At 42.6% G+C, this 72089-nt stretch overlaps 1 protein-coding gene across 1 annotated transcript; it reads right to left on the minus strand.

The window, feature by feature from the left end:
• Positions 1-14288: 14288 nt before the first annotated feature.
• On the minus strand, positions 14289-46176 carry LOC147464488 (uncharacterized). Its single transcript, XM_086509353.1, has 2 exons — positions 46101-46176; positions 14289-16952 (listed from the first exon to the last, which is right to left on the minus strand). Exon 2 carries the CDS (start codon positions 16895-16897, stop codon positions 14621-14623), a length of 2277 nt encoding a protein of 758 aa, XP_086365479.1. The 5' UTR covers positions 16898-16952; positions 46101-46176; the 3' UTR covers positions 14289-14620.
• Positions 46177-72089: the final 25913 nt, after the last annotated feature.

Below are 72089 nucleotides of genomic sequence, written 5' to 3' on the forward strand. Positions count from 1 at the left end.
ACCAATTTTTTAGGGATATATAGAATTGTATATTGGTGTTTTATTCCGCGCCTCACAATACCAATTATTTAAAATATACCCCCACTGCCCCAGAGTCGGAGCGGAGGCTTCCCACACTATAACCAAATACATTTTCATCCTTAAGGAAAAAAATATTGAATCACATAAACATTATGTATCTTGCCTTAAGTAAATACACTCATGCATACCTAGAGTAATCATCAATAAAATTGGCCTACAATCATCAATAAAATTACAAAGTACAAATGATTCCCAAAAGATGTAATATGCATTAGACTACAAATGTCACTATGGAGAAGCTACAATTTGTGAGTAGCATGCATAGAATCACCCTTTGGAAACTTAGAACACTATATTTTGCCCAAAATATAGCCTTCATGTACATGTTTTAATGGTGCCTCAAGAGGGGGCAACAAACCAACCATATGAGATTTTTGCAAATGTAGGAAAGTGGCAAAATTTGGACGACCAAAACATGCATGTAAATTTTTTTTATATAAAACTCTCGTCGAATTGAAACCTAAGTATGTGAAATCTTACACAAATTTCTTGTAATCATTGACTTTATATATCCCACAAATTCAAGTGCTAGATGCCACAGTAGTATCGCCAAAACTAAGATCACATATATATCATATATGTCATCCACAAATTCAACTACAAGACCAAGTTTTGCAAGTGCACATATAATCAAAAGGTTCTTCTTGATCCATGTACATACAAAGCATTCAAAATTTTTGACAATATAGACAAAAATTTCTTCTTGATTCCAAGTACATACAAAGCATCTAAAACTGTAAAAGAGCTACTTGCACCACTAAGCATAATATTTTCAACCTTTTGAACTAGATAAGAGGAATTTTTGGCACACATGAAAGTATTGTTATTAAAGACAGATTCAAGAGAATCAAATAACTATAGTGAGATATAATTTTCTTACTTGCACCATTGGAAAAGTACCCCACATGGTTCACAGATTTTGCAATACATGCATCATGGAACTATTGATACATAGACACTACACACTAAAAACCATTCTACATCATGCACAACATTTTCCAAATTTTCATTGGAAGAAGCATCTCCAATGGCTCCATTTGTCTCTTTTTTTCGAGCCACGTTAGCCTTAAGTTTAGGAGATTGTTTGATAAGAGAATCATTTTCCCTACAGTAATACAATCTATTGCTATTTGAAGAAGAACCATCTACAGAGGTAGGCCTACTTGCATCAAAAGTGGCAAGAGCGGCTTCTTCTTTTGTTGTGGATTCACAAATGGACGTTCAATATCATCATCAAATGTACTATCCATCACAAGCCTAGAGGTGGAGGCAAAAGCTCGATAAGAATTTGGCATATCATCAAGAAATTTCTACACGAGTACTGTTAGGAATAAAACCGCCAATGGTAGTAAACTACCCATTGACATTATTAATCCCCATAGGAAGTACATCCATAGCATCCTCCTTGTGCATAACCTTGGACTCTAGCTCTTTATGCAAGTAAGAAGATTGTGCCAATTTGAACCTACTTTTAAGTATGGAGCGTGATTTACCCCTTGTAATTTTTTATATTAAAACACACGTTTGTAAGGCCCCCATTATGAGGAGAAGCCATTGTGTGTGAAGAAAAACCACTCGCCGGAAAACAAAATCATTCGTTGGAAACCAAAATTTTCATAGCCAGTCTTGAGCATGCTTGAATATTCCTTTTTGACGGAATATTATGGTCGGACGGCGGTCAGAAAGTGGTCGGAAAACTATCGATCGGTTGGCCGGTGGGGCCGATGGTCGGAAGTCAATGGTCAATGGCCGGTGGACGAATTCAATGGCCGATGGCCGAATTCAAAAGCGGATTTGTCTTCTCAAGGGCGGCCACACATGGGTGGATTGGAAGGTACGATTTGGACTTGTCTATACAAGGGCAGCTACAACAGCTACCTCTCATGAGAGAGGGCAGCCCTTTTGGCCTATAAAAGGAGGCCATTTCTACACACATTTCAGAGTGTGAAGTTGATGCAACAAGGTGGATGTGAGGTGATGAGAGTGAAGCAAGGCGGGAGCTCTATTAAGGGTATAATCCCTTTGTAACCTACTTCTTGTTTGAAGTACTAAAGCCATTAAGTGGCTGCTTTCCCATGGATGTAGCCCGCATTGGGTGAACCACGTATATCGTGCTCTCTCTCTCTCTCTCTCTCTCTCTCTCTCTCTCTCTCTCTCTCTCTCTGTATTCTATAATCTCTCGTATGTGAAAATTTTCCTCACTCCATTAAGTAAGCTACTCAAATATCTATTTAGCTACGTCATATTTCCTAACAACTAGTATTAGAGCAAGGTTTTCTTGTGGCTAAATTATCTCCAGGAAAGGGTTCCTTGAATTAAGTGGGAGTAATTGCAGAGGAAGGGGAAGCTCAAGATCGAGAAGTTCAATGGTAAAAACTACCAAAATTGGAAGATGCAGATTGAAAACTATGTCTACCAGAAGGACCTTTATTTGCCACTAAGGAGTCTTACAAAGAAGCCCACAACGATGGCAGATGAAACATGGATTGTCCTTGACCAAAAGGCACTAGGAACAATCCGGTTAAGCTTGGTGTCAATGCTGGACTTCAATGTTTTGGAGATGAAGACCGCGGAGGACTTGATGAAGTCACTTGACAACTTCTACGAGAAACCATCGGCATTGGATAAGGTATTTCTCATGAAGCGCTTGTTCAATCTGAAGATGGTAGAGCTCTCCTTATACTATCGTCTCTACCGGATAGTTGGGAGAGCCTTGTGATGGCTGTAAGTAATTCTATCTCTGGCACAAATACTCTTAAGTTTGATGATGTTGTGGGTGTTCTCCTAAGCGAGGAAATACGAAGGAGAAGCACAAGAGAATCATCAAGTGTTGCACTGCCATTGGAAAAAAGAGGAAGGCCTAAGGAGAGGTTCAAAAACCAAAAGGGTCGTGATCGCTTAAGGCGGGGCAAGTCACGCACGAAGTCAGTTCTTGAATGTTGGAACTACGGCAAGAAGGGCCACGTCAAGAAGGATTGTTGGTCCAAGAAGAAGAAGGAATCGAAGTCTCATGATAACAACCCAACATCAAAGGCCAATGTGGCAGGTGAAGTTGAGCAAGATGCTCTAATTCTCTCATTTAGACAATGTGTCTAATTCCTAGATAGTAGATTCTGGGGCTTCATTCCATGCGACACCACACAAGCAACATTTCCAAGATTACACCAAAGGTAATTTTGGGTATGTATACTTGGGAGATAATGAAGCTTGTGAAATTGTCCACAAAGGTACAATTTGTGTCAAATCTGCTAACGGAAATGAATGGAAGCTTAAAGATGTTAGGCATGTTCCTTCTCTTCGCAAAAAATTGATCTCTACAGGACAATTGGATGATGAAGGTCACAACATTACATTCGGAAACAAACATTGGAAGATCTCAAAGGGATCTTTGGTGGTTGCCAAAGGAGAAAAGGTTGGTACACTTTACTTGTGTACTGTCAGCTCGTAATCATCAGCTTGTGTAATAACTACAGAAGTCGACAGTGTGGTGTGGCACTACCGGCTTGGGCATATGAGTGCCAAAGGAATGCAAATCCTTCAAGCAAAGAAGCTTCTACCAGGTTTGAAAGAAGTGGACTTAGAGTTTTGTGAAGATTGTGTTTATGGTAAACAAAAGAGGGTAAAATTCCAAAAATCAAAAAATAAAAGAGAAAATAAAAAACTTTAGTTGGTTCATTCTGATGTTTGGGGTCCTGCAAGTACACCATCACTTGGTGGCTCATTGTATTATGTAACATTCATAGATGATGCGACTAGAAAAACATGGGTTTATGTCATGAAGAATAAATCCAATGTGTTTTCCATATTTCAAAGGTGAAAAGCCTTTGTGGAGAATGAAGTAGCTACCAAGGTTAAATGCTTCAGATTCGACAATGGAGGTGAATATTGCAGCCAAGATTTTGAAATCTTTTGTGCTAGCAATGGCATTCGGAGGCAAAAGACAACCCCAAGGATATGGTAAACAAAAGAGGGTAAAATTCCAAAAATCAAAAAATAAAAGAGAAAATAAAAAACTTTAGTTGGTTCATTATGATGTTTGGGGTCCTGCAAGTGCACCATCACTTGGTGGCTCATTGTATTATGTAACATTCATAGATGATGCGACTAGAAAAACATGGGTTTATGTCATGAAGAATAAATCCAATGTGTTTTCCATATTTCAAAGGTGAAAAGCCTTTGTGGAGAATGAAGTAGCTACCAAGGTTAAATGCTTCAGATTCGACAATGGAGGTGAATATTGCAGCCAAGATTTTGAAATCTTTTGTGCTAACAATGGCATTCGGAGGCAAAAGACAACCCCAAGGACACCTCAACAAAATGGGATCTCAGAAAAGGATGAATAGGACAATCATGGAGCGAGCACGAAGCTTGCGGCTACATGCAGGCCTACTACTTGAGCTTTGGGTGGAAGTTGTAAGTATGTTTGTGTACTTAATCAACCGGTCACCCTCAACGGCATTGGATGGGGGAGTTCTAGAAGAGGCATGGGTAGGTAAACCGGTGAATTATGTATTTCTCAAAGTGTTTGGGTGTGAGGCTTTCATGCACATAGATGGAAGCCTAAGATCAAATCTAGATGCAAAGTCCAAAAAGTGTTTCTTCATTGGCTATGGAGAAGGTGACTTTGGGTATCGCCTATGGAATCTTGAAGATGGTGAAATCTTTAGGAATAGGGATGTAATTTTTAACGAACAAAATATGTACAAAGACTAAAACAAACAAAAGAAATAGATGATGAGTACATGGAGCTTGAGGACGGTGAAGACTCAAGGACTGCAAATAGTGACAATGTGCAACAACGTCAACCAAATGAGGAGCCTCAACCTATTCCCCGAAGATCTACAAGAGCAAGTATACCTTTAGAAAGGTTCGTTCCTTCCTCAACAATCTCTTGATCTTAGATTCTGGAGAGCAGGAATCATACGAGGAAGTTGTGCATCACGAATCCAAAGAAGAATGGATGAGGAGCATGCAAGTGGAGATGCACTTATTACATCGCAACCAAACATGGGAGTTGGTTGAGTTGCCTAAAGGTAAGCAGGCACTACAGAACAAATGGGTGTATAAGCTGAAGAAAGAAGAAGGTGGGAAGAAAAGGTACAAGTCTAGGCTTGTGGTAAAAGGGTTTTCTCAAAAGAAAGGTATTGATTTCAATGAAATATTTTCTCTTGTTGTAAAAATGAACTCAATTAGGTTTGTCTTAAGCCTTGTGGCTGCTCATGATTTGAATCTTGAGCAAATGGATGTAAATACGGCATTCTCTCACGGTGACTTAGAGGAGGAAATTTACATGCTTCAACCAAAGGGGTATGAAGTAAAAGGTAAGGAGAAAATGGTTTGCAAATTAAAGAAGAGCTTGTATGGTTTAAAGCAAGCATAAAGACAATGGTACTTGAAGTTCGATCGATGGATGTTGAATCATGGATTCAGAAGGTGCAACTTAGATCATTGCGTCTACAAGAAGAATTTGGGAGATGGAAGTTCATCATCCTAATGTTGTATGTTGATGGCATGCTGATTGCAAGTGCTAACATGCAGGACATCAAAGACCTAAAAGAAGAGCTATCTAAATATTTTTCAATGAAAGATTTAGGTGCTGCAAAGAGGATACTTGGTATGAAGATATCAAGGGAAAGGACAAAGAAGACAATAAAGCTATCTCAAGAGGATTACATCAAGAAGGTACTAGAAAGGTTTGCAATGCAAAATGCAAAAACGATTTCTACACCTTTGGCTGGTCATTTTAAACTAACCAAGGATATGTGTCCAAAGGCACAAGAGGAGATAGCCTATATGTCTAAAGTTCCATATGTTGCAGTGGTAGGTTCTCTTATGTATGCTATGGTCTGGACAAGGCCAAACATTGCACATGCAGTGGGAGTTGTAATTAGGTTCATGGATAACCCAGGTAAAGAGCATTGGCAAGCTGTGAAGTGGATACTAAGGTATCTGAAAGGGACAACAAAAAATGATTTGTATTTTGGAGGAACTGATATTTTTCTTCAAGGGTATGCTGATGCAGATATGGCAGGTGACAAAAATACTCGAAGGAGTACTACTGGCTATTAAGTCTTCATGGTTGGAGGCACAACAATAAGCTGGGCTTCAAAGCTGCAGAAAGTGGTATCACTTTCTACCACAGAAGCATAGTATGTAGCAATGATGGAGACAAGCAAAAAAATTATGTGGCTTCACAGATTCTTAGAAGAGCTTGGATTTAAACAAGACAATTGTGTCTTGTACAGTGATAGCCAAAGCGTTATCCATCTTGCAAAGAACTCAGCCTTTCATTTAAGGACAAAGCACATTGAGGTGAGATATCACTTCATACGCACTCTTTTGGAAGAGGGACAACTAAAGCTAGGAAAGGTGCATATAAGTGAAAATCCTGCAGACATGTTTACAAAGGTGGTCAACAAGGAGAAGTTGAGCTTTTGCTCATCTTCAATCGGCGTTCAAGGATAAGAAGCCAGGATGGAAAGCAGTCCACAGGTTTGGTTTGGAGATCAGTCTCCAAGTGGGAGATTGTTAAGTATGGAGCCTAATTTACCCCTTGTAATTTTCTATATTAAAACGCACATTTGTAAGGCCCCCATTATAAGGAGAAGCCATCATGCGTGAAGAAAAATCACTCGCCAAAAACCAAAATCATTTGTCGGAAATCAAAATTTTCATGACCAGTCTCGAGCTTTGCTCGAGACGAGCACGCCGAAATATTATGCTTGAATGGCGATCGAAAAGTGGTCGAAAAACAACCGATCGGTTGGGTCTCTCTCTCTCTCTACTCTATAATCTCTCTTGTGAAAATCTCTCTCTCTCCATTAAGTAAGCTACTCAAATATCTATTTAGTTGCGTCATATTTCCTAACACCTACGTACGTAGAAACTATTATATTCTATGCATGTTTTGTTGCTCATGTTGAATGAATGTGTGGAATATCCCAATGTGCTTGTGTAGCAGTAAGCACTCCAGTAGCACAACTTCTAGAATGTGCACCATCATCCACAAAACCTAGTATTGCATCAAAACCCTCACAATGTTCCCAACACTCTTGTCACAATGCATCAGTAAACACTCTAGTAGCACAAGTTCTAGAATGTGCACCATCATCCACAAAACCTAGTCTTGCATCAAAACCCTCACAATGTTTCCAACACTCTTATCACAATGTAATGTTGCATCATATATGCCCAAAGTGGATAGTTGTCCCCATCCAATTTCTCCTTAGCAGTGAATGTAGAGCTGATGCAAAAGTTGTCATGTACATGAAAAATTGCACAAAACTAATGTATCCTGTATAGCAAGGAAATGTTGCATCATTTATGCCCAAAGTGGTTAGTTGTCCCCTTCCAATTTTTCCTCAATAGAAAACATGAAGAAAACATCATTGTTGTTAGCCATGGTCGGTGATCACGACTAATGGAAGAGCTACCTATATAGAGGAAAAACTACACAAAACTAATGTGTGTTATATCACACAAGCCACTATAGACTAGAAAGTGTGTGTTTTGCAAAAAAAAGTCATTGTCATGAAACCTGCACAAAAGGACAAAGTTGACTATGTAATACTGGTAGTAGCAAAAAACGAAGGTCGAAATGAGTTTGAATCAAAATTTTGACAGCCCATGATTGAAGACCTTATGCAACGGTTATTTCAGCCTACAAATGCTCATCACCAAAAAATCACTGCAATTGAAGAACATGAGCAAAAAGGGTGATGATGATGCTGCCTTAGATGCCAAATCCCAATTTGATACCATTTGTTTAAAGTATGGTTACACAAATGCACGCCAAGATTGAGAAGATGAAGGAGAGTCTCAAGAGCACAAAACATAGGAAGAAGTATTACTGAGTGTGCCAATACAATGATAAGGCTTTCCCTAGATATAATATGAACCATCATCCACAAAACCATATCCACCAAATATGGTCTTACATCATAACCACACATAAAGTTTTCAACACTAACAAGGACATGTTTCATCATGTATGCTAGTTGTCCACGCCCAGTTTTTCCTCAACAAATAGCATGCAAAAAACACCATTGTTAGCCCCATGACCATTGATGACTACACCTAATGCAAAGTTCACATGTATAGAAGCAAAACTGCATGAAATCAACAGGTTTTAAATAGGACAACCCGTAGTAGACTTGAAAGTGAATGTTTTGCAAATACATACACTATTGGAAACCCTGCACAATGTTGAAGTATTTATGTATGAGTGAATGAGAGGTGGATGGATAATATCCCACATGTAAGGGTGTGAGGGTGCTTGGACTATATAAAGGCCCTCATTTCTATGAATGAAATTAGCCAAGTTTATTCCTTGAGTACATTGCTCTATCTATGAACTTGTGATCGCCTTGTGCATACTCAAGATCGTGTATATGAGCCCAAGCTTCCATCTTGGCACCTAATTTTCTTGAGTAACATTGTTTATGCACAAGCATTCGCACACGCATCATGTTAGGCATTAGATTGCACCCTAGCTTTAGAAGATTTGTGTGTTTTAGCATGGTATTGAAGCCATGGTGTGTTAGCTAGGGTTCGTTCTTGGCATTCATTAGATTAGGATTAGGGTTTGTCAATTAATTTTTAGTCACTCTAGGGCTGGATAAAATCTTCATGAGCCACTTTCCACACTATGGTGATTAGAGGCTAATTGATATGTGATTAGAACTGTTTAACTTGTGCAATCTCTCGTACCATGCACTGGAAAGATAGCTTGCGGATGAGAAACTCTCAATCTCCAGCTTCTATGCTTACGGCCTCCTACATCAACAGTTAAACGACCTGCATGCGTGCTCGCCATAGCCTCATCTGCTACATAATTGGCTCGCCATACCTACTGCACACCATTGTCACCATTCTCTGGGCTCTATGCTTACGAACGGGTGCACTAACACGTCTGTATGTGTACGCAAGCCTGAGGGGAAGCACGAGGTTGAAGAGAAAGCAACCAAGTGATCCCCCTTCCGCTCTCAGCTTGCAACCGTCTACAAAACATGACATTTTTTTTTTAAAAAGCGTGTTCCACCCTTGGAGCATGATTGAGGTCATAGCAAACGAGCTGAGGTTCAATGCCATCGAGCAGGATTATGGCCCTGTAGCAACATCCATAGTATCTCTACCGTAACCTCCTTCATCGCTAGAGTAAAAGAACACTCCAGATGGACGTGAGGCTTCCCGGTGCTTCATCTTCCTGCCTTGTAGGTTTTGCAGAGCTGAAAACTCAAAACATTATCTATTAATTCATTTTTTAACCTCAAAAATGGTGTGAGTCATTTAAGTGGGCCTTGAGAATTAAGTGACGAGTCTCACACAATGGATGCTAGACACATGCTCACCAATGTTTTTACCGATTTTCTTACACTAAAAATACTCCAAATCTAGACAGTGTCCATCAAGATGCCCGTGAATTTTCAAATTCTTGTCCTTTAAATATGCACTAAAGGTTGGTTTTCTTTGAACACTAACGCTCACTGTAGAGGTTAGACACTTCTTGTACGAGTCACTAAGTAAGACCACCTCATGGAGCAGAAAATCACCATCATCACCACGTTTAATGGGGATAACTTTTTCACCGCACCATCATCACCACCTTTAATGGGGATAACTTTTTCACATGGTAGAGCAAGACTATATACTTACTGATGCACAAGGACCTATGGCATGTAAAAGAGCCTAATGATGAATCATTGAGCTCAACAACAATTGCGTTTTATTGCCCAATCATTAGGGGATGATGTCATCTCACATATTTCTTGGATCATACATGCAAAGAGGCGTGGGATGCTCTCAATCGAGAATTTGGCACCGCATCAAAGACCAATTTATTAATGTAGTTCTACAAATTGAAGAAGAAGGATGATGAGTCGCTTGTGGCTTACCTTAACAAGTTTAAAGCATTGAAGCAATAGCTGCTAGGAGCACAAAAGCAGCTCCCTAATGATGAAGCCATTGTAGTTCTACTCAATAGTGTTGACAAGGCACCATTTGACATGCTTGTGTCTACTTTGAAAAATATGGAAAAGAAGGTTGATGAAGTAATTGTTGCACCTATGGAATTTGATTCAAAGCACAAGACTGGGCCAGAAGGTGCAACTCTAATGGAAGTACCAAGAGATTGAGTATTCTTCAACCAAGGAGGATTCAGAGGAGGAAGAGCAACCATGACAACAGGAAGAGGACGATGCTCTATTTATGAACTTGTGATCACCTTATGCATACTCAAGATCATGTATATGACCCCAAGCTTCCATCTTGGAACCTAATTTTCTTGAGTAACATTGTTTATGATGGGCACTCACACACGCATCATGATAGGCATTAGATTGCACCCACCCTAGCTCTAGAAAATTTGTGTGTTTCAATGCACGAAAGAACAACATTGCCTGTGTAGTGTTGCGAGAAGTGGAAATGAAGGTTGAAATGATCCCAAATCAAAATAAGCCCAAAGGTTATGCCACCCTAAAAATGCTCACCAAAAAACACCTCAATGGGAGAATGTGAGTCGAAAGGGTGTTGTCAATGCTACCCAAATTTCAAAGCCTACTTTAATAACAATAGTTGGAATTATGACTACAAGATTGTGCGTAAAGATGGAGAAGATGAAGGAGAAACGCAAGAACACTCACCGTTGGAAGTAGTATTAACGAGTGTGCTAATACAAAGATAAGATTTTCCATAGAATGATGGACATATATACAAGCCACAGGAAAAAAACCTCCTAATGAGGGGGAAAATCCCCCAACGGTCCTAAGTATGTTCACTCACATCACTATCATAATATGGTAATAGGTTTTACTTTATGTTGATGCAACGAAGAGCTTCTCTCCATCACTACTCTCTTGTGACCTCTTTCTTTCTCGCATCACAATTCTTCTTGTGAGATCTCTCCAATGCATGTATGTGTGCTCTCTTGAGTGTATGCATGTACATTGTCCTACATTCCAAATCCTCTTCAACTGGTATTTAGTTTGGAAGCAATTATTCTCATAACAAAAGTTTGTGGCTTACTATTTTAAAAGATTATTTCCAAAATAACCTTCAATACATCCTATGGATGTGTTAACACCTCTCTATGAAGAGATCGTATATGAAGTGTTTATATTACTCAATTCAAAAATGGCATTACATTCAAACGAAGAAAAATATAAATGTTATCCCTTGTGTATTATTTCATTAAGCATTACACTAATCACTATGAATGCTACACTAGTTGGACCACCATAGATAAATAGTTTGCTCCTTTCTCCACACTATCTATTGTTGTGTTTTGGAGTCTTTAAATGAACTCCTCTGTGAATTCCTTCGCTCGGATTTTGCTCCCTGCACCTGCCATCGCTTGACAAATAGCATCAAGTGATCCATATTAGCTTGACTTTTAAATAAAATTCATGACTTGGATTTTACTACTTTTACTCTAAAAAATGGTAGTACTCCAACATTTGGTTTTCTTTTGCAACTTGATGCTTGTCAGTAATCCTAGAAATATTGTGCAACCGCTTTGAATGTAGAGAGATGAACAAATCCCTCAGGACTCTTTCCTCTTTGTACTGTATATGTTGGGTCTTTGGAGCTCTTACGGTCTCAAGAGCTATGCATTTTGTGGATTGTTAGTCGTGCATACATTTTGAATGTGTTGACGTCTGCGTGGAAGGATAGTGTATTCTTTTCTTTATTTACGGGCAATGATGGATGCTACAAGTTCATTTTGAATGTGTCAAGGTGTGCGTGCAAGGATAGTGTATTCTTTTCTTGATTGCCATGCAATGATGGATGCTACAAGTTCATTTTAAGACAAAAATCGCAACAACTACCAGTGGCTGTTTGGCAATGATGGATGCTATAAGTTCATTGGGTTCACAATGGCTCTATGTCAAAGGTTGTCTTTCAACCTCCGTAGATGAAGGTGAATTCTCAACAAACCCCTTCAACATGGGAAACCACACCCCTGATTTAAAGTAGGAAAGGAGAATAGTGACGAGAAAAGATAGTGATATGAAAGCTACCAATCCCCACCATGCCTAGGCATAAGTACGATGCAAGAAAATCTTTCAAGATCATGCGCTAAAAAATAAAAGCAAAACAAGTATCAACAATGCCACGACCTCCCAGTTGTGTCAGTATCATGGGAGTCATCCAAACTACGCCACAATTTTGTGCCAACTGTAACAAAAATCAATGTGACTAATGGCACGACTTTAACAGAGTTTTTACTCAAATGGTGGCATTAACTTCTTCATCATGTAAGGTTTCTTATGAGCAAAACTTTGGATTTTAGCAAAGGAAGTGCAATTAAAGACCATTCTTCATAGGAGTTGGTTATAGAGCACAAGGAAGAGCTTGCTCTTAATATGGGGCTCTAAGACTGCAAGGTGGAGTACAAAGTGATAAGAGAGACCATGCTCACTAATGTGTTAATGCAACCTTGAGGAGGAGAGAGCATGAGGTATGTATGCTAGCCAATCCTTAGAGTTCAAATCTTTTTACATATTATGATCTTTCAATTATGGCGTAAGGTATTCCTAATGGCTTCAAAAAAAATATCCATTACCTACATAGTGCAAGGACACTCTAAAGAGAAGAAAACGCTGAAGAAACAAGGTGAAAATTCACTATGGCTTACATAAGGCTATTGACAAGAAATTCCTAATAAAAAGCTTCTTTGATAAAAAATAGAAAGTGACACTATTATTTTTAAACATGTATCACAATACAATATTATGTTTATTTCAAAAAATGTGTAACAATAAATTATTTACATTACAATATATTTCAAAGGCATAAAAAATAATGTTTAATTCAAAACTCAATGCCCCTCTTTAAAGACGGAGCTACACAAATGTCAACACCCTATATAATCGACAAGATTTTTCCAATGGTCCAGATTTGCACCAAAAAATCCACCCTTCACTAAGGACTCCTTATGTAGTCCAAAAATAAAGGAGAAGAGAAACACAAATGTACCAATATGTTGAAGAGAAAATAAAGGAGAAGAGAAACACAAATGGTCTCTTCATATGGACTCAAAAATTATTTTGACTTTCGACCTTCATGTATCTTTTCATTTCCCAAACTAGCCCTTCACTTATGCATTTAAGATGTTTTGAAAGTATTTTTATGTTTTCAAGATTCTTTTGACTTTCCACCTTCATGTGTCTTTTCATTTCCCTAACTCACCCTTCACTTATGCATTTAAGATGTTTTGAAAGGATTTTTTTTTTTTCGAGATTGGGGGGCCCTAATGATGTCTTAATGCTAATTTGATTTTTAAATTTGAATAGTGCAGTGTTTAACCCATTTGAGCACGTATATAAAACTTTTGAATCTTTATGAAATTATAGACTTAAAATTTCGATAATGTTTGCAAGCATGCAGATACAACTTTCTAGTGCCACTCATAAAATATGTGTGCAAGAAGTAAATTTTTTGGATAAAAAAGGACTCTTGGTGTCCTTTGATTTTCTTGACATAAAACGAATGGAAAGCATTTGACATACATAATTGTATCTTTAAAAATCGAAATATTTCTTTGATTGCTTTTAAGTTTCAATAGGGAAGGTGTAATAGTTATCCATGGTCTTTTAATTGATCCGCAGTCATCATCATTGAAAGCTCTAAATAGGTTAATGTGTATGTGTGTACTACCTTTGAATCAATTTTGACTGGGCAATTTTATTGAAGATATGCTACTTAGCTATCGTTGCTCATCCTTGTGTTCTTGATCTCTTACATTGAATGCATTGCATGTTTGTAATAAATTTTTCTCTGATAGCACACTCAACGTCTGACATTGATTTGAAGGAACTAATTTCCTTTCAAATTCTATAAGTCCTAATTATAACTTTTGAACTTGAATTCAACTTTTTGCTCTCCAACTTTAGCATTTTCCTTCTCCAAGTCAGGTCCTCAGCTTTATCTACCACAAGGTCATCTGAATGGGATCAATGGTCCCTTTGCAAAAGTGGCCTTGTCACTTATTGGGGTTTGTTCATCTTGATAACTAATCTCGAGATAAAAACTGATTTTGGGATCCCGAGATTAGTATCTTAAGATTTCATAGCCATGTGGGTAAGATTGTGAATTTGATGTGATGGAGCAACATCAGGTCATGTGCACAAAGATAATCCATGTTGCCAATGTATAATCATTGAGAGAGGGGGGAAGACCAAAATTCATTGAAACTAATGGATCTTTAAAGCCGCATGATGGACAAGCGCAGAAATCTAGATGACTTTGTTGTCTCAAAATGAAGGCATTGCATTCGCATAAGTGGTTACAGTTTGCAATCTTTCTAGAAATGTATTTGGATTTCTGTTGTTTTCCTACATGTATTTGTAGTTGTCTGTAGTAGGTATCTATAGGACTCTGTGATGGAAGCAAAGAATCCAGATATAAAACACAGCTGTTTAATGTATTTTTATCTTCAACCGGTATTTTTATGTATGTGTGCATGTGTGAGATAAGAGAGGAAGACTAGAGATGTAGGATGGGTCACACGCCAGTATCTAATTGTGCTTAATCAACTCTTTTAAGGCAGATAGCCTCTTGCAAAGGACCTGCCCTCCCTGGTTTTGGAATTTGAGCCGAAGTCGGATTGGAACCACAAAATCCCAACCATAGTGGACCCAAAAATGAAGGCCATTGCCACCAATAGCCAAATCTTTCTTGTTGCAAATCGCGACTTCCACAGATGAGATTGAGGAGAGCATGATGATGGCAGGTTCTGATTTTCCTTCACCCTATGCATCTTGCGATTTCTCCGCTTTCGGCGCCTGGCTTTGCTAACATCATCTCGAAGATCATCATCCCCATCATTGTCACTAGAGGCAATGGGTTGACTACAGCTCCCCACATAAGATGAGCAATTGTAATCCAGAATATGTGAATCTATCAGTGTCTCACAAGCAGTGGCCTGGTTTGTTGTCTGCAAACCTCCTGACGAATTGGTACACACATGAGCCTGCAGCTGTTGGGTCCGCAAACGGTACTCGGCATCAGAATCACCATCATCATGTAAAATCAAAGCCTGCGGAGAAGCCACGTTCTTGTCCGAATCTCTGCCAGTTTTACATACTTGGATTTCAGTGGGCACATGCTCTTCAGATTCTGAGGGTCCCCTTGCCCCTCGTCCTTGTGTACCACTGTCTTTTGTAAGTTCTCCAGCCTGTTGTCCTTGCATATGTCTATTTTCTACATGCTGTTCAAAATACTCAGCAGTGGATTGGCCTCCACCCTCGTTTGCACACAAATGCTCTTGTATTATATGCTCTTGCCCTTGCATATGGCTTTCTTCTATGTGCTGCTCAATATACTCCAGAGCAGATTTGCCTCCACCCTCATTCGCACCTGCAGTTTGGCAACAAGCTGGATCAGTTCTAGCAGACCCAGTGAAGGCACGCTTGTCCCCTTGGTTCGTATCTTCACTCTGGGAATGTTGTTTTCGCTCACTCCCCTGTTCGCCTAAATCCCCATCATTGGAATCTGCATTGTAGCCACATGAACCACTATCATTAACTTCAACAACTCCTGGTCTATGCCCTCCTAGGTTGCCTTTTGCAACAGAGTCTGTGCTTGTCGAAGCACCCCTCTTCATACGCTCCTCATCAAGTTCTTCATCGCTCTCATGATGTACAAGATCAAGAGGCCCTGCCATCACCTTAAGAAGCCGGCGCTTATCCTCATCCTGAATACAACAAAGAATATTTTCTAAGCACACAGGGTCTTTCTTTCCCAGAACCGCAAGCAACCAGTTCCACTGGATCTGGACCATTTGCTCTTGTATGCATTTGTTCATCTTTTCTCTTCCTCCATGTGTTCCAATCAGATCGAAGGAAGTCGTTGACAATTCATCTTCAAGATAAGTCTCTGTGCATGAATCGCCTGCCTGTGATGTATGCCTCAATAGCTCTACTATGTCAAGCACTGCCCTCTGCATACAGAAAACTCTCTCCTTTGCCCCCTCCTTCCTTTCATCCAGCCTACTAAAGTCAATAGCATCCTTGGAGGGGACCCTAAGAGCAAGAACATTTTGCAGAAGTACTACAAGTTCACCAAGCACCTTGTGTTTCAGAATACGCAAATAATCGCCTGAAACCACGGTACCACAACTTCCTGATAACAATGGCACCTTCTTGTCATCGGATAGCTGCATGTCCACTAAGATGTTCATAATGTTGACAAGCACACGTTCTTCCACATCATCGGTCTGGTTAACCTTGAGCTGTGGGTGGTTTTGCAAAATTTTCATAGTGTCTACAACTAGTAACTTGATTTCATGTTCAACCTGCTGCTCATGAAATGGCAAGATTGACGAGGACATCAAAAGCTGACGACGTTGCTGGTAGATAATGAATGCCTCGACAAATTGAGCACCAATCAGAAGGACATAGGTCACTGTCACAGCATTTGGATGTTGGTCCTTGGACCTGCGGTCGACTTCAAGCAAAGCGCTCACATCATGCCAAACAATGTGCAGCCACAACGACTTCCGGTGGCATGTTGGCCAAGCAGCCCCAACTTCTACAATGCCCTTATTTTGATCAATCAAACTTTTTGCATAGTCTTCATCCTTTGAGGGCTGTTCCGGCGGTAGTATGCCAGCACACAAGCACATCTCACTTGCCTGTATTCTAGAGTTCGCAGTGTTTTTCTCCACACATTCATTTGGAACATCTTCCTTCACATGTTGCACTGCCACCTTTATTGTGCTGCTCCAGCTAAGTTTAGGCTGCAAAAGCGGTGAATGTCTGCAAATGACGACTACAGGCACTTCAAAGAGGCCATTTTTGACACTTCTCATATCCATTACGCAAGACGCAAAAGTTAAGAGGAAAGACCAGTCTTCAAATCCATTGTCCAACCTGCACAATTGAAAAGGGAAAATCATTGACCTCTTTTTTTTGTTCGTAATGTGTAATCGTATTGATTTACCTAAAAGAAATGTACAACGTTAAACGACCCTTCCAACAATCAAATACAAAGGCTAGAATATTGGACATGAACACGAAAGCCCATGACCAAGATGGCAAAGCAGTCATGCTTGACGATCAAGCAATGAATGCCACCGTCAAGATGCCATCCTTCCAGATCTGTGCATTTGCCACAGGAATGACCCCAGCAGTTGAGAGCGAAGAAACATTCCAAAGCAAATTACCTCTCAACCTGAATACATGCTGTTGAACACCATGTGCACCATCCAAAATAAAGGCATCCCGCATGCTCCAATGATACCAAAAACCCCAGTAACGAAGCATATCAAAAAGCAACTAAGAATGCTGAGGATGGCATGCATGAGAGCGCTTTTCCAAAACCCAGTCATGAGGAGAAAAAGATTCACCAAAAACATGAAACTAGAGGAGTGAAACAAAGGCCCATAGTTTCTTGGCAAGAGGGCAAGTAATGAAGCGATGTCTATTGTCTTCTCTGAAAGTGGTGCAAAAGAAACACATGCCATTGGAAAGACAACAGTGCAAACTCACTCCCAATGCAAGCTCTTCCACCATAGCCCGCCAAAGAAACACCTTTCCCTTTTAGGGAAGTTGAGTATGCCAGCCTCAAAACAATACATCTCTCCACCAAGCAGCCAATTTCTTGACCCGCCAAGACTTGTTGGCATTGTCAACCAACCAATGCTGTCGTCCAATAAGAGAGTGATAGACATAATTTTGCAAAATTGGCAATAATGGGCTTTTTGCCTTGGACTTTCCAATCTTGCCAAGGCTTGTCAACAATTAAGGCACGGAGCACATGAAAAGAAGAATACCAACCACAAAGTCACTCCCAAATAGCTCGATATCCACGAGGGATACGACATCGATGCCACACCCTATGAAAAGAGAGAAGCTGGCTGCGTTGTGGCAACACAGTATCAAAGAGGTAAACAATATCAAGTCTTGCAATACAGTTCAATTGTCGGCGAAGGTGCTCTTTGCCAGGCCAAGTAATAATTCTAGAGGTGGCAAGCACAGATTGTAGAGAATGTCTAAGGTGCAACGAAAAAGAGTGAATCCGGTGATGATCTCGTCTGCAATTGCAAGCAAACCTAGTAAACAAAGAGACTTGATTTCATTAATTTGAATGGATCTCAGATCTATCATGACAAATCTCCTCGGAAACGACCTCCTATCATGTACCGCCCCCATGTACGAGCACGGGTAGCCGACTTGCAAGTGAAACCTGCAAACAAGGGTGTCAACACGGATGGGAAGGGAAGCACTAGAGAGAGAAGGGGATCGTTGGCTAAGCGAGAGAGAGAGAGAGAGAGAGAGAGAGAGAGAACGTTGGTGAGAAAAACGCTAGAGAGAGGAGGTCCAACACACAAGAACGCTAGTGAGAGAGAGAGAGTGTGACACGAAATGCTAGCAAGCTCTATCACGGGAACAAGCACCACGTGCCAACGAAAAAGAACAGATTGAGCAACTTTAAGCACTTCAAATAACAATTGAACTAAAAGAGATAGAGAGTGCACAACACACGAGACGGGGAGTGGCGGAGTTCCACCCCAAGAGAGCACTGACCCAAACCTTGGCGCCCCTTTCAATATTTCTTTATATTGCTTGAACTCGGTACAACGCCGGTACTCCAGACTCTGCACCTTCTCCAAGAAGCATGCCAAAGAATGGGCCCTTGGCTCATATTAAAAAGGCCCTTGGCCTACGAAAAGCAGTTACATGAAAAGCTACAAACTCAAAAGCATCACGTTCAAAAGCGTTGAGCCCAAAAAGCTGCCAACGTGAATTACGGAAATCCGTACACTTGCCACGTCAACACTTGCCAGTGCAAAACGCGGAAATCCGTACTGCTGCCACGTCATCATGTCACCGTAAATTCTGAGTTGTCCATACAATTGCCACATCATCAGTTTTTAACTCTTTTGTGCGTGGGTTGTCTTTGTGGTACTTGGGCCCCATCGGACGGGGTCCCATAAGTTGATGGTAACTTCTTCTGCTTCTTCTACTGCTTCTAGGGGTTAGGCTTCTCGGTCGGGACCTACAGGTTGGCTCTGTTTTTTAGTGGTTTGACACGTCAGTAGTTTGTGACATCCCTCCTTCTTGAAAGAAAGTAAGCGTCCGCCACGATTACGACATATCTGCAAAACAACTCAAGTTAGCTCAAAAATTTCCGAGGGACAATCAATTTTCTCATTCCAAATCGGAGCTCGAAGAATCTCATCCAATAACAAGTCTCATTCCATTTTGGAACTCTTGATATCTTGGGTTGTTGGTTTTCCAAAAAAATCTCATCCAATAAGGAGTATTTAATGGTTGGCACATCACGATGCAACACAAATGCTCACATATGCATGTTACAAGACAGAAACATAAAGCCATCGATGAACACTCCCCATGCAAATAACCATCTTGGTCCGGACCATGAGCTGTTCAACGACTCCCTCATCACTCCTACTGCAAATAACCTAAATAGGTCCGGGCCATGAGATATAGAGGCCATCTACAACCAAACGCCCCCAGATCGCAACCTGCATCGTTTGGAGGTGCTGAGAGTAATCACTGCTCTAACTTCTTAATACTCCCCCCGTAAATAACCATCCAGGTCCGGCCCATGAGTATGAGCAAGCATTCTCAAGCATCATTTCTCACTACCCCTCCACCCGGGAGTAAAATCACCAATCATTGAACCCGTATTAAAACTAGAGTCAAACATGTAAGGTGCAACAGAAGTGAATGTTGAACTTTGCTCAAGATAAGAGTGCTCTGAACTGTGCTCAAGGGTACCTTTTACTTACGGAAGGGAGAGCCTTCCGTTCCTTTAGCGAGAGAGTGCAAATGATCACAACAAAGTGGTAAACACTGTGAATGAAGGTGCTGAGACTGAGAGATAGAGAGAGAGAATACGACACCAAAATGTTGTCAAACCCTCCTCCAAGGGCCACTCTCGATGGCGAGAGAAGTCTATGCTATTGATTGCACAAATCTCGTACAATGGTCTAAATACAATGCACTTGTCGATGATCTCGAGGACGGCTACGAGACGGGCTGAAATCTGAAAACGCTAAGGGCTGAAATCTGCAAATCTTGTATCTGCTGAATTCTGACTCTATGTTGGTGATGACGGTGGTGATGACAATGCGATGACGACGCGCTGAAAACGCAGATGCTGAAATCTGCGAATAGCGGACTGAATCTGTAAACCCTGGCTGATCTGGGGTCTAAATCTGAAAACGATGGACTGTCGTATGGCTGAAAACTGATCGCTGCAGATCTGCAAGAACCTGCTAATGCTAGGGCAGATCTGTCGCGGGGAAATGATGCGGTGAAGATCTGCTACTGCAAGGACCATGTCGCGATGTCGTAAGGCTTTAATCTGCAAAACGCTAGGGCTTTCGGCTGATCCAAAAACGCTAGGGCAGATTTGGCTCTGTCGCTGAAAAACGCTAGCAGATCTTGCAATGTGCAAAAACGCTAGGTCTTCTTCTTCGTCTTGGCTGAAACGCTATGTTCCCTTGCTGGTCTTGCTGAGAAGGTGCACTGCCAGAACTTGGTTCCCCGATGCCTCTTCTGCCAGAAAGTGCTACCGCTAGCTTTTTTTATATAGTCACTTGCAAAATTGCCCTACCAAGTTTCCCAACAAAGACACTTAATAATAATAAGTGAAAAATGTCTAAAATAGGGAAAATGGGTTCTATGCACTGTAAAATGCTCTTGATGGGTGCTCCTGATGGGTATTGATTGTAATTTGATGATCATGTTGTGTGCAACCAAAGGAAATGCACCTACTCTAAGTGTCTGGACATGCACGGTCTACGAACAGACTCGCAAAAGTGCCAGAACACTTCCAAATCTAACTGAACCCTTGTCATGAAGTAGCTTGTCCACATGCACATAGGGTTAGATGTACACGTAACATCCCCTCCTTTTTAATGTGAGGTATTGGTACCGAACTGTATGGCGTCGAAGGTATGCAACGCTTGCTTCTGTGGGCCGCGCCGAAAGCGACACAAAGTCATCTGTGGCTATGTCAAAGCTCCAACTTCGGCTATAGTCGTGGATCTACCTTCTTCAAGAATCTCCGAGGAGGACAATTCTTGAAACCACTTCCAACACAAAAACATGAACATACCCATTCCATGTAAAGTGGCTCGAAAAATTCTAGTCTTCTTTAAAGATTGTGCATGCAATGTAGATGAACAAAGAGACCGAGTGTCAAACCGTTCATCAATCAAACGCAAAAAATGGGGTCGAATCTTGACTTCTGATCTAAATCAATCAATTGTGGCAAATCACAATGTAAATGACGATGCTTGATGCTCAATCCTTCTTGTGCTCTTTCGGATACTGTGTAATGCCAAGGAAGAGACATGGAATGTGAATTCCTTGAATGCAAACATTTCATCTTTTCATGAGTAATCCGCATATAGCCGTGCTCATTCATGAGTGAATCATGTTCATCGTACAATATGGCATGCCTATGAAAAGGGAACACATAAAAGACGGTGACTAAAATACAGGAAACCGTCACGAATGAAACACTCGAACAATGCGTACTGACTAATCATGCGCATACACAATACTTACTGTGGGGGTTCCTTAGATCTTGACTCGAGAGCCAAGATCGGTTCTTCGTGATTGATCGAATCTGCAATGAGGTTAGCTTCACTAGAAAAAGCATCAACCAAACCATCATCCTTGTGAACATCATTGTGAATAATCACATCTTTATCATGCAAAACATATGTGTCGTGCTTGGGAGAAGAAAAGACTGAGAGAGTTTCCTTCTCCTAATTCTTTTCAAGTTTCGCTTGCACATTAGAAATGAGAGATGAAGAATGAACAACTTCCTATGACAATGGGAGAGTCACTTTTGGCATTAAAAGTGAAAGTATTGGCTGTCCAATCAATGAGAGAGTTATGCTCACGAAACCATTGAATGCCTAAAAGCATATCACATCCTGAAAGAGGACATACTACAAATTTTCTACGGAAGGACGCTTGTTGAACAGTGAACAACACATCAAGGCACTCTTGCGTGATGAGAGAGTCCATACTGAGAGCGAAGCCCGACACCTCGAAAGGAGATGTCTTGCTAACCTCCAAGCAGGCTCTTTCGACAAGAGAGTCACTTATCACATTATGCATACTGCTCGGATCAAACAATATGACAAAACGATGACCCTTCACATGACCATAACACTAAATGAGAGACTCATCAATGGGAGAATCATGTGAAACTTGGGTCATACTCGTGTTCTCATTGATGGCATTAAGAGAGAATGTGGGTTCTTTAGATTCGCTAGATTCAATCTTAGGACATGTTCTTTTTATGTGACCCTTGATGTGACAATGATAACATCGACCTTCCTTAGAATAAATGCTTTGTTCTTCTAACGTGATGTATCCTCCTAAAATGCCTTGTGCTGCTTTTTCATTTGGGGTGAGCTTAGGTTTAGCAATTGTGTTAGCTTTACCCTTAGATTCATTGTGTGAGTTCTTTTATGAGAGACTAGAGGAAGATTGGTTAGAAGAGTTCCCATTCTTACCGTTCTGAGGGTTTTGAGAAGTCTGAGAAGTACTTTGCAAAGTCTTATTCTCCTTAGGCTTTCCCTTATTGTGCTTCATCTCCTGTGCGAGAGCCATCGCTACCGCCTTGTTGAGATCTACGAGATCGAAGACTTCCACATCAAACCTGATATAGTCGTCCAGCCCGAAAACGAAAGCCTCTTTGCGCTTCGCATCCGATTTGCGTAATTGGGTGCCAAGCTGTAAAACACGGTTAGAAAAAGACATGACTAGAGTACCATTCTCCTTAAGATTACGCCAATCTTCTTTTAATCGCGCTAGGTACTAAGGTGGCAAGAACCGCGCCTTGACCTTGTCTTGGAAGTAGGCCCGACTGAAAGAAAGGGGCACGCCTACCTTACAGTTAGAGAAGGATGTTCTCTTACCCAAGCTCTTCTCTTTCCCGCGGGCGCACCCCTTGGCGACATTGCGCTCACACTGAGGTTGCTTTTTTCCACCTCACGTCAATTGGCCGGCCGCTAAGTGCACGGTCCACTCTCAATGAGTGAAAAGAGAAACAAGGGGAGGCTGGACAAGCTCTTCTTTCTTGGGTTTCCTGTCACTCTTCAAAAACACGATTAGGAATCGACACGCCCAAGTGGACTTTGGTTACGTGCGACTGCAACAAGCAAAAAAAATTATTGTGGTTCTTTCCTTGAGTGATACAGAACACTGTCAAAGCTTTGATACCAATGTAAGGTGCAGCGGAAGTGAATGTTGAACTTTGCTCAAGATGAGTGCTCCGAACTGTGCTCAAGGGTTCCTTTTACTTACGGAAGGGAGAGCCTTCCGTTCCTTTAGTGAAAGAGTACAAATGATCACAACAAAGTGGTAAACACTGTGAATGAAGGTGCTGAGACTGAGAGATAGAGAGAGAAGAATATGACACCAGAATGTTGTCAAACCCTCCTCCAAGGGCCCCACTCTCGATGGCGAGAGAAGTCTATGCTATTGATTGCACAAATCTCGTACAATGGTCTAAATGCAACGGACTTGCCAACGATGTCGACGACAATGAGGACGGCGACGAGACGGGCTGAAATCTGAAAACGCAAAGGGCTGAAATCTATAAATCTTGTATCTGCTAAATTCTAACTCTATGTCGGTGACGACGATGCGACGACAACGTGCTGAAAATGCAGATGCTGAAATCTGCGAATAGCGGGCTGAATCTGTAAACGCTGGTTGATCTGGGGTCTAAATCTGAAAATGATGGACTGTCGTATGGCTAAAAACTTATCGCTGCAGATCTGCAAGAATCTGCTAACGCTAGCTGATCTGTCGCGGGGAAAACGATGCGGTGAAGATCTGCTACCGCATGGACCATGTCGCGATGTCATAAGGCTGAAATCTGCAAAATGCTAGGGCTTTAGGCTGATCCAAAAACGCTAGGGCAGATTTGGCTCTATCGCTGAAAGACGCTAGCAGATCTTGCAATGTGCAAAAACGCTAGGGCTGATCAGTCTTCTTCTTCGTCTTGGCTGAAATGCTATGTTCCCTTGCTGGTCTTGCTGAGAAGGTGCACTGCCAAAACTTAGTTCCCTACTGCCCCTTCTGCCAGAAAGTGCTAGTACTAGCTTTTCTTATACACTCACTTGCAAAATTGCCCTACCCAGTTTCCCATTAAAGTCACTTAATAATAATAATAAGTGAAAAACGGCTAAAATAAGGAATCACATAGAATGCTCCTGATGGGTACTGACTGTAATCTGATGATCATGCTGTGTGCAACTAGAGGAAATACAACTACTCTTAAGTGTCTAGACATGCACGGTCTGCGAACAGACTCACAAAGGTGCCAAAACACTTCCTAAGCTAATTGAACCCTTGTCATGAAGTAGCTTGTCCACATGCACATAGGGTTAGATGTGCATGTGACAAAACAATTCAAATCGGCACCAAGACACGTTCAAAACAAATACCATCCATTTCAAACAAATTCCAAAGAGGATCACCAAACAAGTTCTCACATAGAACTCAAACTTAAGAGCAATCTCGACATCAGTTGAGCTCGAAAAGACAAGCAGCTTTCCATCTTGAAACCTGCACCAAGATTAGGGTTGAATTTCTTCCATAAGCTTTAAGGTTGTAGCCGACCGCAACATGGTCCAAATAGTTGAAACAAGCCTCAACAACTGTTCCTGTGGCAATGATGATAGCCCAAAGATATAGAAATCACACTGGACCTCCAAGGTTATCGAGACATCTGTTGAAAGATGCCCAAAGACTGCAAGTTGTAATCTGTTGGAGTTTCCGTGGCAAGCATTTCAATATACCCCTCTACCAGAAGCAGGTGCTTGGAGTGTGCGGCTTGGTAGCTATAGACATCCACCACTACATGGCACTGCCTCTGAGAAGTAAAACAGCGACTTGAAAAAAAATCCTTGATCCTTCTCTTGCAAGTGATCTTTATGGCTTATGCCCTGTAAGACAGAGTAATGAAGACGGGAGTGCACCCTATGCGCGATGAAGTAAGGGTGGGAGTGGCTAATAAGTCCGAGTACGGGCCATGAAGAAACTTTGATAAATTTCTATGTGAAACTTAGAAGCGCCATCTCGCTCTGTCTGCTCTTTGGTAGGATCGGTATGCTTTTAGAAAAGCACACGCCTGAAGCTTTAATACCATTGTCAAGGGGACACACACCACGTGCCAACGGAAAAGAACAGACTAAACAACTATAAGTACTTCAAATAACAACTGAACTGAAAGAGATAGAGAGTGCACAACACACGAGACGGGGAGTGGCGGAGTTCCACCCCAAGAGAGCATTGGCCCCAAACCTTGGTGCCCCTTTCGGTATTTCTTTATATTGCTTGAACTCGATACAACACCGGTACCCCTAACTATGCACCTTCTCCAGGAAGCATGCCAGAGAATGATATTTAAAGGCTTTTGGCCTATGAAAAGCAGCTACATGAAAAGCTACAAGCTCAAAAGCATCAGACCCAAAAGCATTGAGCCCAAAAAGCTGCGAGCGTAAAATACAGAAATCCGTACACCTGCCACATCTGCACTTGCCAACAAGAAACGCGGAAATCCGTACTGCTGCCACGTCATCATGTCAGCGTAAATTCTAGGTTGTCCGTACAGCCACTGTAACAGACTTGGACACTCCAAGTCAAGAATCAACCGCGACAGCACCAAATAACCACTTCAAAACAAGTCACAGATCACAATAGATGTACACTGGCCCGGTGGAGTTCCGTGCCTAGAGATATTGGCCCCAAAGACGGGCGCCCCTTTCGGTATTTCCTTTTATATTAATCAAATCAAAGTACAAGAGAGTGGCTAGGGTTTCACTCTCAGACTCTGCGTCCAGATGCTCTGAGAAGTGAGGCCCTCACCACTAATTTAAAGATTACAAGGGATGCCCAAAACCAGAGTCCCAAAATCTTTTAAAATAAAAAGCATCAGTTCTCTCTCTCTCTCTTAGAGAGTCTTTTCTCTTTTTTTATAAAAAAAAAAGCAAAATTCGCGTCGCTCATCATTTTCAAAATTTATTTTTATTTTTTATTTTTTTCAGCATCCACGATTTCCGGAAATTAGGGTTTCTGGCAGAAATTAGGGTTTGCAAGAATTTTAGGGTTTCTGGCAGAAATTAGGGTTTCTGCTATCCGCCACGTCATCACTTTGTGACATAACCCCCTCTTGAAAGCATTGTAATCGACCGCAATTACGCCAGACATCAAAGGACATCACATGACATTCAACATTTATTCGGATCTTAGACCATGATTTATCGGCAATGTAGCTAGCAATCACATCTAGGTCCAATCGGGACCTCAACGATGTCCGATTGACTAACCCCTATTGCAACCATGTCTATTCGAGATCAATCAAACCAAAATGTTGCAGTCATTTCGTCTATCAGTTCCTGCACTCACAAGAAGTCAAGAACAAATTAGTATCATTATCAGGAATTCCATTTCATAAAGTTATCCAGCAAAATACTGTCAGCTCTCAGTATCCCTGAAGCTCAAAGAGATATCAGTGACTTTAGTATCAAAATCGAGGCATCTGTTGACAAAGGAGCGGAGTAACTCCCCTCTTGTGCATCACACTGCACCAGATCTTCGGCCAAGCTGAGTTTCTGGGTTCCGTTTGGAGTAGACTATGCTAAACCAAAACATCGAGGTAAAGTTTCACAATCCGAGGAGTATCTGCTAGGTCCTCCTCCTCCATCCACTTCGCATCAAATGCAGGAAAGTTCTTGAACTAAACCAAGAACCGCCTTCGGACTTTACCTTTCTTCATATCTTTATGTGCCAAAATCTGTTCAGGAACAAGGATCTCCTTGTTTTCTTCCACTTCGGGTTGCTCATCAGGCTCTCCATCATCAGGCACATCACCCTTAACAAGGTTCAAGAGACTCACATGCAATGCATTGTGAATCCTCCAAGTATCTGCCAGTTTCAATCGGAAGGAGACATCATTTATCTTGTCAGTGATCTAGAAAGGTCCGTAGTATCGCATACTAAGCTTTGGAAAAAGCCTCTCCTTTCCCTTTTTCTTTCGTAGGCGTGCCTTCTCAAAAGTAAGAGCATCCAATCATCCTCCTTCACTTTCAAGTCGCGACGATGGCGATCCGCTGCCTTTTTCTGTCGTTCTTGAGACTCCTGCAAAGTCTCGCGAACCTTGGCAAAAGCCGTTAGCAAAAACTCGCGAATATTCATCCGCTTCAAATATCTAATCTTTCGTGCTCAGGAAGGATGGAACCTTCGCAGCACTTTCAACAATCTCACATGCCGTCTTCCCTGTCGAAGAGTGTATCGTGTTATTGTAGGCAAATTCCACCAAAGGTAAGTTCTTTTCCCATTGAGTCTTCTGATCCGAGATACAAGACTTCAATAAATCTAAAATCACTGAATTGGCAATCTCAAATTGCCCGTCAATCTGCAAGTGTAACGATGACGAGAACTGCAACCACGTGCCAATGTTCTTCCAAATTGCCTTCCAAAACAAACTCATAAATCTGGGGTCTCTGTCGGAGACAATCGTCTCAGGCGTGCCATGTAATCGGAAAATCGTCGTGATCATTCTGTGTTCTTGGGAGATCAAAAATGAAATCCATTTCAATATTTTCCCAGGGGTGGGTGGCTATGGGTAAAGGCTGTAACAATCCCTGTGCCTTATGCCTGTCAAACTTGACCTTCTGGCATACCAAGCAACTGCGCACAAACTCTTCCACATCCTTTTTGAGTCTCGGCCCAAAGAAGTATCTCTCTACCCCTTTCATGATGGTAGCAATGCCACGGTGACCCGTAAAAGGTGGACAGTGGCATTCAGTCATAACCTTATCCCTCAACGGCTGTGTAACGCACAACATAGTCTTTCTCATCAAGTAGCCTTCCCGAAGGGAGTATCCAACTACTGTCTCCCCATCCCGTATCCGTGTGAAAATATTTGCAAAACCTGTATCTGTGGCATATTGATCGACCATATCCTCGAAGCTCCTATGATGTATCGCGGAAATAGCCAGAACCAATGGTTTCCAAGACAAAGCATCTTACACCACATTCTTTTGTCCCTGCACATGGACAATCTGGAAGTGGAACTGTGACAAGATGTTCGCCCACCGCATCTGCTTTTCCGAAAGCTGCTTCTGTGACAAGAAGTAGCGCAAACTCTGATGGTCTGTAAAGACAGTAGAATCCGCTCCGAGTAGGTAATGCCGCCACTGAGTAAGAGCATGGATAACCGCCAAAAGCTCTTTCTCATAGATCTGTGCTGTCATCTCTAGCCTAGAGAACAAATGGCTCTCGTAAGCTATGACATGGCCTTCTTGCATCAAGACCGCACCCAGACTACGACCACAAGCATCACAATATACTTCAAATGACTTCTGCAAGTCCGGCAAAGTCAAAATAGGTCCCGTAGTGAATTTCTCTTTCAATGTCCGAAAGGCAATCACCTCTGTGGGTCCCCACGAAAAAGGTACTCCTTTCTGTGTCAAGGTATGCAAAGGGGAAGCAACCTCTGCAAACTTTCGTATGAACCGCCTGTAGTACGAACACAGTCCCAAGAAGCTTCTAACTTCATGAACATTTTTCAAGTCGGGCCAATCACGGATAGTCTCTATCTTGGCCGGATCCATTTGCACTCCTGCTGTTGACGCAATGTGTCCCAAAAAGTGTATCTCTAGTAGGAAAAATTCACTTTTCTTTGCATTAATCACTAACGTGTGATCTCGTAATGCCTGAAAGACCTGAAGCAGATGATCTCTGTGTTCTGCCTCATTCTTGGAGAAAACAATGATGTCGTCAAAGAAAGTGCCAACAAATAGCCTGTACTCTCGAAAAATCCTGTCCATCATCCGCTTAAATGTCGCAGGAGCATTGGTTAAGCCAAAAGGCATCACCAAAAACTCAAATAACCCAAAAGTCGTCCAAAAAGCTGTCTTGTAGACATCTCCTGGTGCTATCCTGATCTGATGATATCCACTCTTCAAGTCAATCTTGTTAAAGCACGAGGATCCCTGTAACCTGTCGAGTATATCATCAATCCTAGGAGTCGGAAATTTATTCTTGATGGTGATTTCGTTGAGAGTGCTATAATCAATGCACATTCTCCAAGATCCGTCTTTCTTCAAAACCAACAACACTGGATAGCAATACGGTGAAGTACTAGGCTGGACAAGACCCTTTTCCAAGAGGTCTTTCACTGGGTTCATAATCTTTTCATTCTGTACTCGGCTCACACGGTAAGGTGGCCGATTTGGTGGCGTGCTTCCAGGTATCAGATCAATGGTTTGATCTTCAGGACCTCTGAAAAGCAATCGGCATGAGTGTGGAGAAAAATCTTGGCGTTCTTTTGATCAGGTCAAAACATATTCAACCTTTATCCAGCGTTCAGTTCTCTCCCAAAAGAATGAGTAAGAAACTGAAGTTCATCAAGTACAATCTTTAGAAGCCCTTCATTTATCAAAGTCCCTTTCTCGGCCCAGTAGTCAACCACGGCGTAGTTCTTGTGGTACCAAGGGATCCTGAGTAGAACGTCACTCGCGCGCCCTGAACACCCCTGTCATTGCAAACGAAGTTTGCCAATGCTTGGTGTAATGGCAACATCCCATCCGGGTGCCAGTCGAACTACCTCCGCCTGTGGCGTCAGTCTGTCGGGTGTAATTCCAAATCGAGCCGCCAATTCCAAGTGAAAAGAAGTTGACCTTGGCTCCTTCAAAAGACTTCCTGATCCATCACTTTGCCCCAAAAGTGGCAAAGTTTGTACTTTCATTCATTAGATTCGGTGCAAGTCCCACGCCATGTGGTACCAATTCTGCTTTTCTATCTGCCTTTTCTGCCACATTCCTCAGCTGCTCTCGAACTCTCAGACCTGTCGTCGTCTTTATCATTCTGTTCTTTTTGTGCCTTATTAGGGCACTTCGCAGAGATATGTCCCTGTTCCCCGCATCCAAAGCACTTCCCCTCTCTGATGAAGCGAGCTCTCTCTCAGGAGTAAGCTTGGGTCGTGCATCAATTTTCTCTAGGTTGCTCTTTTTCTTTCTACTTTCATTCCCAGAAGTCTGTTCGGCTCGTTGTGTCATGGCCTCATCTGTGGGGTAGGTTAGACTGCCAGAGTGAATGGCAAAGCCCCGCTTCGCATGACTCATCAACTCCTGAATAGAAGGTGACTTCTGTTCCAAGCAGTAATCTCGGATCTCTGTAGGTAGACCCAAGGTAAACCGCTCAATCTGTTCTCTGAACAAGATCTTCTTGAATGAAGAGGCAGGTAGAAAAGAGCTCCAGAATCTTTCACAATAAGCATTGATTGTGTCTTTCTTGGTCATCCGAAGATGGTTCCAAGCAGCTCGTATATCTTGTTCATATTCTTGCGTCAACCAAGAAGAAATAAAAAGCTTTTCAAATTTCAGCCATTTAACTGGCGCACTCTTGTTTAAAAGAAGCGTGGACCACCAAGTACGAGCATTCCCCTTAAGGTAAGAGGTAGCTCTCTGAATCTTGGAGTGCTCTGAATAGCGTCCTCCCGTGAAAGCGATGTCAAACTGCTGTATAAAAGACAAAGCCTTCGAAGCATCTGAGTATCCTGAAAAGTATCAAACTTGATCGAGTGGCCACCTTCCTTAAACTCTCGGACTTTCTTGCTTTCATCTTCGAGAAAGTCATACTGGTTGGCTTTGTAAAAATTCTTCTTGTTCGCATAAAAGTTTCTATGATCAGAATCTCAGCTGTCTGTTAGACAAGTCCTCAGTAGAACTATCAGTCTCTAGGCGAGATGTAGCCTTCTTCTTGCCCTTTCCGAAGCTTTGTTTCTTGCTTCGCTTTTTACCTTTTCTGTCTTCTTCGCTCGAATCTGAAGAGCTAGAAGAACTGTCAAAAGAAGAAGAAGAAGAAGAACTGGGTACTCCTTCAAATCGAACACGCTTCTTCTGTTTCTTTGCCTTGTCAAATGTCGACTGACAACCCAAATAACCTGGAAAGTCAGTGCTTTTCTCCTGCTTTTTGCCGTGCTTTTTGGCTTTCTTTTGAGCGTCAAAAAGCTGAGCAATCCGTGCATCGACCACGTTCTCTAGTTCCTTCTCCGTATATTTTCTTGGAGGCAGAAGGTTTCTTGAGAGCGGGTTTCGGGAGTGGTGTTGTGGTTCTCTGCCACTCCATCTGTACCTCTTCCAAAGAGGTCTGGTTCATATATTTTTCCATCTTCGGGTCCTTGGCAAATTGAGCATCATCTTTGTTGCATCGCCGATCAACTGGCGACGCTCCATCCCTCGCCGCTCCGCCTAAGTAGGCCAAGGCGGGCCATACTCTCTGCCGGAATCTTCGTTGTGATCCCTGCCCGCATCTCCAGATGCAGAGGGAGTCGACTGATCATTGCCTGAAGCCATAGGTGCCGCGGAAAAAAAATTCGGGGATCGGATTTCCCGTAGAAGAGAAATCGGTCGTGCTCTGATACCACTGTAACAGACTTGGACACTCCAAGTCAAGAATCAACCGCGACAGCACCAAATAACCACTTCAAAACAAGTCACAGATCACAATAGATGTACACTGGCCCGGCGGAGTTCCGTGCCTAGAGATATTGGCCCCAAAGACTGGCGCCCCTTTCGGTATTTCTTTTTATATTACTCAAATCAAAGTACAAGAGAGTGGCTAGGGTTTCACTCTCAAACTCTGCGTCTAGATGCTCTGAGAAGTGAGGCCCTCACCACTAATTTAAAGATTACAAGGGATGCTTAAAAGCAGAGCCCCAAAAGCTTTTAAAATAAAAAGCATCAGTTCTCTCTCTCTCTCAAAGAGTCTTTTCTCTTTTTTTATAAAAAAAAAGCAAAATTCGCGTCGCTCATCATTTTCAAAATTTTAATTATTTTTAAATTTTTTTCAGCCTCCGCGATTTCCAGAAATTAGGGTTTCTGGCAAAAATTAGGCTTTGCAAGAATTTTAGGGTTTTTGGCTGAAATTAGGGTTTCTGCTATCCGCCACATCATCACTTTGTGACAGCCACCACATCATCAGTTTTTAACGCTAGTGTGTGTGTGTGGGTCCAGCTTTATTTATTGTCTTTGTGGCACTTGCCCCATCGGACGGGGTCTTATAAGTTGGTGGTAACTTCTTCTGCTTCTTTTGCTGCTTCTAGGGTTCAGGCTTCTCGGCTAAGATCTGCACGTTGGCTCTCTTCTTTAGTGGCTTGACACATCAACAATTTGTGACAAGCTCTGCTAATCACTCATCCATTGGGGCTTCTATTATACAAGGTGGAACCATACGTGTTGTACGGTACGTGGAAGTACGTATTGTACGTCTGAACGTATGGGTAATTTTTTTATGTACGCAAAAATACGTGGCATTGGTAAATAAGGGTAGAAACCCCACAAATAACTGTTAGTTTCAGAGACGAAGCTGCAGAAATTGTCAATTGGATGTTTCACAACTTTGAATGTGTCTAAACTCTATACACAACACCTAGAGACTCATAAATCACATACTTGGCGTGTGATATGCACCTGAACTTTTACCTGTGTACCTTAAATAATAAACGGACACAAAAATCACGCTTTTTGTTCTCTTGCACACACGCTTTTTGTTCGCGTGATTTACCTGAGTATTGAGCAAAAATCACGCGAACAAAAAGCGTTTGCGTGTAAGAGAGAGACAGAGGGAAACACGAGAGGGAAGCTCCAACAAGTGTGGAGTAGAGAGAAACACACACAAGAGAGGGAGAGAGGCACATACCTTCACTCTGTAGCAACTCTGCACAGGCTTTTTCTAGTTCTGTTTCAAAGTTTCGTCTAGCTGAAAGGCCTCTATTTCGAAAAGTGGGTTTTGTGGGATTCGTGGGCAAATTTGGGAGAAAATAGGGATCGCTTAGCCAATTTGCTACCTTCTGCGGCCAAAAAAAAAAAACATATGGATCGTTCCGTATAGTATACGTTATGTACGATACATACGTACGGTACGGATCCGTACGTACGTATTGATACAACCTTGCTTCTATATATAGGGACACAACACAAAATGTGTAAAGTGACATAAGTGACAGATTGCCCATATTTTATAGGAAAAACTACAAAACACTGGAAACCCTAGGAATAGGGGTCCTGTCTTGTGCCAGCCTGTCGGGTGCGCAACACCGTGGAATGCACCACCTAGAAAGCAGGTCTACCTCAGGTACGGCCGGGCACAACCACAAGGCAACCCTCACTGCCTGATTTACTCCTAGGAGATATTGGAGCCACCACTAACCAAGAATCTGGAACTCTAACACCCCCTCTCAGCTCTAGACAAGGAACCAATCCAACTCAGCGATAGAAATCCATGGTTGCATGGAATCAACACACTTATCCTGAAGAAGGCTCCAATGTCTAGCTATCGTATGTGTCCATACATCCAAAATTACTACCCCCCCCCCCCCCATTCTTTTAGGGATGGATAAGCGCTCCCATGAGACTCAAACCAACCTTGATGTTATTTTTCTTCCAAAGCATAAGACGGATGGGTTGAGTGATTCTCGAAATTCCTTTAGAATTCCAAGGCAGCAAAGGCATGAAATACGATAGTGTAGGAAGAATGATTGCTTGAGCTACCCGTCACGTGCACATCTAACCCTATGTGTATGTGGACAAGCTGTAACTCCTATTTCTAGGGTTAGGACATCCTAGGACGTGTTCTCGCACCCTTGTGAGCCTATACGCAAGACGTGCATATCCAAGCACTTTAGATTAGTTGCATACCCTCTAATTGCACATGAGCACAGCCAGAGTCTGCTAGACGTAGGCGCTAGGGGCTCATAGTCTAGTACTCGTACATGGCCTAGGTAGACCTCTGCATAGGAAGCACCTCTTATTAGTAGTTATTAACTTATTATTAAGTGACATATTAGCATAATTTTATAAAGTCGTGGGAGCTCAATCTAAAACCGCTTGAAACATGCCTTATTAGCTATATAGGAGACCCTAGGGGTCTCCTCTCTAGGTAGAGAAGTAGCACCTGCAGTACGAGTATCCAACAGCACAAGTACCACTCGAGTCGCTCGTTGTTGCTACACTCGCCAGCGCGCCCCGAATCTCCCTCGCCATCCCTGCCCCCCCCCCCCCCCCCCCCCCCCCCCAACTGCGCGTTGCCCCAACACTGCCGCCCACCGTTGCCTTCAGCCCGTTTTCCTCCCCTCACCTACGTTGCCCCTTGCATCCTCTTGTAGCAAAGTTGAACCCGTCAACAGAGGTGCCACCACATGTCTAGAAGCTGTTGTTTCCATGGGGTCTTGGAGGGTTGCCTCCCCTTCTTTAATTGAAGATCTTTGTTTGAGAGCTGTGAATGTTAAGCGAGAGAGAACAATACTATCTACAAGTATTGTCCAAATGAGTTTGTTCTCCAGCTTGGCTAAGAAGAACCGTGAAAGCTCGAGTTACTTTAGAGCTGGATTGTTGAAGGGAGCTGATATTCTACTCTGTAATGGGGCATGGCAGCAAACGGTAGTTGCAGCTAGGATGATTGAATGCTTGCTAAGCATGGGTAGCCATGACAGCGTGGGAAGCAAGCCTGATAAACAGGCCGTTATGCACGCTATGGAAGCTTTGGACTATTGTAAGCTCGATAAGCTAGCCATGGTGAGGTCTACCGTGATAGGGCCTCTTCGGAAGGCCAAGCTGCAGTAGGGGCTTGATAAAAGGCATAACTCAATGTCAACCACAAGAGTAGCTTCCACATCTAGCAGCACTACTATGTAGAGTACTTGTAAAGTAGATGTGAACAAAGGCTAGAGCAAACAAGATTCGTGCAGTTTGATTGCAGTGCCCTCAAATGTGATCCGACTAAAGATAAAGATATAAATATGAATATCTTCAAGACCTCATTCACAGATCTTTTTCATTGCTTCTTCCTAAGATTCCTGTCCCATCCAACCAATGAGTTAAATGACCACTAATTTTATGCACCAATCAAAAACTAATAAACTTTATTAAAATAATAATAATAATAATAACTTCCCCTTTTTCATTAGCAAAAAGGGGAGGCATCACTAAGGCCTTACCCCTTTGGGGCAAGCCAAAAATGAATACTACTATAAACCTCCGAAGAAAAGGCAAAAAATAACCAAAGACGTACAAAGGTCCAAACTTGACAATGCTTGTCCAAACAAGAAGAATAAGATTATCATGTTTATCAAGCATAGCTTGGACAACATCCATGACACCGTCAATGCCCAAGAGTGAGTGCGGGTTTGTATAGAGGTTATTCATGCTTTGAACGTACTCTATAAAACCAACGAGCTGAGTTTCTATCACCCTCCAGAAGTGATGAGCATTTGTCAAGCTAGACCAACAATACTGGAAGCGCTAGGGATCAAAACATCAAAATAGTGTGTTACTAAGTCAAACAATAAGTGGGCTTTTAAGCTCCCCATTTTTGTCAAATTTACTCTTGCTTATCTTGAACATTCCAAAGGAAGAAACATTGAAACTACGATGCAAAAATGAACGAGCGTTTTTCATGATTCTTTCGAATGAGTATCCTTTCTTAACAAGTAAAGAAAAAAGATGGCACGATTGAACAACAAACACAGATTTACTAGAACAAAGATGAGAAAAACTAAATAGTTGAAAGCAAATGACACCATATTTAGCTAAAAGAGAAATATTCGAAAGCGAATTGCAAGGTTGTCTGTACAGTCATGCCACCTCATCAGCTGGTTGCGTAGGTCTTCTGTAAAGGTCATGCTTTATTTTAATTAGTTCTAGACACTTGGGGCCCATCGAATAGGCTCCCATAAGTTGGTGGGAACTCTTCTTTAAAAATAGGCCACTCGACAAGGCTTTGCAAGTTGGTAGAACTTCTTTTGCTGCTTCTGATTCTTCTATTTCTCTTAGGGTTTAGGCCCCTCGACCAAGATCTACGCGTTGGCTCCGTTCTTCAGTGGCTTGACACGTCAGTAGTTTGTGCCATCCCCCCTTCTTGAAAGAAGAGTAATCGTCCGCGATTAAGAAGAGTAACTGTCCGCGATTACAGTATATTTGCAAAACAACTCAAGTTAGCTCAAAAAATTTCAAGGGATAGTCAGTTTTCTCAATTCAGATTGGAGCTCTTGATATTCCGGCATAGCAAAATTAGCCATCACACCCGAACCGCACTGATCTGTGACGGGTGTCTTGATGCACTAAAACTACATACCCAGGCAATCTCACCCAATTAGTGATATTCGATGGTTGGCACATCACAATGCAACATGAATGCGGACATGTGCATGTTACAAGACATAGAAACATACAGTCACTGATGAACACTCCCCCTACAAATAACCATCCCGGCCTGGGCCATGAATTGATCAAACGACTCCCTCATCACTCCTCCCGCAATTAGGTTTCTTCCAGAATTTGTAGCCGACCGCAACAAGGTCCTTAAGCTCTTGAATATACCTTTATAAGATCAGAATAGTCTGAACTCACGAATTATAATAGGGTCAATAAGCTCTTGAATTGTCGAAAGTGGCTTGGTTAGGTAGTGTTCCTATAGCGGTGATGATAGTTCAATGATATAGCAATCACACTAGGCATCCAAGGTTATCCGTTCAGGAAGAGACATCTGCTAAGAGATGTCAAGAAATTTCAAGTTGTAATCTACTACGGTTTTCATAGCAAGCATTTCATGATACCCCACTCTGCCACAAGCTGCACTCCCAAGGAAGATGTCTAAAGGCATGTAGCTTCGGCAAAAATTTTCTTGAAAGCTTGCCAAGTCCTTGGAGTGTGCGGCTTGGGAGCTATAAACATCCACCACTTCATGGCATTGCCTCTGGGGAAAACGCTGGCTCAAAATAAAATCTTTGATCCTTCTCTTGTTAGTGGTCTTGGGTTCTTGATGGCTTATGCCCCTTAAGACAGAGAGATGAAGAGAGAGCGCCCGATGCGCAATGGATTAAGGGTGGGAGTGGCTAGTAAGTCTGAGGCAGGGACACGAAGATTCTTTGGATAACTTGCTTTGTCTACTCTTGAAGGACCGGTTTGCTTTCAGAAAAGCACATGCTTGAAGCTCTAATACCACTGTAACGGGAGGGCACCACATGCCAGTGGAAAAAGAACAAACTAAAAAAGACTTTTAGCACTTCAAAACAACTGAACTAAAAGAGGTGCACAACACACGAGACGCAGTGGCAGAGGTCCACCCCATGAGAGCACTAGCCCAAACCCTAGCATCCCTTTCTGTATTTCTTTATATTGCTTGAACTAAGTACATCAATTGTGGCTCGGCTCTGCACTTACACGCGGTAGAGTGCCACACAGAGAGAGAGAGAGAGAGAGAGAGAGAGAGAGAGAGAGAGAGAGACCTAGATAAATCCAAGATAAGCCCAAATTCACCCTTAAAGGAAAGTGCAAGGTATAGACCCATGATAGTCACCCACAAGAGAATAAAACCATCAGCTTCATTATGCGTAGTATTGACTAAATACGCGCGCGCGAGAGACACACACACACAGACAGAGAGAGAGAGAGAGAGAGAGAGAGAGAGAGAGAGAGAGAGAGAGAGAGAGAGAGAGAGAGACCTAGATGTATCCAAGATAAGCCCAAATTCACCCTTAGAGGGAAGTGCAAGGTATAGACCCATGACAGTCACCCACAAGAGAATAAAACCATCAGCTTCATAATGCATAGTATTGACTAAATACCACAACATCCCCACTAACGTCGTCAGTGCCCAAGAGTGGTTGTAGAGATAGGTACTAACATATGCTCCCAAACACAACACATCACACACACACACACACACACACACACACACACGTGAGCATACATCAACACAAAGTTCAACGTACTAAATTTTGTCATGACTCCGAACATCAAGGGCAGACTCGGCCATAATGAAGCCTAGCACTAAGAGAAGCATTAAATCGGAAAAATTAGCACAAAAATGAGGTAGTTAGTGGGGCATATGCACCACAAAAGACAAAAACAATTAGCACAATATCACAAAAGATAGAAAGAGTGCCACAGAGAGAGAGAGAGAGAGAGAGAGAGAGAGAACCCACAGGGGAGCAGTTCACAAGAAAAGCTCTCAAACTCAAAAGCATCTGGTACAAAAAGCAAGTAGCGTAAGGAATTCCGTACATTTCCATGTCATCAGCTGTCAACACCAAATGCGGAATTCCATACATCTATCTCGTGGCACTACCAGCACGAATTGCAAGGTTGTCCATACAATCATGCCACGTCATCAATTGATTACGCAAGTCTCCTGTAAAGGTCTTGCTTTATTTTAATTAGTGTCACGTGACACATTCAACCCTATGTGTCCATGGACAAGCTACAGCATGACCAGGGTTCGGTTCAGTCAAGTCAGTCTAGAATAGGAAGTGATCTGGCACTTTTGTGAGTCTGTTCGCAGACCGTGTATGTCTAGACACTTAGATTAGATGCATATCCTCTGGTTGCACACAGCATGATTATCAGATTCCAGTCAGAACCCATCAGTAGCATTTTTACAGTGCATTTGACCTATTTTCCCTATTTTTGACATTTTTCACTTATTATTTTTAAGTGACTTTTGTTGGGAAGTAGGTAGGGCAATTTTGCTAAGTTTGTATATATAGAAACTTAGCGCTAGCACTTTCTGGCAGAAGAGGTAGCAGGAGCACCTTGCTCAACAGGCAACTTCTCAGCAAGACCAACCCCCGCGACAACTCTGTCGTTTTCTATCACCAAAAGGCCTAGCGTTTTTACACCAGATCAGCCAGCGTTTTTGCAATTGCAAATTCCCGGCGACAATAGACAGCAGATCAGCCCTAGCATTAGCAGATTTCCCCGAAACAGCAGATCAGCCCTAGCGTTAGCAGTTCCATCAGCAAGGACAGATTTCAGCCCCTAGCGTTTTTGGTTTGCAGATCAACCGCAACGTTTTTGCAGACCTTCGTGACAAGGACATCAAGAACACCAACATTTTCAGTTTTCAACAGTCAGTACCCGCAGAAGAAGTCCCGACCCTCGCAAATCTCACCTTCCCGCAGCAGATCCTCGCCGCACGATCAGATCCCGCAAAGTTCACAGTTTCAGCCCGGAAAACGCAGATTTCAGCATCTGCGTTTTCAGCGCGTCGTCGTTGCATTGTCGTCATCGACATCGTCACCGACATAGAGTCAGAATTCAGCAAATAAAGATTTGTAGATTTCAACCCTTAGCATTTTCAGACTTCAGCCCGTCTCGTCGTCGTCCTCATCATCGGCAAGTCCGAAGCATTGTAGAGATTTGTGCAATCAATAGTAGACCGCTCTCGCCATAGAGAGTGGGGCCTTCGGAGGAGGGTTTGACAACATTCTGGTGTCGTATTCTTCTCTATCTCTCAATCTCAATACCTTCATTCACAGTGTTCATCCACTTTTGTGATCACTTGCACTCTCTCACTAAAGGAACAAAAGACTCCCTTCCGTAAGTAAAAGGAACCCTTGAGCACAGTTCGGAGCACTCATCTTGAGCAAAGTTCAACATTCACTTCCGCTACACCTTACATTGGTAGGTAGAACGCGAAGAAAGAAAGCAGAAAGAGCAGCAGAAAGAAAGGCCTACGAAGAAAGAAGGACAGCCATAGATCGTGAATACGAAGAAAGAATGGCAGCCATAGAGCGTGAGCACGAGCGCGAGAACAAAGAAAGAGAAGCACAATTTGATCGCGAGAACAAAGAAAGACAAGCAACATTTGACCGCGAGAACAAAGCAAGACAAACAATGAACGACCGACACATGAAAAAAATGTTGCGACTCTTTTCTCAAGTTCAGGCACAGAAGCAAGAGATTCGAGAAAAGGAGACTCTCAGTCTCTTCTTATCCCAAGCATGACACACATGATTTGAATGATAATGATAAGCATGAAGATTTGCATGACAATGACAAGCATGATGATTTGGATGACAATGACAAGCATAATGATCAAGATGTGATTTCTCACAAGCATGATGATTTGCATGAAGATGATGTGATTGCTCACAAGGATGATGTGTTAGTTGATACTTTCTCTAGTGAAGCTAACCTCTTGCAGATTTGATCAAACACGAAGAACCGATCTTGGCTCTCAAGCCTAAGTCCAAAGAACCCCTTCAGGAAGAACCGATCTTGGCTCTCAAGCCTAGGTCCACACAACCCCCCCAGGAAGTATTATGTGTTCGCATGATTAGTCAGCACGCATTGTACCAGTGTTTCATTCGTGATCGTTTTCTATATTTTAGTCAGTATCTTTATGTGATCCCTTTTCCTAGGCATGACATATTGTACACTGAACATGATTCACTCATGAATGAGCACGGATGTATGCGGACTTCCCATGAAAAAATGAAATGTTTGTATTCAAGAAATTCACATTCTCTTCCTTGGCATGACACGGTATCAGAAAGAGCACAAGAAGGATTGAGCATCAAGCATCGGCATTTCCATTGTGTTTTGCCACAGTTAGTGATTTAGATCAGAAAGTTAAGATTCGACCCCATTGTGTGCGTGTGTTTGATGAACGGTTTGGCACTCCGTCACTTTGTTCATCTGCCTTGCATGCACAATTTTCTCGAAAAACTAGAATTTTTCCAATCACTTTACATGGAATGGATATGTTCATGTTTTTGTGTTGGAAGTGGTTTCAAGAATTTTCAACCTTGGAGATTCTTGAAGAAGGTGGACACATGACTCTAGACGAAGTGGAAGCATTGAAGATGACCTTGTGTCGCTTTCGGCGCGGCCCAAAGAAGACGACTTTGCAGGCCTTTATGAAGTTCAAGTATCGCATCACCCACGCATCAGAGAGGGCCGGTGAAGAGTCCTTTCCAAGATTCCAGACGCTATTGGCGATCTCCCTCGATGCCATATAATTCGGTACCAGTACCTCACTTTGAAAAGAAGGGGATGTCACGTGACACATCCAACCCTATGTGTCCTTGGACAAGCTACAGCATGACCGAGGTTCAGTTCAATCAAGCCGGTCTAGAATAGAAAGTGATCTGACACTTTTGTGAGTCTATTCGCAGACCGTGCATGTCCAGACACTTAGATTAGATGCATATCCTCTGGTTGAACACAGCATGATTATCAAATTCCAGTCAGAACCCATCAGTAGCATTTTTATAGTGCATAGACCTATTTTCCCTATTTTCGACATTTTTCACTTATTATTTTTAAGTGACTTTTGTTGTAGATACCTAGCGCTAGCACTTTCTGGTAGAAGAGGCAGCAAAAGCACCTTGCTCAATAGGCAACTTCTTCGCAAGACCAACCCCCGCGACAACTCTGGTGTTTTCTCTCACCAAAAGGCCTAGCGTTTTTGCACCAAATCAGCCAGCGTTTTTGCAATTGCAAATTCTCGGCGACAGTAGACAGCAGATCAGCCCTAGCATTAGCAGATTTCCCCGAAATAGCAGATCAGCCCTAGCATTAGCAGATTTCCCCGAAACAGCAGATCAGCCCTAGCGTTAGCAGTTCCATCAGCAAGGACAGATTTCAGCCCCTAGCGTTTTTGGTTTGTAGATCAACCGCAGCGTTTTTGCAGACCTTTGCGACAAGGACATCAAGAATAGCAACGTTTTCAGTTTTCAACAGTCAGTACCCGCAGAAGAAGTCCCGACCCTCACAAATCTCACCTTCCCGTAGCAGATCCTCACCGCACGGTCGGATCCAACAAAGTTCACAGTTTCAGCCCGGAAAACGCAGATTTCAGCATCTGCGTTTTCAGTGCGTCGTCGTCGCATCGTCGTCATCGACATTGTCACCAACATAGAGTCAGAATTCAGCAAATAAAGATTTGCAGATTTCAGCCCTTAGCATTTTCAGATTTCAGCCCATCTCGTCGTCGTCCTCATCGTCGTCGACATTGTCGATAAGTCCGAAGCATTGTAGAGATTTGTGCAATCAATAGTAGACCACTCTCGCCATAGAGAGTGGGGCCTTGGGAGGAGGGTTTGAAAACATTCCGGTGTCGTATTCTTCTCTCTCTATCTCTCAGTCTCAATACCTTCATTCACAGTGTTCATCCACTTTGTTTGTGATCACTTGCACTCTCTCACTAAAGGAACGGAAGACTCTCCCTTCCATAAGTAAAAGGAACCCTTGAGCACAGTTCAGAGCACTCATCTTGAGCAAAGTTCAACATTCACTTCCGCTGCACCTTACAATTAGCTCTAGACACTAGGGCCCCATCCGACAGGTCCCCATGAGTTGATGGGAACTCTTCTTTAAAATAGGCCACTCGACAAGGCTTTGCAAGTTGGTAAAACTTCTTCGGCTGCTTCTGATTCTTCTATTGCTTCTTCTCTTAGGGTTTAGGCCCCTTTGCCGAGATCTGCACATTGGCTCCGTTCTTCCATGGCTTGACAAGTCAGCAGTTTGTGACAGAGAAGATGAGTGTTGCTGAAACCGGCCCGTAGGGCGGTAGGCGTTGGCTTTCACCCGAAATTCTTTACTTTAAACACACACAGAGAGAACGTGCGAAGGAAACCTGTGACGGGAATTAACACTTGAATACACACACGGCTCGGAAGCTAGAATGCCCCGAGCAGACGCCGACAACCTGTAGGCCCCAAAATTAGCGCCCCTTTCGGTATTTCTTTATTCTTTGAGAGGGCAAATTACAAAGTAGAGTCCTGGGAATCCTTTACCTGTATCCCACTAGATACTACCTGATTTGGCCAAATTTCGACAACATAACAACCCCAAAACTTGCGCGAAATCAATTCCCCTACTGAATCTCACTTGCACTAACGTAAACCCTCTGATTCCTGCCCAAAAACAATAAATTCAGGTCGCTGTATTTACTGGTTTTGCCATGTTTCCAGCCCTAAACAGTCCCCGAACTGTTCTCTACCAGTGGGGCATGATTCCCAAGGGTTCTGGCGTCCGTATGGCTGAAAAACAGTCAATTTTCTGCGCATACACAGCGTTGAATTTGCACCTGTACGGTGAGGTTATGACCCTCACCGGTGCCTGCTTCGGAGTAGCAGCTAGCCCTGTTCCTGCGTCAGCACAAAAGCATGAACCCACACAGTTGTACATCAGTCAAATGAAGAGCCCTCTTGTGGGGCATCACATAACTGCACGTAGGGGAGAGAGAGAGAGAGAGAGAGTAGTGTAGCGTGCAGGGCATCACTCCTAGCACCACTGTACATGGGAGGGAAAGAAAGCACTCCATAGCTCGCTCTTAACCTATGACAAAAACCCAAATGAAGCCTCTCCCAGCTTAAAAATCAGCGCCCTTTTTTTCTGCATGAGGCAAGTTCATGAAAAATTGCCACTGGCGCATTTACAAGCTTTTGCGCGTTTCAGGGTTGCCCCCTAAAAATCTCCCGACTAGTCGCCCAGTTGACTTCGCGGCAGAGTTGTAAAGTGTTCCCCTAGTCATACTAAAGGTAATGACGTGAACACATTTCGTGGCCCAAAATAGCAGTTCCCTAAATTTTAGGAAATGATTCCGTTGGGCTCCCTGTGGTCATCTGACCATCTATCCTCATTGGGACCGCATCCAAAAATGCAATGTGGCCCAAATGTCGGATATTTTTTGTCGGTAGTCCCACCTTGACTTTATGCCTTTATTGAGTTCACTTCCTAGTATCCACCAACTTGCTAAGTGCGACGGGGGGACCTATATGATCTTGCTCTGAGCCTAGACATCCTCTTACTATACGAATTCCAGTGCCGACCACTTCCCGTCTGCGGGTGAAACTACCGTTCACATTGGCCATACAATGTCCAACAGTTTGCTACTTCAAAAAGAGGGTCTCAAAAATAAAACAAAACCCATTGGAAAGAAACCAACAACTAAGGTTAGCAATTGCCACGTCCTCGTGACATAGTTAACAGCTGCCACATCCTCGTGACAGTTGCAAAGGAAACAGGTGGTTGAGAAGTGGGAGTCCCTCACTACAGACAATCCTATTGAGCATCGCGTCATGAAGAGCCATGCTGGCAGTTGCCCCTCCAAAGGAGAAGGGAGCAAGGGGAGGTCAGCACGTGAAGGTGGGCGAGCCAAGACAAAACGAGGAAGAGGAGAGGCGATGGCGCAATAAATGTGCATGCCTCAGTCCTTGCTCCTAGTATTGTGCTCAATTCCTCCCGCCGGTTGAATAAAACCTTGATTGACTCATTTGTCAATTATCTCCCTACTTACTCTCCTAGTCTACAAGGAAGGTGAGACTCCATTGGTTGGCTCTATCCCATTCCTTGAAAAGTATAGAACTTTGAGTCCACACTAGCTCATAACCATTCATACACTTTCATACATCCCCTACACGGGTTCTTTTATTTGAAATAGTATAATTTAAACTTTATTCTTAAGCCACGAGCAAGCCTACTACATGGCATGCTCTTTTCACACGCCCATGCACACATGGTTATTCCAAAAGTCAACCATAAAAGCCATTTCACATGCTACTTACCTCGAAGCATTTTTGAAGCTAAACTGCTAAACTTGCACAAATACATGAATACATCCATCAAAGTACACACAAATGTTCTCTAGCTCAATTTCTACTCAAAAATTCGTCCTTTCTTGAAGAACCACTTACTAGTTAACATGATTTTTGCAGACCTTTGAAGAACCACTTACTACTACTTGAGCACATAAATCAAAGTACACACAAATGTTCTCTAACGAAAGATGGAAGGAAAACTTTGTAGTCCTTGAATCAATCATTTGTTGTTATGACAAGCAAACCAGTTCCACATCAACTAACAGATGGAAGCTATGGACTTGGATAAAGAAGACACGACAAGAGGAGAAGAAGAAGAAACAAGAATTCATTTTCGCCCTTAAAAGCTCTAAAAACATGCTATTTTATTTCATTTGTGTTGCAGAGGCCTCTAAAAATCTCTTGAACGGTTGAGAATTTGGATATGTACCAAAAGTAAAAATTAGGGTTTTCAGAAGTAAATTACGAATTTCGCAGAAAATTTCAGAATGTGTAAATTTTATTTTTTTAAAGCTCTTGTTAATTGTGTTCAAATAACAGGTAATAGGAGTGAGTGACATGCATCTAAAAGCATTTGAGAGCGGCGGACAACCCAAGGGACACGTTACCACTTTTAGACTCAATGCTTTTCATGTGATAGCTTTTAATTTTGGTCAAAGGCCTTTAAATATGTAATGTGGACTCACTCAAATATTTCTACCGCATGGAGTAGCACTAGCAGCTTTTCAATGCAAGGGCTTATAATGTGGCACTCTTTTGGGTGAAGGTGCAGATAGGTGACGCCGCCGTTGTAGAGAGTTGAAGCAATATAAAGAAATATTGAAAGGGGCATCAAGGTTTGGGGCCAGTGCTCTCTCGGGGTAGAACTTTGCCACTCCCCCTCTCGTGTGTCATGCATCTCTTTCATTTCAGTTGTTTGAAGTGCTTAAAGTTGTTTAGACTGTTTTTTCCCATTGGCACGTGGTGCCCTCCCATTACAACACTTCTTTGATAGGTTTCATCTACTACGTCATAATGCTTCCCACATTGAGCAAATGGAAACCTAGGACAGATGCTGTTGGAAAAAGATATCTATCCCACGTTTGTACATCGTACCAGAAACATTCATGGAGTTCTTAAAGGAGGAGCTCTTGTTATAAGGCCCTTCCCATAGCCTGATAAAAATAATTCAGGATGGCTCTCGACCCCCCCACAAGGCAGACTTGCAAATGCACTACAGCAGTGGGAAGTGGTATAATTGCCCCATTTTCACCTGCAAATCTGTAATCGATTCCAGCCAAACTTTCAAGTTCCAGCCGCCCTTTTGGTCTCTCAGTGTTCTGTTGGTTTAATCCTCTTCTATATGTACTTTGAGTCCATGCATCCCAAGAAAAAACCATGTCCTCCTCGAGATGTAGTTTTAGACAAATACCATTTTCTTTGGGCCACTACATTGTAAAGATACTCGAGTGCATGTGCGCGTTAGTGTGTACATCCTAGTAAGCTCGCTGCTGCCACACGATGCATTCAGAATCTCTCTCTGTCCCTCTCTCTCTCTCTCTCTCTCTCTCTCTCTCTCTCTCTCTCTCTCTCACACACACACACACACACACACGCGCGCGCGCGCGCGCGCGAAAGCACACCTGCTAAGGTCGGATCACAGAAGCTCACGGTGATGGCGCTCCATTTCCGCCTTTTCGCTAAATTTTTTGAAAGTTCTGAACTCCCCACTTCACCGGATGGCATTAGTTTTGTGCCGTTCGATGAATCTCCAAGTGATTGGTTTTGTGCCGTTCGATGAATCTCCAAGTGATCACCATGTCAATGCAATTACAATGAACCATGTGATTGCAATTAAAGTGAACCCCAAGTAAACTCAATATGAACACCAAGCGAGTGGTCCCCGTGTGAATCCCAATGAGGATGTGATCTCCTTGTGAACCAATCTATTCCAAAGTGATCCCTATGTATCCCCACCCCGTCATTTTTGTTATATTATTGCAAGTTATCATCACCATTTCAAGTGTTGAACGATAGCTTAATGGTAAATACATAGACATGCAATGGGTTCAAGTCTCGGGGGACACAATCCGACTAGAATATTTTTATTCTTGAGACTAAACATACGGTCCATATCATCCAAAGATCGTGGACCATCGATCTCACCTGAAAATGGGGGTGTCATATAGTCTTAAGGCATGATAATGGGGTGGATTTAGCTTGTTGCAACACCTGTCCAAATGGATTCTGGTCTAGCCTCTAAATGGTCATGATTAAGCACATTTAGAACATTATTAGGTTGAAAAAAACCTTGATTGACTCATTTGTCAATTATCTCCCTACTTACTTTCTTAGTCTACAAGGAAGGTGAGAACCCTCCATTGGTTGGCTCTATCCCATTCCTTGAAGTATGAAACTTTGAGTCCGCACTTGCTCATAACCATTCATACACTTTCATACATCCCCTACACCAGCTCCTTTATTTAAAAAATAGTGTAATTTAAACTTTATTATTAAGCCACGAGCAAGTCTACTACATGTCATGCTCTCTTCACATGCCCATGCACACATGGATAATTCATAAGAACCATGAAAGACATTTCACATGTGTTGCCATATATGTGGTAGTGATGTGTGTGAACACACTTAGGACCGTCGAGATATTTTTCCCTCACTAGGAGGTTTTTTCCCCCGTGCATTGTATATACGCCCATCATTCTAGGGCTAACTTATCTTTTTATTGTGCACTAAGCAATGCACTCTATGTTGTGTGCCTTGAGCTTCTCCATCTTCTCCAAGCTATGTGTGCATCCCTGCAACCCTATTTCCAACAATTGGTATCAAAGCAGGTTGCGTTCTCTTGGGCATGGTCGCCAATGTCGCTAGCACCCACCCGCCTACTCACTTTCTTCCTTACTTATCTTTCCATTGGACACTAAATCTTCTCCAAGTTGTGTGTGTTTCTCTGCAACCCTAATTCAATTGGTATCAAAGAAGGTTGCTAGCGATAGTGATGTGTGTACACACACTTAGGACCACCGTGTCATTTTTCCCTCACTGGAGGTTTTTTCTCCCGTGCCTTGTATATACGGCTAACTCATCGTTCCATTGCACACTAAGAAATACTACTCTTTGGTGCTTCTTCACCTTCTCCAAGTTGTGTGTTTCTCTAAATAGTGTGCACTTGAACAAGCCTTTGTTGTTGGTCAAAGAAACGGTGGTAATAACAATGTATTCACTTCTCATGGTTCTTCAACAAGTGGGAAATCACATGTTCCTAATGCTTCTACTGGAAACACCTTGTTTGGAATTATGGTGAAAAGGGCAAGAAGAAGATGTGTTGCCATTATTGCAAGGCTAATGATCACTTGATAAAGCAATGTCCTAAGTCGAAGGCAAAAGAGGCCAAGAAGAAAGAGGTTGGCTCCACTAAAAGTAGAGCTATTTTAGAATCTTTTGGGAAGGAGATTGTGAGTTGATGTAGATGCAGAGTGGGCATTTAGTGCAGAGTGTATTGTTCCTTCTTTCCATGATGCATGTATGCCAGTTGTTGCAGATTCACATGTGTGGTACTCTGATAGTGGTGCTACAAAGCACATTACTTCACATCATAACTTGTTTACCTCTCTCGAGTATGTCCCTCATGGGAATCAGTCACTTGTGCCAACAATGCCTCTTATCCAGTAAAGGGAGTTGGGAAGATTGTGCTAGCTGTTGTGAATGGCAATTCTTTCACACTTGTTGATGCACTTTATGTACTAGGGATAAAAAAGAATATATTGTTTGTATTTGCACTTGCAAGAAGTGGTCTTGTTGTCAAATTTGTGGATGACAGATGTACAATCTCAGTTTTGGTGATGAAATAGTTCCATCTGGCATTTTGTGTTGTGGGCTATATAAGCTCACTATATATGACAAGTGTGGGAAAAAATTTGCAAATGCAGTTGTGGATTCAAAGGCTGTTTGAGATGCAAAGCTTTGGCATGCACATTTTGGGCATCTGAATTTTGACAATTTGTTGCATTTGCAAAAAACTGATGTGGTTGCTTCTTTGCCTCATCTTGAAGCACCATCTAAGTATGTTTGTGAAGGTTGTATGTTGGGTAAGATGCATCGCTCAAAGTTTTTAAAGGATGGTTCAGTCGGGGCTACATGCAGGTCGTAACTTGTGCATAGTGTTGTTTGTGGGCCTATGCAAATTCCATCCTTAGGAAATGACCTATACTTCATGAATTTCATTAATGATTAGTCCAGGCATGCATGGGAGTATCTTCTTAAAGCTAAGTCTGAAGTGTTAGCACTTTCTGGCTATGACTGAAAAATGTCTCTAAATGTACTATGGGTACCTTCTTCCATTCAGATCGAGGGGGGGAGTATATGTCTCACGTGTTTAATGCATCTATGGCTAGTCGTGGGATAAAACATTAATGTACACTGTCATATACACCTCAATAAAATGGTGTTGCTAAAAGGAAAAACAAGCACTTACGAAGATGGCATGATGCTGGTCAAGATTCAAGCTTTGCCACATTCATTTTGGCTTGAGGCTATCTTATGTACTTAACAAGTGTCCTACCAAAGCCTTGCAGTCTATTACTCCTTATGAAGCATGGCATGATAAAAAGCCATCTATTGATCACATACGCATTTTTGGTTGTTTAGCTTATGCTTTGGTGCCACAAACATAGCGTTGAAAATTGGATGATAAGGCTGTTAAATTCTTTTTTTTTTTGTTACAGTACTGAAAGCAAAGGTTAGTCCTACTCGTTCAAGTTCTCGCCATGCATCTTATGCTTTGATTGTTTCTAGTGTATGGGATGAGGAGAAACCTCTTTCTTTTGTTGAAGCATAAAATTCAAGAAATTGGATGGATACCATGCAATTAGAATATGACTTATAAAAATCACACATGGACTTTATGTGATTTGACTCTTGGCAAAAAGGCCGTTGGTACGAAGTGGGTTTACAAGTTGAAACGTAAGTCAGATGGTGAGATTGATCGCTACAAGGCTAGAATTGTTGCAAAAGGTTATGTACAACAGAAAGACATTGATTATGAAGAGACTTTAGCTCCCACTTGTTGTATGGCTACTGTTTGTTCTCTATGTGCATTGGCAACTCATTTTGGATGGAATGTACATCAATCAGACATTGTTACTGCTTTCTTGAATGGTGATATATTTGAGGAAGTTTACGTGACGCAACCTCGTACTAAGTGCAAATGTAAGAAAGTGGTGATGTATTTCTCATCGTCGTTCTATATGTAGATGGTTTGCTGATTAATGGTATGAATGAGACACACATTGCTGAATTCAAGGCTAATTTGAATGCTACTTACAAGATGAAAGACTTGGGGCTTTTGCATCATTACTTGGGCATACAATTTAAGCAGTGTTATGAGATATTACCTTATGTCAAGCAAGTTACATAGAGACATTTCTATGTAAGTTTGGACTTGAGGACTGCAAACCTTTTGCTATTCCAATGGAAACGGGGTTGAAATTGAGTCTTCATGATGTTGGTGATTTTGTTGATGTCACTCTTTATTAGATTGTTGTTGGATGCCTTATTTATGTATGCATACAAGGCCATATATCTAGTTTGCAGTCTCACACGTTATCAAATTTATGCATAGCCCAGGGTCTAACCATTGGCAAGATGCTAAGAGGATATTTCACAACTTGAGTGGCACTTTACGTCTTGCGTTGTTATATCCCAAGGGGGGATCATTTCTGTTGGAATTAGGGTTGTGAGAAAACACACAGCTTGGAGAAGATGAAGGAAGCTCAAGGCACACAATAGAGAGTGTTTTACTTAGTGTGCAACAATGGAAAGATAGATAGGCCTAGAATGATGGGCGTGTATACAATGCACGAGGGAAAAAACCTCCTAAAGAGGGGAAAAATTCCCCGACGGTCCTAACTGTGTTCACACACATCATTACCACATGTATATGGTAACAAATCCCCCCTGGAGTGATGCGGTGAACGAGAGTTGGCACATAGAGTAAAGGAAAGTGTCATGCCTTGAGGACATGATCAGTCCACAAAGGGGAGTAAGCCCAAAGCTTTGTCGAAAGCTTGGAACTTCTCACAAGACAATTCCTTTGTGAAAAGATCTGCAAGGTTGTCCTATGTTGGCACATAAGCCAAGTTGATCTCTCCTGTTGAGAGCCTCTCCCAGACATAGTGGTAATGCACCTCAATGTGCTTTGTGCGAGCATGAAGAATTGGGTTCCTTGCAACTGCCAATGTGCTCTGACTGTCAATGTAGATAGTGTTGACAGTGTCCTGTCCAACACCCAAATCAGCCATAAGGCGTCTGAGCCATACACACTCAATCGTAGCCGTGAAGACTGCCCTGTACTAAGCCTCACAACTGGAAGTGGCCACAGTAGGTTGCTTCTTGCTCAAACATGATATGCATGAGCTGCCAAGCATGAAACAAAAACCACTTGTGGACACTCGTGTGTCAAAACAATGAGCCCAATATCTGAAAAATCATGTAAGTTTGGCAGCAATGATCCCCCCTTGGGATAAAACAAGCCAATATGTAAAGTACCACTTAAGTAGCGGAAAATCCTCTTGACAACCTGCCAATGCTTAGACCCTATGCTATGCATAAATTTGATGACTTGTGAGCCTGCAAACTGAATATTTAGCCTTAAATTCAACAATATGTCTCTCATTTGGTCTAGCGATCAGTAAATCATCCACATAAATAACCACAATAAGAAGTACATCACCCTCACACTTTACATACAATGTGCTTTCGGTTGGACTATTACAAAAGCCTTGTTTGACCAAATGAGTGTCAACCTTCTCATACCAAGTATGAGGAGATTGCTTCAACCCATACAAAGTTTCCTACATTTTCACACTTTATCCTCTTGTCCTTTCTTGACAAAACCGCAAGGCTGCATTACATAAACTTCCTCAAATATGTCACCATTCAAGAAAGCAGTAACGATGTCCGATTGATGTACATTCCAACTAAATTGAGCTGCCAATGCACATAGAAAACGCACAATAGTCATACGACAAGTGGGAGCAAAAGTCTCTTCATAATCTATACATTTTTACTATGCATAACCCTTTTCAACAAGTCGAGCCTTATAGCGATCAATCTCAACATCCGGCTTGCGTTTCAACTTGTCCAACACCAACAAGGAAAGTGTCCATGTCATCTTCCTCATGCATAATCTTTGATTCCAGCTCTTTATGTAGCAATGCAATTTTAGCCTCATTGCGACTTGAGTAAAGACCGACTAAAATATCCCAAGCTTGTTTTGCAGATTTCGTTGAACGAATGTGAGGAGTAATAGTGTGCTTCATACAATGCAATCAACGCATGAGTCTAAGCATCTTTTACATCTCAACGAGCTTGTTCTTCCGTAGGCAAAACAACTCTAACAGCAGTAATCCTTGCAACAAGATCTGCAACATCCTCAACATCGCATACATCCTCAGAACCAGGACATACATCAATGCCCTGCACAATATTCCAAACACCCTTTGACACAAGAACATGTTGCATCATGTAAGCACACATAGGGTAATTGTCCCATCCAATATCTCCTCAACAACAAACATCTTGAACACATTTGTGTTGTTGTCGGCCATGGTGAATGCATGCACCTGATGTGAAAACTACCCAAAAATAGGAGAAAGGAAGTGGGAATAACATGTGCTATATACCACAAACCGTAGAAGATTGTTAGGGACCTATTATGCAGAAAATGGCAATGACAAAAATTCTGCACAAAATAACGAAATAGCCTGTGCAATACTGCCTGTAGTGGAAACGGAGGCCAAAATGAGCCCGAATAAAAAATCTGAGCAAACTCAATGCTTTGAGATTATCCAAAAAGATTGTCTACCTACAAACGCTTGCCAAATCTCACAAAAATCGAAGAAAGTGAGCAGGCGTGTGTTGGAGCTGCTGGCGCCCAAGCCCGGGAGGACGCAACCTTCTCTGATACCAATTGTTGGAATAAGGGTTGCAGGAAAACACACACAAGTTGGAGAAGACGAAGGAAGCTCAAGACACACAATAGAGAGTGTTTTACTTAGTGTGCAATGGAAAGATAGATAGCCCTAGAATGATGGGCGTATATACAATGCACGGGGGGGAAACCCTTCAAAGAGGAAAAAAATACCGCGGCTGTGCGCGTATGTCGCACGTGTCAATGCAAGGAACTTGCCGATACACCGTGTGCGAGCCACAAATGGCTCCAAGCACACAACAAGCTTAAACTAGTAAGCTCAAAGAAGGTGATGGTGTGTCACTCACCGCTCTACGCTTGCTTCGTGGAGGATTCCTCGCCGCGAAGAAGAAGGAGATGCCGCTACGCCGTGCTCAACCGCCTCACCGCCGCCATGCCGCCGCAATGCTCGATCGCACACACTCTCTCTCTCTCTCTCTCACATACACACACACACAAGGAGGTGAAGAAGAAGAAGATGGAGATGGAGATGGAGCAAGAGCACTCTTCTATTGCACAAATGAGAGAATGAGTGAATTTTAGGTTTAGTTGACTTTTATATGAGCTCGCCCCATTCACACTTGGGCGCCCATTCTTAGCCAACTAATCCCTTGAATGTTCCAGTTAGAGTGCGCCTCTCATCGGCGATCACTCTTACCCTTTTCCTATTGGACCGACAAGCCCGGTACCTGACTCTACAAGTAAATAATACAACGTCTGCCGTAGGTTAGAACGTCCGTGAGCCGTGAGGGTTAACATGCCCCCCTTCCTGATGTAGATTCCGTCCTCGGAAGCTATTGAGTTGAAGCTCGTTCGTCGAGGTGGAAGAGCATTTGAGATGAATGTCCTTGGCCTTCTTCAGTCACTGCAAAATCAAACAACATTGGCACAGTAATTGCATTCTCATAAGCGATTAAAAAGCATATGCAGTTTTAGGCAGACAAATTGATTGGTAACAGATTTTTAAACAATTTGTCAGCAATAAACATTAAATTACAATATAATCAAATGCATAAACAGATGTAAAGGTAAAAAATTAAACAAGTCTGGGGTCGCTAATTTAACGATCGAAAGGCACTAGAGATCGACTATTAATACCATGGGTAAGCTTCTTAATTTTCTCTGGTCAATTAAGTTGTTTAATCGTGAGAGCCAAGTATTTCATGTTCGAGGACTGACTAGAGGCTATACCTAGAAGACCTTGTAGTTAAGCTACGATAAAAGGAATTTCTCATGAAATCATCGCCTGACTGATTACCTTTTCTTTGACCCCCCAAAGTCTTTTCACAGTGATTCAATTTTGATGTGTGTGCTTATTTTGTATGCCTTGGGTTTTTTGCTTTTCAAGGAAAAGCGCCCACACTGGGAACCTCTAGGGCTCTAGTACCATAGGCGATACATGTGAGTGAAGTACCCAATCAAGCTGAGATTTCTCTTCCAGCTAAAGATTTTACATTGTGGCACTTTGATTTTTTGTTCATTTTCAGCATTTTAATTTTGTAACTTTGGGGGGTCATATAACACTGATACACCTCCCCAGGCTCATCACACTAGTAAACTCCCTTTATAATACTTAAGCTAAAGGTCAATAGGGTCAAGCCCACTAGAAAGCCCTAGTACATTTCACACAATGCTGCCTAAATCGGATTAAGAACCTAAGTAACCATTGATTATTAGGAAGGCATTCCCCATGGTATTAAGAGAAGATCTCTAACACCTAACTTGGTCAAACTAGCTTAGTCAAACTTGCTTGATTTTGAAACCTAGACAAGTGATTATGACAAGAAATTACATTGAATTAAATGTTTGATACTAAACAAATATGCTAGATATTATGCTACCAATCACAATAAAAGCAGACAATCATAGATGCAAAAAAGATAAGGGGTAATGCTAATGGACAAGAAACACCTGTTTGTGTTGATGGTCGCGCTTGATTTGAAGAGTGAGTCGAGATAAAGATTCCATGAAGGTCCAAATCCTAACAACATCAACACGTTCCTTTACACACTAAGAAACACAAAGAATACCTCTAGGAGGCACATCAGTGGGAAAAAGGAACTTTGCTAATCACTCAACTCTAAAACAGAAACACTCCTATTGTATTAATCCTACCTACCCTCCATCACGCGAGTGATAAGGATCAAATGTGTTTTATGACATAGGTTTCTGTTCAATGTACTGGATGTGAATGTGTAGGTCTAAGTCAATGTTTTGACTTTTATTGTGCATACTCGTTTGCTAATTGCTCTTGCTCTTTATTTTTTTATTTTTTTTGTGAGTATAAGGCTTTATATATATACATTCCCTAAGATTGGTGATTGAGAGGTCAGGGAAACAAGGTTGAGAGGGGAGTGAGTGAATGATGACTGTCAGCAAACATTCCCCCCTTCCTTGGGTAGATCATACCGTTTGAAATGAGCTTGTCACCCTTTGAAACCAATTGTTCCAGTTGGTAATAGGTGAGGATTTTTGCCAGTAGTTTTCTATTACCTTAGGTGTCTCGTCGAGTTGCAAGGGTGGTAAGGTACTCTCCCAGGATCGAACTTGAAGTGGTTCATCATGTGATTCTTGAACACTGGGAGGTGTGGATTCCTTTGTAGCTTTATGGAGGTCCACTATTGTAGGTGGAGGATTGTGCGCTCCTTGCCGCACTGTCGAAGCAAGGGACTTGCCAATACACCGTATGCGAGCCACAAACGGCTCCAAGCACACAACAAGCCTAAACTAGCAAGCTCAAGAAAACAAAGGGTGTGTCACTCACCGCTCTACGCTCGCCTTCGTGGTGGATTCCTCGCCGCGATGAAGAAGAAGCTGCAGTCGTGCCGCGCTCAACCGCTTCGCCGCCGTCGTGCCTTCGTAATGCTCGATCGCACACACACTCTCCCTCTCTCTCTCTCTCACACACACACACAAGGAGGTGAAGAAGAAGAAGATGGAGATGGAGCAAGAGCACTCTTCAATTGCACAAATGAGAGAATGAGTAAAAATTAGGTTTAGTTGGCTTTTATAGGAGCTCACCCCATTCACACTTGGGCGCCCATGCTTAACCAACTAATCCCTTGAATGTCCAAGTTAAAGTGCGCCTCTCATCGGCGATCACTCTACCTTTCCCTATTGGTCCGACAAGCCCGGTACCTGACTCTAAATCATACATAATACGCGTCCATCGTAGGTGATCAGGTGTCCGTGTGCCGTGAGGGTTAACATGCCCCCCTTCCTGATGTAGATTCCGTCCTCGGAAGCTATTGAGTTGAAGCTGGTTCGTCGAGGTGGAAGAGCATTTGAGATGAATGTCCTTAGCCTTCTTCAGTCACTGCAAAATCAAACAACATTGGCACAGTAATTGCATTCTCTTAAAAAGCATATGCAGTTTTAGGTAGACACATTGATTGGTAAAAGAATTTCAAACAATTTGTTAGCAATGAACATTAAATTGCAATGTAATCAAATGCATAAACAGATGTAAAGGCAAAAAATTAAACAAGTCTGGGGTCGCTAATTTGACGGTCGAAAAGCACTAGAGATCGAATATTAATACCATGGGTAAGCTTCTTAATTTTCTGTGGTCAATTAAGTTGTTTAATCGCGAGAGCCAAGTATTCATGTTCAAGGGCTGACTAGAGGCTATATCTAGAAAACCTTGTAGTTAAGCTACCATAAAAGGAATTTCTCATGAAATCATCGCCTGACTGATTACTTTTTCTTTGACCCCCCAAGGTCTTTTCACATTGATTCAATTATGATGTGTGTGCTTATTTTGTATGCCTTGGGTTTTTTGCTTTTCAAGGAAAAGCGCCCACACTGGGAACCTCTAGGGCTCTAGTACCATAGGCAATACATGTGAGTGAAGTACCAAATCAAGCTGAGATTTCTCTTCCAGCTTAAAATTTTACATTGTGGCACTTTGATTTTTTGTTTGTTCATTTTCATCATTTTAATTTTGTAACTTTGGGGGGTCATAGAACACTGTTACCCTCCCCAGGCTCATCACATTAGTAAACTCCCTTTATAATACTTAAGCTAAAGGTCAATAGGGTCAAGCCCTAGTACATTTCATACAATGCTGCCTAAATCGGATTAAGAACCTAAGTAACCATTGTTTATTAGGAAGGCATTCCCCATGGTATTAAGAGAAGATTTCTAATACCTAGCTTGGTCAAACTAGCTTAGTCGGACTGCTTGATTTTTACACCTAAACAAGTGATTATGACAAAAGATTGCATTGAATTAAATGTTGGATACTAAGCCAACGCGCTGAATAGTATGCTACCAATCACAATCAAAGCAGACAAACATGGATGCAAAAAAGATAAGGGCAATGCTAATGGATAAGAAACACCTGTTTGTGTTGATGGTCGCGCTTGATTTGAAGGTTCCATGAAGATCCAAATCCTATCAATAGCAATACGCTCCTGTACACACTAGGAAACACAAACAATACCTCTAGGAGGCACATCAGTGGGAAAAATTAAAACTCCTAAAAAACAAACTCAAAACACAATCTAGACCCCTAACCTACCTATCTGTCACCCCTTTTAGAATCAAGGAAAGAGGATATTATATAAACCGGGTGGCCACCCTAAGGCTAGGCCTCTATCCTCATCATCTAGATAAATAAAATCGTTGTCCGTGAGGCCATAGTCTTCCTCGGTCTCTATTAGTTCCTCTTCATCATCCTCTTGTGCAAGCATGCTAATCAAGAACCTCGTGATGCGTGGATACTCATCTTGTGCAAAAGAATAAGCATGTGCCATTGGAGACACATTCGCCACTGGGTAGGGATCACTAGTTAGCCATAGACGTATCAGCCATTCTAACTCCTCAAAATTTCTCTCACATGCAAGGCTCTCTATCAAATCCCATTCGCAAGAAAGTATAGGGTAGCATACGTAGAACACTTGTTGAAAAGACAAGGGGTACCTTTCATCAAAAATAGAAGTGCATGCCTCTGGTGAAGTAACCATTTCTGACAAGACAGATAGATTTGGTTAGGCCTTTAAAACATAAGAGTTGTTTTTGTGTGTTGCTTGACTTGACACGGTGAATTTGGACTTATATGTAAGATCTGATAGGGTGCTCTCTCATTGCTAGGCGCTCTTGCTCTTTACTATTTTTGTTTTTTTGTGAGTATAAGGCTATATATATACATTCCCTAAGATCGGAGATTAAGAGGTCAGGGAAAAAGGTTGAGAGGGAAGCAAGTGAATGATGGATGTCCACAAACACTCCCCCCTTCCTTGGGTAGATCATACCGTTTGAAATGAGCTTGTCACCCTTTGAAACCAATTGTTCCAGTTGGTAATAGGTGAGGATTTTTGCCATTAGTTTTCTATTACCCTAGGTGCCTCGTCAAGTTGTAAGGGTGGTAAGGTACTCTCCCAGGATTTTATTTGCAACGTTGTTGTAGGTGGTGAACTTACCCCGGAAGGTGCAAACTCTTTCGTGCTTGGATGGATATGTACAGTGGTAGGTGGAGGTTGTGTCGAAGCTTCTATTTGGATATAGGAACTACATGAAGAGCAAGAAGCTTCATTTGATTTCCCTGTTCCTGAGCTAGGTGGGACAAATCGTTCTTTCTTTGGTACCCAAACTAGCTCTAGAACGGGTGTGTAACATTCCATGATTTTTTCCTTTCCGCGATTTTCAATTTGTTTTGGAGCCACAGGATTGGGTTTACATGGGCCAGGTGACAGGTAAGAGTACACTTTACGTTTGGGCACCCAGATTTGATCATTTCCTTCATAGTATCCTTGGGCTTCCAATAGTCGTTTAGGAATCCAACGCAGCGTTTCTTTACATTTCTTGGAGTGAGTGGTACGGTTCTTACTAGGTTTCCGTGTTTTTGCATCAACCACGCTCACTACAGAGGTTTTAGGGACCCACTTGTATGTTTTCTCTGTTATATTAGGATGGTTCTTGTGTGTCTCAAGCTTTCTTTCAACTACATTAGTTGAAGCTCTAGAGAGTTGGGCTATGGGGACGTATGGTTCAACCTCCTGGACATGCAATGTCTTGGGTTTTATTTCCTTGGGCAATATCTCAGGGACTATGGCTTGAGTGGTAGGGCTAAGAGTTGGTTTTTGCGTTGTAACACCCCCAGTCCCCCAATCAATAGTGCATTTGGTGGCTATCATCCACGTGCGGCCTAGGTTTATATTACCCTCCATAGTTCCAGTAGGCATGACCAGAAAGTCTTGAGCTACCACCCCATTGTCATAACTGACAGAAGTGTGCCAGATTCCAAAAACCGCAGTTTTTTTCTTGTTGACACCCTTGACTTGGATAATACTCTCAGATAGAGGTGGCTTCCCTAACTGACACCACACCCCATAGGATAGCAGATTGTATTTAGCACCCGTGTCCAATAAGGCGTTATATAGCACTTTTCCATAGGCACTATTTAGCTCAATGGGGTATCGTAGAGGTGTGTCAGAGTCCAACCCATCCTCTTCGATTTCCACGTGGAATGCATTTGTGACCCCAAGGTTAGCCTCTCGTTTTTGTCTTATACGTTGTTGTCGCTCCTTAGCCTCAGCTTGAGCTTGTATCTTGTTTAACTCGGTTTGTGCTTTGGCGGCCTTCTTTTGATGAATGGCCCGTAGTTCTTCTTGGCTTAAAGGATCATAATATCTTTTGAATTTACTCCCATTGAGGAATCCAATGGTTTCAACTCCATCAAGAGTTTCCACACGAAGGGTACCTTGTGGGGTAATTTCACATACTCTATATGGTCCTTTACCAGCATATTTCAACTTTTTCTTCTCTTTACGTACTCCATACATAAGGACTTTATCACCAACTTTGATATCCTTGTCCTTCACATGGCGATCAAACCACTTCTTTCTCCTATCCTTTTCCACAAGAGCATTTTGCACAGCCAACTGTCTCTCTTCGTCTAGTTTTTCTAAGATAAACAAACGCTCAGTTAAGGGGTTACCATTCCATCCTTCTTGCAAAGCTACCCTAAGACTAGGAATGACAAACTCCCAAGGCATAACCGCTTCTTGGCCGTATACCATTTTGAATGGCGTACAATTAATAGCCACTTTATAAGCAGTACGATAAGCCCATAGAGCAGATGTCAACTTCAAATCCCAATCAGTGCGATGAGCTTCTACCGTCTTGGTTAAAATAGAGATTAGAGTCTTGTTGGTGCTCTCGGCTTGTCCATTAGCTTGCGGGTAATAAGGTGTAGACTTATGGTGGGATATCATAAAGGTCGTGGTAAGCTCTCTTATTACCTCATTTATAAAATGGGTACCATTATCACTAACAATTTCAAAAGGGCAACCAAATCTTGTGATAATGTTCTCAAAAAGAAACTTAGCTGTTGTCCTCGCGTCAGCTTTTTGTGAAGCCTTAGCTTCAGCCCACTTTGTTACATAGTCCGTAGCAATTAGAATATATCGAGATTGAGTGTTGCGAGCTGCGGGACTAATTGGACCTACAAAGTCTAAGCCCCATTTTTCAAATGGTTGGGTTACTTTAATAGGATGTAAGGGCATTCTGTCCTTGCGCTGTGTGGTCTTGTAACGTTGGCACTCATCACACCCTTTTGTAAAAAGTGATGCATCCTTAAATAAAGTTGGCCACCAATAGCCTGATTGCAGCACCTTTCTAGCGGTCAGGTCCCCTGAAAAATGTCCTCCTGCTATGCCCATATGTGCTTCTTGCAAGATATACAAATATTCATCCTCGCGGGCACAACGCCTAAGAATATCGTCCTTGCCTAATCTATACAGGGTTCCGGCAATCAAACAATAGGGTTCACATTCTTTTACTAGCCTTCGAGCGATATCCTTACGAAGTTCCTTGGGTGGAAAACCATTAACTAAAAAGTTAACAATGTTCTCACTCCATTCAGGCATAGTCTCAACTATGAATAGGGAAGTATCGGGTAATTCATCATCAACTCCTGTAGGGGCTTCACCATTGGGTATGCGAGACAAATGATCAGCCATGACGTGCCTTTTACCGGGTCTCACTACAATCGTGAAATCAAACTCAAGAAGAATTAACAACCATCGTGTGATTCTTCCTGTGGAGCATGGCTTGTTTACCAGATACAGCAACGCTTGATGATCCACATAAAATACAAACTTGTTTGCCAGAAGGTAGTAGCGAAATTTCTTTACTGCATAAACCATTGCCAAACCTTCTCGCTCTGTAGTGGTGTAGTTCCTTTCAGCATCGTTCAATTGACGGCTTGCAAAGCTAATGGGATAGTCCAATTTATGTTCTCCTGGTTGAGTGAGAACACACCCAATAGCAAAGTTTGATGCATCAATATGCACATGGAAAATGACATCCCAGTTAGGTGTCCTTAAAATTGGAGCACTTGCTAGTGTTTTCTTCAATTGTTCATAGGCCTGGTCACACTCTTCAGTCCATTTAAATTCAATGAGAAGCTTGTACAAAGGACGTGCTATCTCAGCGAAAAATAAAATAAACCGTCGATAATAACCCACGTGTCCCATGAACCGTTGAACTCCCTTGTAATTGGTTGGTGGTGGTAACTCTAGAATCACTTTAATTTTGCTCTCATCGGTTGAGATACCATTCTTGGATACTATATGCCCTAAAATAACTCCATGCTTGACCCAAAATTGGCATTTGAACGGGTTCAATGAGATACGATATAACCTACATTTTTCAAACACCTTCCGCAAACATGATAGATGTTCTTTCCAAGAAGAGTAAACACAAAGGTCGTCTAAGAAAGCTTCACAAAACTCTCTCAAATATTCTTTAAAAGCAGTGTTTATTAATCGTTGGAATGTAGCAGGGGCATTTGTTAAGCCAAAAGCCATCACACGAAATGCAAACACGCCAAATTCTGTGATGAAGGCAGTTTTAGCTTGGTCCTCTAGCGCTATCGTGATTTGGTTGTAGCCTGAGTACCCATCTAGAAAGCTATAAGCTTCCTTGCCTGCAACTCTTTCGAGTACATGTTCGGAATATGGTAGGGGGTAATGGTCTCTTCTAGTAGCTGCATTAACTTTTTTGAGGTCCACGCACACCCTGAGTTTCCCATTCTTTTTTGGCACGATAACTATTGGCGACACCCATTCAGAGTGTTCAATAGGATATATGAACCCACATTTGATAAGCTTTTCTAGTTCTTCTTGAATGATCTTTGCGTACTTAGGATTCATCGGGTAGGGTCTTTGTTGTACGGGCTTCGCAGTGCTAATCATAGGGATTGTATGTTGGACCACAGAAGGCGGAACACCTTTCATATCATGGTATGTCCAAGCGAATACGTCCTTGAATTCCTTGAGAAGCTCTTTGAGGACCGCCTCTTCAACTTCTGTGAGGTCTTGGGCAATAAAAACAGGTTTTGATTCTTCACCGGGGTCAGCTAATTCTATTTCTTTAACTATTGCCGGACCATCATAGATTCCATTATTCCCATCGATAGGTATTCTTTGGGCTTTTGTGTACACAACCTTTGCTTCCCCTGTGGTGTAAGATTTGAAATGTTCTGGTGCAGGATGCAAGTCTGTGGATTCTGGTTGTGCGTTGGTTTGTGCTTCCATTTCTGCTTTCTTGTGTTGTCGAGCTAACTCTTGGTTTTGACGCCTCCTTGCAGTGCGGCTCAACTTTGGCTTGTCTATGATCTCTAATTGGGCTATGTCATGGGGTCGTGGTCTACACCACATAACATTTTGGAGATATTCACCCCAATTGTCTACCAATTTTCGATGAGCATCGCATGCTCCTATATAACTGAGCCATTCTGCTGAGGATCTCTTCTTGTTTATCCTAGCACGTACGTTGGCTCGATATCGACGCCTCTTAAGGTTTTTCTTTTTCTTATTTGAGACCTGCTTTTGATTTGCATTTAGATCTGGCTCACTAAAGGAGTCCTCGTTGGTGTCCTCTTCACTCTCGGAGGAGCTATCATCGGTTGATGTGCTCGATCCTTCCGAATGTTTTGACTGTGAACTTGCTCCACTCTCTAATTCATGAGATTCAGAATCCGTTTCACTCTGGGAGTCAGTGTCCAAGTCGTGTTGGTCAAAGTCTTCTATTGAGCTATCAGTGTCACTGTCAGATTGGTCCACAATTGCCTTGCCCTTAGAAGATGCATGTATGGCACTTATCATGTTCAGAGGTGCAATTTGTGGTACCTCTTCCCCCTCTGGTGTGACCCAAGTGGTTCCTCTATTTCCCCAGGTATCTATGGTTGCAGCTAGGTGTACCCAATCCACATTGTCCGACTCAGTCATCCCAGGTAGGATATCCATATAAGGAGAATCTTGGCCAATGTCTGTATCCTTCTTACAAGTGTAACAATATTGTAGTGGGGCCGAGTGAACTGTGGTGTCAGAGCGATGATCAATAATGGTTTTACTCCCTAAGGGGTGTACCTTACCAGTCACCAAATCCACTCTAAGGACAGAGTCTTGGAATTGCAAATAGACATGATTTTTAGACCAATCGTGAACCATTTGTGCTTCCCTCATGAATGGTCGTCCTAAAATCATTTCATATGACATAAGGTGTTTAGAGAAATCCATTACAATGAACGTATGTCGCACCTTGTATCCTAGAACTTTGATCTTAAGATCCTTGAGCATCCCCATAGGTTTGGCTATGGTACCATTTGCCATCTTTACCACAATGTTAGTAACACTGAGGCGGGGTTTTCCCATGGATTCCCAACAATCTTTTGTAACGATGCTAACTCCCGCACCACCATCAAGAATTCCCTTTATAGTTAATCCCTTGGTAGTGATGGGTAGGGTCGCATTAGACTCGTCGCCTTCAAAATACTGCCCTAATTCGTTAATGGGTACCTCGATCATAGACTCGTGTCCATCTAAGTCAAGTGATTGCACATGATTTTCCTCATCAATCATAATCGAGTCAGGCCTATTTGGTTGCGCAAACTGCGGTAATCCCGTTCGTAGCTCTCCGTTAAGGAATGCTCGAAGTGCAAGGAATAACTCAGGATCTCCATACAGCTTTGCTATGATCGTGGTTTGGACCTCAGAAGACATGAAGTCCACTAGTTTGGCAACATTCATTGGCGTTTTGCAGGGTGTAGGTCCTTGACTAGGAACTGGTGAGGATGGAATCTCATATTCCTCAATGGGATCAGGTATTCCTTCGTTAAACATCCTTTCCAACAAGAAGGGTGTATGCTCACTTTCTGATGTCCCGTCCTCACTCCCTTCTTGGATGATACTAGATATGGCTAACGGTCTATGGTTCATGTGGGGTGGATGAACTTGCGTGGGAAACACTGTGTCATGAATTTTGATATGCATGGGTTCTGGTTCTAGTTTCCTTTGAGTCTCCTCCACTAAACCTCTTAGATGTTTCACCTGCTCAATCTCGTCTACTGGGTTTGGATACGTCCCAATCTTCTTTTTACGATTTTTCCCTTTTTGCCCCTGCGGTTTATCTTGGGGGTCTTGGATTGGATTTGGAAACACTTGTGGTGTTTTCAGAGGCTCTTTATGGTTTTCTCTCATTCGGTTTTCATTTGGTTCCATGTTACGGTTTTCTTTGTCGGTCTTTCCCTTTGTGGTATTGGTTCTAGTCTCCATTGTCTCAACTGAATCTGAATCATCCTCGAGGTCATTCATATACACGGGGTCATCTCCTGTTCCTATGTTTGTTTTGGAACTTGGCTTTGAATTTTCCGTATTCTGCGACTTCTTCCTTCGTGTCTTCTTTTTCTTTGCTTGGATAATTGACGCGGTATCTCTCTCTTCGAGGATATGTCCTGGCCCTTGAAGCATGGACCGTGTAATCGCATAAGCGGGTGCGACGGGTGGTATTGGCGATGTCACACTAGCAATTTCGACCAAATTCAGGGGTGTGATTTTAGGCGCATTTGGGTTATAGGGGCATTGGGCAATCAAGTGATCTATGCCACAACGATTACATGTGAGTATTGGCATTGCAGACGTGCTCCCTTGATTCACTTGCATCTGTGCAGCATTCTTTTGCAGCCTAATAGGGCACTCCGCTACTCGATGTGGTCCACCACACTCGTAGCATTGAAGAGGTGGCCTCCTAGCCTGGGTGTTGATATTTTGACCTCTGGATGCGAGAGCAGCAGCTTGATAAACCGGCTTGACTTGTCCCCAACAATCTTCCATGTAGTATATAGGACATTCTTCCAATGTATCAAGTCCGTAGGCAATACTAGTGTCTATTTCCTCCTCACAACCATCTGCATAAGCATTTGATGGCTCGCAACCCACTTGGTTCATAGGGGCGACTCTTGGATGCGGGGGCTGCGGTCCTAGCACAGGAGGTGGTAACGGCGTAGCTTGTACAACATTTTGAGGTCTAGGGACCATGTGTTGCGGTAGTTGCTCAACAGGTGGAGTAGGCATCAATACAGGAGCTCGAGGCGCATCCGTGTAGGCTACAGGTGGTCTATTTGCCATCATACGTTTGATCATTAAACAATCCTTAGCTTGGTGACCATACCTACCACATGCGTTGCAAGTTCCATTAAATTTTACTCTAAACGTAGGGCACTCACTAGTGCTATGTGGACCTAAGCAAATGGAACACCATTGTTGCTCCCTTCTTGGATACATGTGACTATTTTGAGGGGGTCGATTATCCTTAAGAGACTCTTGGATTGCCTTGGTGAGGTCTGTCAAGAATGTCTCAAATACCTTTGGCTCATTGGCAATGGGCTTTGCAGTCATGGGTTCATACTCAATGGCTTGTGAGCTAGTGGATCTCGTGTCAGTAGACACCCTCATGCCTGCTATCATCAAGTTGTCCTCTAATTGGATTGCATTGGCAGTGACATCTTCCCAAGTTGTGATACCTCTAATCACTAGTCCATTATAGATTCCTTCATTCCTCAACCCTCGAATGAATCGATCAAGCAGTTGGTTATTGTTGAAGCGCTCATTTACAGGGCAACGAGAGTTTAAGTGCTTTAGACGACTAATGAAGTCCCTTACTGACTCTCCTTCCTTACGTTCGGCCTTCTGTAGCTGAGATGCTACACCCCAAAGCACACCTTCTCGTATGTACTCTTTTAGAAACAATCTTCGAAGGGTAGGGTAGATTGTTTTCTCGTCCACCCTTAGGGTCCTATACCAATCTCCAGCCTTCCCACTTAATGTCAAGCTTAAGGCATTGCACTTATGTAGTTCGTTGCGTTCCCCTAAGGAATCACATACTTGTTCAAACACTTCAATGTGTTTCCTAGCATCTTCGTCCCCATTGAATTTTTGCGTGAGTTTGGCAATTTGTACTGCCTTACTTCTAGGCTCTCTATCAGATGCGTGACACATATTTTCCGCGATAGATCGACCTATGGTTTGAGCAAACGTTGCCAAGTCACCTATGTGAGGAGGTAGGGCCGGTGGAGGTACTCTTGGAATCATATGTGGGAGAGGAACGGGTACCGGTCTTGGCATATGTGTAGATGATGCAGGATATGGAACATAACCGGGCATAGGTACACTCGGATAAGGGCTAGGGAGCGGCACTCGAGGAGCATAAGCAAGTGGTACAATTGGAGGTGTGGGGGCCATGTGTGCATAAGGGGCTAGAGGCACATATGGTCGAGGCCCCATATTAGGTACTACGACACTAGGTAGTGGCACTGCGCTAACCGTAGATGTCATCGGTACATTCTCTGTCAGGCTTATCCCTGGAGTGAGCACTGTGTTTTCCTTAATAGAGGGTTGAGCCAAGTTAGGGAAGCTAAAGTTTTCGCTCGGAGGCTCAGATTGCATAGAGACCCCAGGTGAAATGACGTAAGATGGGTCCATGGGGCTCATTAGAGGAGTCTCCATTTGAGATAGAGTAGGCTGTTGAGCCTTGCTCGTATCCAGAAATCTCATGGGGCCAGTTGAGAGTATATTTACCCCTCGGTTTTGCCTTTCTGATTGAATAATGCCATGGATAACATTACAGATCATTTTCTGTTGATCTTCGATGCTCGTGGCACTAGAGGTGGATTGTACAATCTCTATCCATCCTACATGGTAGGCGTGGCCAGAGTGTAGATCCGTCAACACCTCAGTGTGGAGGTCGTATGTCCAATGATCATTAATGAACAATCCTTCTAGAGTCGACGTGTTAACGGTTTCTTGTGAGGTAGAAGCAATGTTGCTCCCCGTGGTTTTACTTGCCACCAACGGTACTCTAGAGGGAACTTCTGAAGGAGGCAGCTCAACAGGGCCTTCTTGGTAAGAAGTTGGTAGAATATCCACATGGACACTCTTTGGGGGTGTGGGGTCCACGTGCGATGTGAAAGGAGAGTCCACTTCCCCACCCCCTTCGTGTGCTTCATTTGCATCAGGTTCCGAGCGAGTAGCTCTACCTAATGTTTCCATGAAACGGCTAAACATACTAGTACTAGGCTGTGGAGCTTCGGGAGGTGCATGGCCTTCTCTCTCAGTGTTTTGGTTAGGGTATGCTTCCATGATTTCTGAGTCGGAGGAGGAATCACTAGCGGCTATTTTAGGGTCTTGGGTGGTGCTACCTTGTGTCCCCGCTGAGGGTCTAGAGCTTATCGTGGATGGGTAATGGGTGTCCGTATGAACAGAGGCACCCTCAATATGCTCGTGTTCTAGCACCCGCCCAGAGCGTAAGTGCATGTGCTTTTGATACCCTAAGGTGTCAAAAAGCTGCTCTAGGAGGCCTTGTGACTAGTTTTTAGCGTGTCTTTTGTTTGTTTTTTTGCTAGATTTTTTTGAGCGTGTCGTGGAATGGGCCGTGTGATAGCTCAAAACGAGCGTATCGGTCAGAGGGTCGTGCCGTGCTTTACAGCCCTCCGTTTGGTCACTCTATGCCCTCGGAATCCCTAAAACTGTCAATTTCCAGTAGGGAACTAGGCCCAAACTAGAAAGTCTAAGGGTGCAAGTGGGAAGAGAAAGGAGGAGAGTGGAGGACTTGTCCCACATGCTCTCATTCTCTCTTGAGGGAGTAGGGTATATATATAAGAGTGAGTCTAGCATATATCATAAGACTGAGGACTGAGGCCTGGGCCTGGGCTTGGGCTAATGATCCCGATCCCGATCTATCTTTTATACAAACCAAACCGTCACGTTTTTTATTTTCGGAAAAATTTCGCCGCCCGCTCGCTCACGTTTTTAATATCCGTTTTTTTTCCTTTGAAAATTTTAAGATTTATTTTTTTTTTCCGAAAATTATTACTATTATTTTTTTAAACTTTTTTTTTTCAATTTTTTTTTTTTTGATGCAGAAAAACGCAAAAAAGCAGAAATTGCAGAAAACTGACAGAAAAAAGCAGAAATTGCAGAAAATCCGCAAAAAAATGCAGAAAATGCACAGAAATTGCTGAAAATGCTGAAAATGCAGAAAAAACGCAGAAATTGCAGAACTTGACAGAAATGCGAAAAATTGCAGGAAGTGGAAACGCCGAACTTGAAAACGCAGAAATCACAGAATTTGAAAAACGCAGACAATAACAGAAATTGAAACTTGACAGCAATTGCAGAAAACGCAAAAAACAGAAACCTTCCACACACTCCTTCCCTGCCTTTCCTATGATAGAAATTGCACCACAAGGAAGCGTAAAGTGCTAACCGAGCTTAGTGTAGGGCATATCCCCGGCAGCGGCGCCAAAAATGTGCGCTCCTTGCCGCACTGTCGAAGCAAGGGACTTGCCAATACACCGTATGCGAGCCACAAACGGCTCCAAGCACACAACAAGCCTAAACTAGCAAGCTCAAGAAAACAAAGGGTGTGTCACTCACCGCTCTACGCTCGCCTTCGTGGTGGATTCCTCGCCGCGATGAAGAAGAAGCTGCAGTCGTGCCGCGCTCAACCGCTTCGCCGCCGTCGTGCCTTCGTAATGCTCGATCGCACACACACTCTCCCTCTCTCTCTCTCTCTCACACACACACACAAGGAGGTGAAGAAGAAGAAGATGGAGATGGAGCAAGAGCACTCTTCAATTGCACAAATGAGAGAATGAGTAAAAATTAGGTTTAGTTGGCTTTTATAGGAGCTCACCCCATTCACACTTGGGCGCCCATGCTTAACCAACTAATCCCTTGAATGTCCAAGTTAAAGTGCGCCTCTCATCGGCGATCACTCTACCTTTCCCTATTGGTCCGACAAGCCCGGTACCTGACTCTAAATCATACATAATACGCGTCCATCGTAGGTGATCAGGTGTCCGTGTGCCGTGAGGGTTAACAAGGATGTGGAGAAGCTTTTACCTCTATGGATGCATTACATGAGGAGCTAGAAGCTTCATGGGACTCCCCCCTTTCTGAGCTAGGTGGAACAAATCGTTCTTTCTTTGGTACCCAAACTAGCTCTAGAGCGGGTGTGTAGCATTTTGTGATTTTTTTCTTTCCACGGTCGTTAATTTGTTTTGGAGCTACAGGATTGGGTCCATATGGATCAGGTGACATGTAAGAACACAATCTACGTTTTGACACCCAAATTTGATCATTTCCTCGATAGTAGCCTCGGGCTTCCAATAATCATTTAGGAATCCAACGCCACGTTTTCTTACTTTTCTTGGAGCAAGTGAGACGTTTCTTACGAGGCTTTTGTTTTTTAGCACTAGCTATGGTTGCTAAAGAGGCTTTAGGGACCCACTTGAATGTTTTCTTCGTTACATTAGGATGAGTCTTGTCAGAAGCTATATGCATTGCTTGTAGCATATTTAAGGGTACAGGAATTTCATCCCCCTCAGGTGTTACCCAGGTCGTCCCCCTATTTCCCCAAGTGTCTATGGTTGCTGCTAGGTGGACCTAATCCACATTGTCCGACTCAGTCATCCCAAGTAGTACATCCATATAAGGAGAATCTTCCTCAACATCAGTGTCCGCTTTACATGTGTAACAATACTGCAATGGGGCCGAGTGAACTGTGTGTCAAATCACGATTGATTATAAACCTGTTTCCTAGAGGATGTGCTCGACGTGTCACAAGATCCACTTGAATGACAGAATCTTGGAACTGCAAGTAGACATGGTTTTTAGACCAATCATGCACCATTTTTGCTTCCCTCATGAAAGGACGTCCTAAGATCATCTCTGATGCCATAGTGTGTTTGGAGAAATCCATAACAATAAAGGTAATCCTTATTTTATGTCCAAAGACCTTGATCTTGAGATCTTCTAGCATCCCAATAGGTTTAACAATAGACCCATTGGCCATCTTCACTACTATGGTTGTGGTCGCAAGGCGAGGTCTTCCCATAGTTTCCCAGCAATTTTTAGTCACAATGCTAACCCCAGGGCCACCATCAAGGATTCCCTTCGCAATTAATCCCTTAGTAGTGATTGGTATAGTCGCATTAGATTCATCACCCTCAAAGTATTGTCCCAACTTGTTAACAGGTATTTCTATAACAAGGTTCTCATCTAGGTTGGGTTGTGGATCTAAGTGTTCCTCCTCTGTTGGCATCTCCCCAGCTCCATCCATCTGTGCAAATTGTGGTAGCCCAAACTTCAGTTCTCCATTGAGGAAGGCTTGAAGAGATGAGACTAGCTCGGGGTCTTTATATAGTTTGGACATGATGGTGGTTCTAACTTCTGAAGACATGAAATCCATCAATTTGGCAATGTTTAACGACACCTTTTGGCCTTGAGTCCCTTGACGTGGGGAAGATGGGATCTCCATTTCTTCAATAGGATCAGGTAGTCCCTCTGTAAACATTCTTTCCATCAAGAAGTGAGTACGCCCACTTTCCCATGACTTTAAGTCACTTTCTTCTTGGATGACACTAGGTATGTCTAAGGGTCTATGCACTTGGTGAGGTTGTTGTTGCGTAGGGAACACGATGTCTGTAATCTGGATCTTCCTAGGTGTTGGTTCTAGACCCCTTTGGGTATCTTCTACCAAACTCCTTAATTGCTTGACTCGCTCAATCTCCTCTGTAGGGTTTGGGTAAGTTTCTATCTTCTTTTTGGATCCTGGCCATTGTGGCTCATGAAGATCTTCCTTGTTGGTTTCTATGTTAGTGGTTGTTTTGGTCTCCATGGTTTCACCTGAATCAGAATCTTCTTCAGCGTCGTTCATATATACTGGGTTGTCACCAGTCCCTATGTTGGTCTTTGAACTGGGGTCTGACTTCGCTGCTTTTTGCGATCTCTTTCTTCGTGTTTTCTTCTTCTTCTAAGATTGGGCAATTGATGCCGTGTCTCTTTCCTCAAGAATATAATTATTTTTTTGGAGCATCGATCGTGTGAGTACGTTTACTGGTACCACGGGTGTACTTGGTGATGGCTCCTTGGTAACTTCAATCAAGTTTAATGGCGTGATCTTCGGTGCATTTGGATTATTTGGACATTGGGCAATCAAATGATCTATGCCACATCGATTACACATGAGTATCGGCATTGTAGACATGCTCGCTTGATTGGTTTGCATAAGTGTGGCGTTCTTTTGTAGCCTAATAGGACACTCGGCTACACGATGTGGACCTCCACACTCATAGCAAGAGGTGGTCTCTTAACAGTGTAGTTGATATTTTGGCCTCTTGCCGCAAGAGCAACTACTTGATATACGGGTTTGACTTGTCCCCAATAGTCCTCCATGTAGTATTGTGGACTTTCTTCAAGCACATCCATCCCATAGGCGATATTAGGATCTATATCTTCCTCATAGCCTTCCAAAGAAGAAATAGATGACTCACAACCCACTTGATTCACAGAAGTGATTCTCGGATGTGGTGGTTGCGGTCCTAGCACTGGAGGTGGTAAGGGTGTTGTTTGAACAACATTTTGGGCCCTAGGGACCATGTGTTGTGCTGTTTGTTCAATAGGTGGGGCCGGCATCAAGGCAGGCACTCGAGGTGTGTCTGTCCATGCTAAGGTTGGTCTAGTGGCCATCGCACGCTTAAATACTATGCAATCCTTAGCTTGATGACCATACCTCCCACATGCATTGCAGTTCCCATTGAATTTTACTCTAAAAGTAGGGCATTCACTGGTACTATGCGGTCCATAGCATATTGAGCACCATTGCTACTCCCTTCTTGGATACATATCATTGTTTTGCGGAGCACGATTGTCTCTAAGACTCTCTTGAATAGCCTTGGTGAGATCTGCTAAAGTCATCTCAGATATCTTTGGCTCCTTAGCAATAGGCTTTAGGGTCATTGGCTGATGCCCTGATGCTTGCGAGCTAATAGATTTAGGCTCATCAGACACTCTTTCTTCTTGAATCATTAAATTATCCTCCAATTGGATCGCATTGGTGGTGACTGCTTCCCAAGTGGTGATACCTCTAATGACTAGGCCATTGTAGATATCCTCATGTCGTAACCCCCTAATGAATCTATCAAGCAATTGGTTATTGTTGAAGCGCTCATTTGGATTACAACGAGAATTCAAATGCTTCAAGAGACTTATAAAGTCTCTCACCGACTCTCCTTCCTCTCGTTGGGCTTTCTGGAGCTGAGAGGCTACACCCCAAAGCACTCCCTCTCGTATGTATTCTTTTAAGAACAGTCTCCTAAGAGTAGGGTAAATCATTTTTTCTTCCACCCTTAGGGTTCTATACCAATCCCCAGCCTTTCCACTTAAGGTTAGGCTTAAAGCATTGCTCTTATGTAGGTCATTGTGTTCTCCTAGAGAATCGCATATTTGTTCAAACACTTCGATATGCTTTCGCACATCCCCGTCTCCACTAAATTTTTGTGTAAGCTTGGCTATTTGTACTG

The sequence above is a fragment of the Adiantum capillus-veneris genome, chromosome 1 (assembly GCF_014529385.1).
Source record: "Adiantum capillus-veneris isolate H3 chromosome 1, ASM1452938v2, whole genome shotgun sequence".
Taxonomy (NCBI): domain Eukaryota; kingdom Viridiplantae; phylum Streptophyta; class Polypodiopsida; order Polypodiales; family Pteridaceae; genus Adiantum; species Adiantum capillus-veneris.

Coding starts and splice junctions, on each gene's coding strand:
- LOC147464488 (XM_086509353.1), bottom strand. CDS start 16,897: ATGGATATGAGAAGTGTCAAAAATGGCCTCTTTGAAGTGCCTGTAGTC.